Raw genomic sequence first — 72,089 nt, 5'->3', positions numbered from 1 at the left:
CATTTTTGAGAAAAAGTCACTGCGCATAGTGGTACCTTTAGACCCTACAGAAGGATCGTCCTACATAGAGCCAATGCGCAATGACAAAAGCAACGATGATATAGACTGTATCTACAAGGTAACCGCTCGGGAATAGGATTGGGTAAATCCTACAACGGATGACATGATTTCGTGGGAACGCAAAAGCTCTTGCACATCAGATTCAGATGAGGAAATATAATGATGGTAGAACTGGTTACAGGAGGTAACCACGCTCAATTGCAACATGATGGTAGGATCACTGCCCTGCATGACAACAGAGGTAAGGGATCTGCTTATGTATGAAGGGTTGACAACGGTGGTTGAATTCCTGAAAAAATTTGAAATAGAAGTGCTAGAACAGCAGTGTTTTGACGCTCTGAAATGGGTACTCTGCACTACACCCGCAAGATTGTGGGGTACGCAACAAAGAAGTTTTGAGAACTGGCGTGGATGTAGAACAGTGATGCGTATACGGTTTGGAAAGCCTTAGCTGCGGATGGAAGTTGGGTATGATGGAAGAAATAGCCTACGCGCCCACCTCTCCAGATGGGTACAGGCATATGGTATGCACCTTGCACGAATGCACACCGTCCTCATGATAGAAAATAGGAACAACAAGCAAGAGCAGGCACGATGAAGGTGCGAATGATGAAGTATGATACGACCAAGTGAACTGAAGATTATATGTGGGGAAGCCTTTAACAAGGTGTGTGAAGTGCTGAACACGCTCCACCATGTGAGATGCACTAACTGGGACCTGTGTGTACCAGCGGTTCTATGGGCTTATAGGACCATGTGCAAAGCCCTGATTGCGCAAGCAATTTTGAAGCTGAAGTATGAAGCAGGGGCTGTGATCCCTATGGAGCATGCAAAGCCTAGTCCATGCATAGCAGCACTCGTAAACATGACATTCCGCGAAGCCCAGAATGAAGGGATCACATAGTCACAAGAAACCAAACACATAAGACTCGAGGAAGAAATCCGACAGGGAAACCCTAGACTTTGTAAACTTGAAAAGGACTGGGTACGACTAAGGGAGAAAAGTTCTTCGATGGATGCAGAGGTCAAGAAGCTAGAGAATGAGATAAAGGAAGCATTTTTCGTCAAGGAACCTAGGATGGTAAGGCAAGGATTGAACGATCATACTGAAAAATTTGAGCACTATCACCATAAATTGGTTAGTCTACTACCTTGGCTTGGACCGCATATCGCCAAACGTAGTGCCGAGGGTAGCATGTTGCAAGTAGTAAGGTGCACGACCACAACCATAGTGGAGGACGGGATGGAGCCCCACATGGGTGGCGTGACCACCTGACTAGCCACAGGAAGGACTATCTTAGCACTCCAGCCAGTTGAAAGGAAGCATGGGACTATATACTATTCTATCCGGAAGCTGCACAATATTGGGGATGCACGCAAAAGTAGAGCGTCACAGGGTCCAAGATCGTGCACGGAGGGTTATGCTGCCTTGCGAATTGGCCAGAAACTGACCGTTGGAGTCACTATTCATGATGGGATGATCGATTTGAGGCCAAATGGAGTGGGCAACGGGCATTTAAGATGTGATTTATGGGCAAGATTTTGGAAAATCTATTGCCAAGAAAGCATTGATGGCCCGAAATTGGGGGGAACAGTCGAATTCGAATTCAAAAGGTGTTATAAAACACAAAGGGCTGGCCAGCAAACAACACTTGGTCATTTTAGAATTAAGCACTTGAGCAGAACACTAAGCATTGAGAGTCGAGTGATACTTGAGCCCCTAAGTTTGCAAGTGACAAAATACAGGCTAGATATGATGACAACCACTAAGGATGGTTTGGGAATTAAAGAGGTAACCGTTGGCGAGGCTACGCAGACCCTAATGGTGGAGGATGTTCCAGAAGGCATTAGGGTTGTGGCAGAAATCCCCAAATCATCGTGAACATTGAAGCCCAAGAAAGATAAACAAGCAATGGACCCCGTACGCATGTCCCCAAGGAACCCACTATGTAGCAAGCTATCAATGGCAGAAAAAGGGAAAGCTGTCATGATCGACACAGATGAGGAAGAAGAAGAAGATCTATAGGCCCTGACCATCACAGCAGAAGAAGACAAAGATATGGAGGAGGACATTCAACCTATATGCTCTACAACAAAACTGCCCACATATCTCCCCTCGCGAAAAGGGAAGACCAAAGTGCTAAAGGACTTGGACGAAACCAAGAGTTCACTCCAGACTCTGCTCCTCCCAGATGGCATAGTGTTTGAAGGCACACACCTAGGCCGTGTGCCAACCATGAAGTTTGAAGATTGGGACCTCACTGACTGTGAGAAGTTTCCTCACTTAGAGATTGGGAACCTCATGAAGCAGAACTTTGAGGGGGTGGTGACAACGTTAGAGCCACGGAAATGGCTGCTTGGTGTGGAAAAGGTCAGGTTGCTACACTTACTATGGATACCACATTTCCACCACGTGCTAATCACCATTTTCGTCATCAGGCAGCTGCTCTTCTTGGTGCATGATGGGTATCTATGGATGGAGGAGCCTATCCCCATCACGACAGACCTCATTCACCACATTTATCAGCTCCCCTGCAAAGGAAAGAACCCCACAACCATAGCCGAAGGAAAGGGCAGTGATTTGGCCCTTGCAGAAGCCATGAAGACAAAATACAAGCTGGAGAAGAAGAAAAGGGGCTACGCCATCTCCAACATCAAGGACAAAGCGGTACATGTAGCAACCCAACTCCTGGCTAGAAAAGTTATGAGGAAGTGTTGCGTCGATAAGGTACTGGCGCCAGTAGTCGCACTAGCCATGTAGTGCGCCAAGGGGGTCTAGTTCAATTGGTCCAAATTCCTCTACGAGGAATTTTTGAAGAACTGTCGCGAATCCCAGGAGCAGGGTAAAACCTTCCACTATGCGTGGTTTTTGTTATCCATAATGCTGGTAGTGGGGAAACATTTGGAGGATAGTCAATTCCCTAGAATTGACAGAGAATTACCAAAGGTCACGAAGTACGCTTCGCTCTAGGCCACAAAGGACGTGAAGCAGATACACGACACCAAAATCTTCTGGGTGCTCATGGAGATGAGCACCCAGATATGGATCAATCGGAGGCCGCGCCTATCGCCTACGTTTTACAACAGTCTGAAAAGTTTTGTAGAATTCAAAGCTGACATGCATAATGTATACATCAGGGTGCACAAGGGTACAACAAAGCAGTGGATGATTCTCCCTTTTATAGCCAATGACGACACCATCTTCATTGTCTTGGAGACATGGCCTTCGGAATGGCGCCCCCCAGATCTGGCCGAACTTGAGAAGGAAACAGCGCAGAAGAAGAAGGACGATGCGAAGCTGCGCTTCACACAATTGGCCGAGAAAAGGTAGAAGGAAACAATAGTAGCTAAGGAAAGGGCAGTGCGGGAAGTGACACAGAAAGCCACAGAACAGAAAAAGGCTGCAGAAGTAGAACCAACAGCATAGTCGGCAGAGGAAACAACATCGAAGTCTGATGAGGACCAAGCAACGTACTCACAGGGGCAAGAGGTAGAGGAAGCAGAAATAGCAGGAGGGAGCATGGACCCAGGGACCGTATCCACACAACTCAAGTGCCCACACATGGAAGAGAGAACAAGACCGAGGAAGAAGGTCAAGGCCTCGAAGTTGGCCATTGACCTGATCACCTTAACCGAAGGTGACCTCCATGACATCGGTGAGACGGTTCATGATGTCACCAATGAGGCCCTTCAAGATTTTATGTAGGAGCACCAGACTATGTTGGGGGCCCTCAAGGCATAGCTATAGGAGTTACAGGTGCAGCCCCCTCAGGTGGGTACCCTTTCGACCCACCTCATAGCAGGATCCTCGGTAGCGGAGCAGATGCTGCGCGCACAGATGGAAAACACAATAGTGTTACCGGAAGGGTCCCTAGTAGTAGCAAACGAGACTGATAGATTTGTGGTAAACATGATCAAAGGCCTTATCCTTAATTTGGCTTCCCTTCCGTGAGAGACACTGTATCTCTCCAAGATGGGATAATGGCAGAGTTGTGCACTAGGGAGAGCCACATGATCTAGGTTATCAGTGAACAAAAGATCAACATGGAACATCTTAGTCTATAGCACGACGAATTGGTGTCGCAGAACCAACAGTTGGTGCAGGTGGTAGACGATGCTTACCGACATGTCCCGACGCTGGCCATCCCAGCAGATCTACTAGTAGATGTGTGAATTCACAGGTTGGCAACCGTAGTCCACGAGGCTAGAGAAGAAACGACCAAGGTTCAGCCAGAGTTGAATCTTCAGATCGCCAAGCTGCTGTTAAACAAGTAGCCTTCCACTCCCCTAGAGGTCTGAGAACAACACGCTAACGCTATTACGGTGGGATTGGAAGAAATTGGAAGTGCAGTGAAAGATTGTACCACGTTGTTGGAGCAAGCACTTGAGGTCCTAACAAATCTACAGGAGGATCCCAACATCCAACGCTTGGAGACAGAGGCATAAGAACTTCACCAGCAATATGACAGTGTCAGAGGAACTATGGAGACAGTAGTCCTCACTCAGCGACTTGCAAGGGTGTAGCAAGCCAAGGCACTGAAGGATCAAGTGGACGTGGCATGACATAAGGAGGCAGTTCTCAAAGCGCGCATCCAGTCGTGGATCGATGAGGCTTTCACTGTCACGGAAAACATTGAAGGAAAGCTCGCACACATACAGGGGATGCATACTTTAATGCAGAGAAGCACCCCAGACATGGAGGTCTCAGAACAGAGGATGCAACAGATTCAACAAACAGCGGCTCAGTGTGCTGCCGACATCAACATAGTTCGAGGATAGTTGGAGGAAATCCATGCCAACATCTCCGCACGATAGAGTGACTTGAGGGCGAGTCATGATGTTTGTGTTGGGGGCCTATTTGGCATGGAATCCCCCCCGAAGCATGTTTTGGGGCTCAAAACCCATGTTTTGACCAAATAATGTTGTAGAGTCACACGAATTGCGGGTGCGGAAGTATGTTAGAGTCATAGGGTTGTCCACCCTAGTTTGTAATGTAATGTCGGCCTACCCATGGTCCGTGGACCATGGGATTGTATAAATAGAGCAAGGCTCTAAGTGTAAAAGATAGTTAGTTAGAGGGAAGTATGAGGTAGAGAAGTAGAAGCACAAAGCAAGTGTCTAAGTGTGTCTTGGGTCGTAGAGTAGGAGAAAGGCTCTACAACTGGGTGCGTAGAGGCCTAGTTTTCCACAGCTGAGTGCGCAGACCCCTGAAGCTGAGTGCGTAGGGTGGAGTTGAGTCTGTAACTGGAGAAGAGAATAATAAAAGAAGTTTTATCCAAATTCTGTGTATCTGTCCTTGAGTTATTACATGTTTGATATCAATTTCAAATATACTATTTATTTACTGCACGCACTTGTATGAATGATTTATATTGCTAAGTATACTTTACTCATGCAAGGAAGCTAAGTTAATCAATTAATGGTGGAATAATAGTAAGGACTTGGGTAATAACAACGTTCGGGCCCCGAGTAGGGCTGCGCAATGGAAACATCTATAGCTGCGAGGAACGGGTAAGTGCACGTAGCGATGTCTGCGCAAGGTCGAACTGAGGACCACTTGAACTCATCAGACATCTCGAGGGTACAAAAACCTAGTTCTAGCACCCTCCCATACTACTTCGGGTGAGACCTTAGTTCGCACTCCACAGACTGTTGCTGAAAGGGCCAGTAGTACCAGGATTTGTTTGGCTAAATCACCTCTGAACCTAGGTCAGGCCCCAACAAGACAACATGGATGTTATGATGCTAATGTGTTGGCTGAGATAGAGCAGGAGATGCAGATCATTATAATGAGGTTGCAACATTGGAATTTTGTTGGGTGTGGAGCCTGATTATCTTCTATAGTACCGGCATATTGGACCCCAGTTCAAAATGGGGTGGCAACGCCGCCCGTAAAATAATCGCTGCCGTGGGGGGTCTAGGGGGGGGCGGCAACGACTTTTGGGAGCCCCCCCCTGGCGGGGGGTTTCGGGGGTAGCGCCCCCGAAGCTAAAAACAGCTATAAAATTGCCTTGTAAAAGTATAGTAATTTCTAGTCAATCTGGGTCGTTCATTAGGCGGATGATCTGATGGTAGAACTTGTGTTTAGTTTAGGGTTTTTTGCCCTAGAAGGCAACCCCTCTCTTTATATGAGGGCATTGTATTTGAGGCTGTGAGATAGATGTGTATTCAGTGAGCGAGGAACAAAGAGGTGAGACTGTGAGAGAAAACAGAGGATATTACAGCGGATTTGCTGTAGGTTGTGTCTCTTCATTTTGCTGGATAATAAAAAGGAAGGACTGGCTGTTCGGGGTGGACGTAGCCCAAACTGGGTGAACCATGTATATCTGTGTCTCTCTTGTTTTGTGCATTTTCTGTGTTTATATTTCTGCAATATTTTATGTGTTCCATTGCTCCGTAATATATAATTTTCTAACAAATTTGGGGTAAGAGTAGATCGCCATACAGGTATTGTATGTTCTACATGCAGGTATGTAAGTTAAGGATTTTATATGCATTAGATACATTAGGTTTATGTACGTGTTTTTTGATGTTATGGTTACATTCATGATAGATGTTGGTTGATCAGTGTAGTTATATGCACATGTGTCAGATAGTCAAGAATGATAGTAACTTGTAGTTGTATGTACTTCTATTGTTGTTTTCTATTAGATAACATGATGATTATGCTATATGTTGCTAATGAGTATGTTATACGTTAACTTGTTGATTGTTATATTACAGTTAGCTTGATGATTCGGTTTTATGTTGTTGATGAGCATGATATATAGCTTATTGTTGTTATATGCTATTAACTTGATGATTAGGATTTTTTTAAATTGAGATATTAATGTTATAATTTGGATTGGTCATATGAGTGATGATTATATTCATTGCCTTAAATATATTGATGTTATATGTATTGTGTTAACCTGGTTTGACCTATGCAGATGGTTATGGTTGCAATATTTAGGTATGAACCGACATATTTGTGAGAGGGTGTCATACTAATCTATATTTAATTTTCATATGTGTGAATGATAATTGTGTATGAGTTTACGATGTGAACATGTTAGTTAGATATTGTTATGGATATCATGATCTTATGAGTGCTTGAGCTGATGTGTTGTAAATTTATATCATGCTAACTAGATTGATTGTGCAAACAAGATCATCTCCCCTAAGATACATTAAGGTATTAGTTTCTTATTGCATATATTTGGTGCTTGACTATTGATTATGTCATCTAGTTGATTTATTAATATGAGTATGTGTTCCAATGATCTTGTTATAAGATGATTGTACTAAAATATATGTGTTGAGACAGTTGATATGTACTTGAATGTAGTTGATAATTGTAAAATTATAGCTAATGACTATGGATTATGAAATGATTGTTTGTAAAAGCTGAATTCAAATTAATAAATATGATTGTCTTGGTATTTGGAACATGTGGTTGACATGTGTGAGCATGATGCAAGGAGTTGCATGGCAAGAGAGATTGCCATGAATCGTGAAGAAGACTCAAGTTGAGCTTTCCCTTGGATGCACTGGGAACCATGGGGATGGAGTGATGGTGTTTGTTGTTAGTCATGTGCCTTTGGCCTTTTGTGAATTGTTGAGCTTGATTTGCAGCTTTATTTATGTCTAGTGTATGGCCATACCACTTTGTTTGCAGAGTCATGTTGTTATTGGTTTTTATGTTCTTCTTGTTGTTTGTTTCCTATCTTTCCTTTTATGTTTTGATTCTTGGGAATTGGTTGGGAAAGAGGAAAGTTAATGGAAATATGGAGAGATGTGTGGTACCCAACCGATGATATAAGACCCAGATGAAGCTTTGTGCATGAGTAAGCGCAGCGGAAGGTAAGACTATGACAGTTGGTTGGACTGGTTGGGTCCATTGTGGTAAATGGAGAGTAGCAATGTAGACACAAGAAATGTAACTAGAAAAGGTAAAGTAAATGGATCAGAGGTGTCATATGCTTTGGCTATGTTGGGAACTATTGCTCTCAATGCTTGTGCATAAATAAGGAAGTTCTCTTAACCTAGACCTTATGTTATTTGGTAATTATTTTATGATCATGATTATGTTGAAGTTTATATATGTATGTATGTATCTCATTGTATGACATGATCATGATTGTTTTATGCCAATGTTTATATATGCATGTATGTATCAATGTATCTATGTTATTGTCTGACAGGGTTTTCAGGGATCATTCTTGTGGAGGAATGATTGCTTATGTAGGAGAACAACATGAAGAGGTTCTTGGTCTTATGAGGAATCAATTGGGAAGAATAGTCACGACAAATATACGAGGTCAATATCATGTGGATATGATTTGATATGTATACTTGTATTATGCCTATGTCTATGTTATGACATGTAATGTTGAAGGATACATCAACAAAGTGAAAGCGGTGTGGTCTACGGCATGCTAGGATAAGCATGGATGAGATACCAGAAACAAGGTTTCTTGGTAAGGATAGTGGTTTTGGATGTGTGGTACTATCGTTGAGCATACATTGTATATGTTGTACATGTTGCATCTATGATGTGTGTACTTGTGGTGTTGTGTATACATATGTTATAGACATTTTTGTGCCTTACAGCATGAAGCATGAAATGTCGATAATCTGAGGGATCCAAAGTCCCTAAACATGTTGTTCCTACCCCTAGAGGAACAAGGTCAGCAAACCACAACACTAAATATCAGTTCTCCACCTGAAAACACTCAGAAACAAGCTAATTCTGGATCATGTCAACTGCTCCACTGAGCATCTGCACTGAATGTCAACTGCTCCACTCTATACCTGCACTGAATGTCAAAAGCAATGAAGGCTACCTGCGCTGGGCGAGATTGGCCAAGTGGCACAGTCATTCCTCAATGTGTCAAATGCCCAGGAAGCTTCCAAAATGACACTTGGATCAGGGAATTCACCTTGTGATGAGTAAGAGGATCTAGATCTCCAAGTGGAAGCAAGAAACTCCAAGTGGACTCAAGAACTGAAGTATAACTGAAGTGGGAGAGGACACTAGTCAGCGTCATGCCAGCCTCAAGCTGACTCATCCTTTCTCCAAAACTCCTATATATAGAGCTCTCTCATGAGGTCTAGGGAGGCTGGAATCTTGTGAATGTAAGGAAGTGCTGTTGGTTTGAGTATAGAACTATTGGGTGATTTCTTTGAAGGAGGTGAAGAGGAGATTTCTTTCTGCTGGGAGGTGTTGCTGGATTGGGCCTCTTATGGTTGTAACACTCTCAGAACTTTACTTCTTCCATTAATAAAGCATTTGAGGTTCTTCTATATGCATGTGTCTCAATGGCGTCTTGATACTTGTATATTTGATTTATTCTAATCCTTGAATCAATTATGAATGTATGCTTCTTGTAGTTTCCCTTTCTTGTTATTTTGCAGGATCTTGGTGTAGCTGGGCCAGTGAAAGAGCAAGGAGTTGGGAGCAAGCAGCAAAGAGGGAAGATTGGATCAACCATTAGCGGAAGATAACGGTTAGTGGATCTCTTTCTCCTCTCTTACATTTCATAAAGAAGTAATCTCGAATAGCTTTACATTCGGTTGTTGCTGAGGTACTATCACCCTTAGAGTGGGATAGGGTCGTTCCGTATTGGATACTTTTCCCAACAACAAATTGGCGACTCCGCTGGGGAGCGTATCTTGTTGGTTGTTTGTGCTTTTGCTATTCATTTCATAAACAAAGGGAGTACCGAATCGAACTGCATTTGGATCTTTCAAATGCAAAGTAGAGGGCAACTACTCTAGCTCAGTTTCTGGGCAAGTTTATGATTTGAAGAGCTGATCCACAAGGACTCTAATAAGCTCTTAGTGATAGATTTTCATCCTCCTTTTCATCCCTTAGTGTGTACTTGACTGATAGCTTCTGATTTGGCCAAAAACTGTGAATTTTTGAGCAATCTGTGACCCGGAAACCAAGAGAAACGAAAGTTTCGTTCTTCAGTGCAGGCTGTGTGAAGGCTGTCTGCATTTCAGCGCAGTTCCCGAAGGGGCTACCTGCGCTGAAGGTCAAACTGCCTGTGTATCACCTGCACTGAACCAGTCTTGCCTTGTGCTACTGGGGTTTCCTGCTGTTTCTTGCCCTGTTTTCACTCTTGTTTTTGCTGCCTGTTACCAGTCAATGTACCTATCTGAAACCAACTTTCCTTGCCACTATTCCGCCTCGGTTGTATAAAGAAACTGTATTTGTTCTTTGTGTATTTCTTGTATCATTTACAGTTTCCCATAACGAAAGTGAACTAGTCTTGCTGTGGCCTCTTAGATCTAGACCTGTGATAAAGTGTCGTTTTGATCTTAAGAGTTAGTTTGTTTGCTGTTCATAGCTGATTGAGCTTTTGCTTTCGTCATATGGTTTGAATTTATATATTTCTAGTGTCGAAACAAGTAAATCTTAAGGTGTCTTTTGATTTTGGACAAGCTTGTTTGTTTTCACTTGAAATTGAATTCAAAATTATACAACAGCTTTCTTTTTGTGTCGCACAAACATTAAGAAAGAGAAAAGAAATACTTGCATTGTGCATGTGCATTATGACAGTTTGCATGTTGATTTAAGAAAAAGTGCATTAGTGTGTGCTCTATGATCTGTGTGAAAAGATGTTATCTTTCTTTTCCCTCAGTAGTTAAGATTTTCAAAGTTGAAAGATTGAAAAGCTTGCCTATCATCTTAGACTGCATTTAGGAGTGTTATCATACATCTTGTGGTGATCCATAAAGGCAAACTGCTAAACAAGATCAACCTTAAAATAAATTGAATTTACATAACAACGCATTGAAACATAATGCAAACACATAGAGGTCTAAGCTAGAGACGTGTTCCGGCGTCGTTAAACGTGATATCTTAGCGTTGAGTGGTTGGGTGATTCCTCCACGGTGAAGCGATAAGTATGAATACGGACTTGTGCTCCCACGTACCGTCGCGTATATATTGGGAGACCCCTATAGGAATAAAGCCTTTATCCATAGGAAACCGTGTCGGCCGCCCTACTGATCGCAATGCAGTGAACACAACATTCACGAAGATCGACCACTCGTACCGTAAAACGTATTCTGTGGTTTTGTGAAAGGTTTGGCACACCCTCTGCCTAGATCTCCAAAGCAGTTTCTTTTGGCCTTTTTCAAACTCTATAACTGAAAAAGTCCATCCGAGCATTTGTCACTTCGGGCTCATTAAAACATCGAAGGAGACTAGAGTCATCTTTAGCTTTTTCTCGACTCTTAAAAAGTGAAAAAGCAAGTTGCGTCTAAAGCGTCGTTATAAAATTTATTTTAAACGGAACATAATCACCTCCTATTCCCGCGTTGATCTGTAGGTTGAGAACATGGAACGCCCCAACCAAGGAATTCCACAAGATGGAAATCCTAGTCCTTTCTCCTCTTGGGGAGAAGTTGGTGCGCCCCACATGGCCACATTGTTGCTTCCAGGACTGACAATTGGCCTGCCTATTTGGCTATTCTCAACCAATGTAGTTCAGAACACCATGGTTCCTGAACAGTCGAGTCAACAGTTAGATCAGTCTAGAGCTGCCCACCAGCCTTCTACTTCCTATAACTCCTCCTCCGATCCTTCATCTTCGCAAGGTAGAGCCGGCAAAAGCCAAGCTCCCATGGAGAAGAAGGAGAAGAAGAAGAAAGAGAAGAAGAAGAAGGAGCCTAAGGCGACTGGGGGCAAGCAAAAGACATCTAACAAAAATCCACACACAGCACAGACCGGGCCTAAATCGCCATGTGTCATATGTAAAGGAGACCACTTCCATAGAGATTGTCCCTGTATTCCCCGGATACTAAGGGACTGGTCCCCTCGTTTGCACAATTCGGGAGCATCAACCTCTGATAGCCTTGTTGAATGCTTACCGTCAACCAGCGAAAGTGAAGGTTCAAGACAAAGAGGGGGATCAAGATTCCCCTGCAGACTGTGTGAAGGCGATCACGCCATCCACCATTGTCCCTTCTTAGACGAAGCGAAGAGAGTTTTGGAAGATCAACCGGTTTCACCGTCAAGACTTCCTCCTGGATACAAAAAACTCGTGCCAAGTCCTTCGTTGGTTGAAAATACAGCTGGCCCGCTCAAGTGGTCAGCTGAAGTGTCAGTAATTGAAAATGAACCTACTGAATCTAGACCGGACGAAAGTCCAAAGGTCGAAACGGTAGTTGACTCGGTTCCGCCTTCAGAGGTTTCATCTTCAAATGACACCGTCAATGAAGATTCATCTTCAAATGACACCCTCACTGAAGAGAATAAGGATGACACCATCCAGATTCTTTTCATCAACACCGACTCTGATGAGCATCAGGGCAATGCGCCCATTCCTTTATCGCAGGAAGGAACATCATCAGGGTCACATCCGGCCGTGTATTCGGTCCCACCACCAAGCAACCTGGTTGTGTCCTTTGATTGGAACCAACTAGACAGACCCCGGTTACCAGCCAGTATGCCATTCAGAATCATAGTCTAAATTTATAGAATGGTAATGGCTGGAACTATCATTGATGAAGGGGCATCTGTGAGTATCCTTTCCTCTATTGCTTGGAAAGCACTGGGTTCCTCGGAGCTTTTGCCTGAGATAAGAAATCTCTCGGGTTTTGATAAAGGAACCAGTCGACCATTAGGGATCCTCCCCAATGTGCCTGTTACATTGAAAGGGAAGACCGTTCAAATGAACGTGATGGTCGTTCAAGGACCCTTGGATTATAACCTACTCCTTGGACGAGACTATATATATTGCATGGGAGCTATAGTCTCCTCACTCTTTAGAGTAATGTGTTTTCCACACGAAGGAAGAATGGTCAAGCTCGTAGACCAACTTTCATTTCTGGGATCATGCATCGCAAATAGTCACATACCAACCCTCAATGGTCTATTCACCCAAGAAATGTCTCCACCCCCAGTCCTCCTTCCCGATGAGTGCGAGTGATTCGGAAAGATGGGACTGGAACCCAGGGGGCATGCATCCTGGTCTGCTTCAGGCAGAGGAAACCTTGGGTATAAGGTAGAATTTCCGCGAAAGAATATGAGTAGTCCGTACCCTGTCCGTGGAAGGAAGAGGGGTTGTTCTAGAACAGGATTCTTTTGTCAAAGTTACGTGTTTGACAAAAGAGTCATTCACCCTTGTCTATTTCGATAGACATTGCCAAAGAAAGAGATTGATTTGCGGCAGCAAATAGAACCGTCTTTGGGTAACTAGAAAGAGGCAAGAATCACCCATTAAAACAAATGTTTTAGCGGATAAGTAGGGGCAGCCTTGAAATTGTACTTTATACCTGGGGGCATGCAACCTTTTGGAGTGCAAGCAAGGGACGACTATTTATTTTTTAAATTTTTAGGTCCTCCCTTTAAACCTGTAGGTCTAACCCTTTAAACTCGTAGGATTAGCCGTTTCCAAACTTGCATAAAGAAAGGATATGAGGAGCATAGCTTCGTGAGATAAAGCTCCATAAAAAATAGCTATCTCACAGGAGACATTTCTTATCTTATGACTGGTATATCGAGCAGTTTTACCGTGGAATTTATGCTTGTTAAAAAATAGAAAAGCGAGATCCGAGCAGTTTTAGCGTCATAGTTCATGCTCGTTAAAAAATAAACATAAGCTTTTGAGCAAGTTTAAGCTCGTTAAAAAATGAACTTCCCGGTAAATAACCATTAAGAATGTACCCTGATCAACCGTAAAAAGACCTTGGTCGTGTTTTGCTGTAGCCATCACCTCCACCGTTCATTTGGCCGATCGTTTACCTCCATATGATTGTTTACCCATTTTGAGGAACAGCTGCGAAGAGTGATTCCACCTAGCCATCCTTGTGACACTGCCGTGATTGGAAAATTCCAACCTGTACCTGGAATCTGCTGCTATCCCTGTTTATCACTCGTTCCTCAAAAGACGAGTCTTCTTTGAGCTCTTTTCATCTGACTCGTAAAATATGAAAAGTTTGCCGAGTTTTGGCCTTCCATCTCGTTAAAATGACCGGAAGAGCTATCCCTCTTCTAGATTTTAATCTTTTTGGACCTGAGGGATTATTACACAAAAAGGTCGAGCGCTTGTTTTATTCGGCTCGTTAAAGTTATTGAAAACTCATCCCTTCTGTATTGTTTTATACTTTTTCGGACTTAAGGGATTAGATGACGAAAAAGGAATTGTGGAGTTGACTTTCTGTACCTTTTCAGACTCTCTAAAAATGAAAAGGACCGAGTTTTCCTTGTCGTTAGACTCGTTAAAATGATTAAATAGCGACAAACTTGTCTTTAGACGAGAACGAGTTTCCCCGAAGGGCGGGTTATAGAACAAGCATACGTTATCCTCCTCAAGCTTGACAAAAATAAAGAGGTACTGGTCAGAAATGACTGGGGAAAATTGGGAGAACCTCAAAGCTTTAATGGTAGCAAGTCGCTCTTGAACATGACACTTTGTCCTCCGTATCACATTGGGTTGGGTTGTTTCATTCACCGGTCTCATCACCATGGTCTTCGCCAAACCATCCACATTTGGGGTAATGCTACCAATCCATCGCATCAGTGTCATTATATGTTCAAGAGATGTTGTTCAGAAAGAGTCAACCGTGTCCCATCCACTGCCATACATTATCCTTCATCCACCCATGATCGCCACCCTGAATCATATTTCACAGATTGTTTTCACCTCCACTAAAATCATTAGCTCCGTTCCGTGTCACTGATGTGGGATTCATTAAGGCCCTCCTTTGACGGATCGCTTCTTGTCGACTTCAGCTCATTATCCAAGAAGTTGATCTAGGGACAAACCCCCCAGTACTTTGAAGCTTGCATGCCTCAATGGCAAGTTTCTCACTTCCGGCGACAGGTATACATTAATGACCTTCGACCAGAAGATTTTGCGTGGTGTTCGACGCCAAGTCCTTTATTCACACCACGTGAATTGTACTGCAGTACCTTGAGGGTCATTATCATTATCGGTGATTCCTCTCGCGCTTGTTAACGGTTTACATTATTGACCGGTAATCAAGCGATGTCTTTCCATGTTCGACTTCAGCGCAATTCTCACATGGATCGACTTGTACTTAGAGTGAAGATCGAACGAGTTTGAAGACCCCGGATCTAGTTTCATCCATCCGGGCTGCGATATATATTCAGGAAATATAAAGACATTTGATATGTACATCATTGCAGCAGATGATCATCCTGCTCAAAGGATGGTAATTTCAGCAGAGAATTATCAGTCTACTATCAGACGATCGTCTGTTCTATGTACCAAAATGAATTTATAAAGCTGAGCATGGGAATGCCCGCCTCAGCTAGATCATGAAAGCAGAATGAAAAATAATGTATTGTATTGTATTTATTACAGGTCACCTCTCAGCGATTGAATGAACTTCGGATCCTCCTGATAAAGCATTTCACCCGATAAACGGCCTCATACTTTAGGGGGCAACTGTTATAGAAATTTTTGTGCCTTACAGCATGAAGCATGAAATGTCGATAATCTGAGGGATCTAAAGTCCCTAAACATGTTGTTCCTACCCCTAGAGGAACAAGGTCAGCAAACCACAGCACTAAATATCAGTTCTCCACCTGAAAACACTCAGAAACAAGCTAATTCTGGATCATGTCAACTGCTCCACTGAGCATCTGTGCTGAATGTCAACTGCTCCACTCTGTACCTGCGCTGAATGTCAAAAGCAATGAAGGCTACCTGCGCTGGGCGAGATTGGCCAAGTGGCACAGTCATTCCTCAATGTGTCAAATGCCCAGGAAGCTTCCAAAATGACACTTGGATCAGGGAATTCGCCTTGTGATGAGTAAGAGGATCTAGATCTCCAAGTGGAAGCAAGAAACTCCAAGTGGACTTAAGAACTGAAGTATAACTAAAGTGGGAGAGGACACTAGTCAGCTTCATGCCAGCCTCAAGCTGACTCATCCTTTCTCCAAAACTCCTATATATAGAGCTCTCTCATGAGGTCTAGGGAGGCTGGAATCTTGTGAATGTAAGGAAGTGCTGTTGGTTTGAGTATAGAACTATTGGGTGATTGCTTTGAAGGAGGTGAAGAGGAGATTTCTTTCTGTTGGGAGGTGTTGCTGGATTGGGCCTCTTATGGTTGTAACACTCTCAGAACTTTACTTCTTCCATTAATAAAGCATTTGAGGTTCTTCTATATGCATGTGTCTCAATGGCGTCTTGATACATATATATTTGATTTATTCTAATCCTTGAATCAATTATGAATGTATGCTTCTTGTAGTTTCCCTTTCTTGTTATTTTGCAGGATCTTGGTGTAGCTAGGCCAGTGAAAGAGCAAGGAGATGGGAGCAAGCAGCAAAGAGGGAAGATTGGATCAACCATTAGCGGAAGATAACGGTTAGTGGATCTCTTTCTCCTCTCTCTTACATTTCATAAAGAAGTAATCTCGAATAGCTTTACATTCGGTTGTTGCTGAGGTACTATCACCCTTAGAGTGGGATAGGGTCATTCCGTATTGGATACTTTTCCCAACAACAACATAACATGTGTACATGTTATTTATGCAATATTATGTATAGGATGGTACAAATAGGGTTGTGCGAATATTGCATATGGGATGTTGTATGCATATTGTACTGTCGTCATGATGTATATGCGGTGTGTGTGCATATGGTGCTCTGTTCATGTTGGATATGCAGTGCTGTGTATGGATGATGCTATGTACATATGGTGTTGTGTGCATGATTTTACAAGTGGTGCTATGAGCATGTGGTGTCGTGTACATGTTGTACATAGCATGCTATGAGCATGCGGTGATGTGTACATGTCGTGCATCTGATTCTATGTACATATGGTGTCGCGTACACATTGTTGAAAATAATACTGAGAGGGGGCGGTGAATCCGTATTATCAAATTCTTTTTCAATTTATACAAAGATTTGCAGATCTGACTAATAAAACTTGTGTATACCTTCCAGACTTATAATTTAATTTATTCTTCAGATGTTGATCATTAGTCTATGTGTCAGAACCATATAACAGTAAGCAGGAACAGAAAAGTAGAGCAGACAGTCACACAAAATAACACAAGATATAAGGTGGAAACCCAATGTGGGTGAAAACCACCTGTTGTAATATGTCTCTATCTTCTTTCAATTAGAAACTTCTTTTTACAATGATTCTGTATTGGTACAGTCTTATACCAGCACGCAGGCTTCAACCTGCAGAAGGCTACAACCTTCTCTCGTTCTCCAGACTCTCATGGAAGGGAGCTACAACCCCCTTAGATCTTGTACTAGCTGAGGTAATAATACATAGGTGCTGACCTACATAAGACTTCTCTTTTCTTCTAGGGACCACGTTTCATAAATTTTTAGATTGGATCCACGAATATCAATCAAACATCAAATAGACCTGCAATCAACCAACTTCCTTGTACAAATACTGAATCAATAACTTCTCAGAACACAGTACCAGTAACCAGACACCAATTCAGAACTCGGAACACTGCAGTAATAAACAAAAGCAGCTAAAACATATTTCAAGAAAATTCTGCTACTTCACCAATAGAAATCTGCGTACATACGCATATATGTCAAAGCGAACCTGCATGTATACACAGTATTCACTTCCTTAACCTGTGGGTATCCGCGCCTCCGCTGTGTCGAACCTGCGAGTATCCACGCCTTTGTTGTGTAGATCCTGTGGAATACGCGCCTGCACTGTGTCAAACCCGTGTATATCCGTGCCTTCACTGTGTCGAACCTGCGGGTATCTGCGCCTCTGCTGTATCGAACCTGCGGGTATTCGCACCTCCGCTGTGTCGAACCTGTGGGTATCAGACTTCAATTATACCCAGATTATCAGATTTATAGATCTGATCATGCTCCAAAGAGATCTCGACCCATCAGTAGATCTTAACCATCTTGTAATGCTCAGGTTCCTCCTTGATTCAGGTCCAGCTATAACTCCCAACCGATCACCAGTATTTCAGATCTTGCTCTTCTCAAGATATTCAACACAACAGTCTACCCAAGCCAAATGATCTCCTTTCCTTTTTATAGTCTAGGCCTTACTCAAACCATGGTCCAAAACCATAGAGATCCAATACTAGGGACCCAATACCTGGGTTCAATACTTTAGATACAAAACCACGGACCAAAACCATAGGTTCAAAAATGTCAGACTAAATACCATGGACCAACCATAAGATTTCCCACGTGTGCGCGCTTTTCTCTGCATGAAAGTGCGTGTACTGTACGTACACACCTTTTGTTTGGTACACTTGCATATATGTACGCACCTCTTGTTCGGTGCACTTGCGTATGTACGTGACTTTGTGAAAAGGAACCTGTGGGTGTATCATTTTCTACCATTCTGAGAGCCTGAACTGTGATCTGCTATTTGAGTGAGTTGCCATTAAGGACAACACTTATGTCATTGAGCCAAACCTGTGCCAAACCTGTGTCATAATGCCAACACACATTGTGCGTGTGGTACTGTGTACATGTGGTATTGTGTACATGTTGTACAATGGTGTACTGTACATGTGGCGTTGTGTACATGTTGTACAGGTGGCGTCATGTACATGTGATGTTGTGTAGGTGGTGCAGTGTATAGGTGGTATTGTGTACATGTTGTACATATGGTGCTGGTGTACGTGTGGTATTGTGTGCATGTCATCGATTTTGTGTTATGGGAACGCGGTATTATGTATATGCATCATGTAGTCATTGTATTGCAACGTGTGTACTCATTGTGTAGTACTCTGTGTAGGTACATGCATTAGGTGGTATTTCACATCGAGTATAGATGGATGCATTATATTGTATACACTGGGTGTAGGTGTATGTGTTGTATGTAAGGTGTAGATACATGTATTGCATGGTGTGGTATGTCGTGTGGTTGTATGTGTGTGATGCACACTATGTGTATGTGCACATGGTTGAGGAGAAGGCACTGGATGTTTGTCAGGTGTGGCAACCAATCCAATGTGTTACAGAAAGAACCAAGGTAGAAGTAAGGATCGATGAAGGATAAGTATTGGTATTGTATTTCGGTTTTAGTATGCATGTGATTTATGATTCTGGCCCATGATGATTACATGTTATCTATGATTTTGATTTATGATGGTTACATGTCATTTATGATTTTGATGGTTATGTTTGAGCTAACCTGATGTGATATTTTTATACATTCTAACTTGGTCAAATATGCTAGTTTGAATTGTTGTGACATGAAGCGAACATGATTACAAATGTACTGTATTGATGAGCTACCAATGAGGTATGATGTGAATTTATGTGAATTTATTTTAAAACTAATGGAAGCTATGTACGTAGTATAGGAATCATGAACATGCCTGAATGGGTAGTTGAAATCAACTACAAGAATTAGCAGCTTGATATGGTGGTTTGGTGGATGCTTATGGTGGTTTGGTAGTTTCTTTATGATGGTCTAGTATTTGATTTATGTTGGTTTAGTATATGCTTTATGGTGATTTGTATATGCTTTATGATGGTTGATATATGCTTTATGATGATTTAATATATGCTTTATGTTGGTTGATACATGCTATATGATGTTTTGTTATATGCCTTATGATGTTTTGATAGATGATATATGACGATTAGTGTATGATTGATATATATTTGGTATATGATTAGGCATATGTTTTGGTATATATATTTTTATGATGTTGTTATATGTACACCCGTGTATGGATGTAAATACCGTAACGAGATGTGTTATAAATCTCCATTATGCGGTATGGGTGTAATGCTATTATGCTATCATGTGGTTATGTTATCATGATGTTATGATGTCATATGAGTTTTCTTAAGCAGAATTATCATTGTAAATACCATAATGAGCTATGTTATAAAGCTCCACTATGTTGTATGTTGTCATGTTTTCACGATGTTTTGATTTTGAGCAGATCTTTCATTGTAAATAATGTAACGAGCTATGTTATAAAGCTCCATGGGAGGTCTGTTTTTTTTTCAGAAGTCTTGTTGGTTATAGGTGTCATTGAACACCGAGGACAGTGTTCTCCCAAGGGGGAGGGTTCTGTAACAGCCCTTGTGAAAATTCCATGTAAAAATATATAAATACCACGGACGATGGGACACGTATTCCAAGCTGAATGATGGGAAGGACATTGTAGGAGGTGGGGGTGTTCATTTGGTTGTTTATGGCTAAGGAAATTGGCAAAGGCATTAAAGAGGCAAAAAGGTATTTTGGCACATTTATTTATGAAAATAATGGAAATTAGGAGAAAAAGTATGTGAAAGGTCGCATGTTGCATGTGAGGAGGAAAATGAAGGAAAATAATGGAAATTAGGAGAAAAAGTAGGTGAAAGGTCGCAGGTTGCATGAGAGGAGGAAATTGAAGGAAAATAATGGAAAATGAAAAAAATAGAGGCCTCATTAATAAAAAGGATTTTGAGGATCAGTGGGCAAGATTTGGTAAGTTCAATTTTGGAGCTCTCTCATTATTCTCTCTCTCTCATACTCTTGGTTACTTAGAGTTTTCTTGGAGCACTCTTGGAGGGTTTGGCATACTTGGATTCTTGGAGAAAGAAGGAAAAGGAAGAGTAGGGAAGTGCAAGAAGGCATCGACATTAGCAACTACATTAGATTTTCTTGCAGGTACGGAGTTGCATGTATGATTTCTTCACTAGTTTTGGCATGCATGGCACGTGCATGTGGTTTTTTTGTTGCAGTCTATCATTGGCATGGAGGATTGCTACATTGACAGTGGATTGCCTAGCCTTGCCATTTCCTGGACAACCATGGTGATTGCTGGTTTACTTTCACTCTTTTGTTTTGGTTGGTTCTCATGTTTCCTCAGATTGGGTTGAGTTACTAGTCCTGGAAGCCCTGGTTGAACAAACACTTTGGAAGCCATGTAACAGCTTGGGTTGAGTTACTAGTCCTCGAAGCCCTGGTTGGACAAATGCTTTGGAAGCCCTTGGTGGGTTGAGTTACTAGTACTAGAAGCCTTGGATGGAAAAACGCTCTGGAAGCCCTGTATAAGTTGTGGGTTGAGTTACTAGTTCTGGAAGGCTTGGTTGGACAAACGCTCTAGAAGCACTGGAAAGCTTGGATGGAGACCAATATGATGATGGCTTTTGGTGATGTCCAACCGTAAGGTGGAATCATTGTTTGATGGGGTGAGGTGGGTGGCCTCTGAAAGCCCTGGATGAGTTTTGATTGATGTGTTCTTTGAGATCCCACATTCATGCTTGGAATATGGCATGGGGGTGATTGGTTGAAGAGAGACTTGGCTTTGCCAATCTATGGTCGGGTGGAACGTGGTAGTCCCATCACCAGTTGGTTCATTGCACTTTTTAATGAAAAAAATTATTCCCTTGATTTTCATGTGCAAATGTACTGAGGTATATATGGATTTTGATGGCTGATATGTTTATTGTATTTATGTTCCTATTATGTTGTTTATATGCACATTTACCCCAGAGGGTGTTATAGAGGGAAAAACCATTAAAATCACATAATAACAAATACATTTTATCATCAAATACAAGAGGAAAAGAGCTCTTATTAACATATGTAAAATGCAACCAAGTCAAGAACTTCCATGTACCACTCGACCATAGATTGGGCTAAACTAAATATCTCTTTTATCCAATCACCCTCACACCATATTCCAAGCACGAGTGTGGGATATCATGAAAAAAATCAACCAAAACCAAACTAGGTCTTCCAGAGGCCAAACCACCTCAACCTTCAACCAGTGATTGCACCTCATGGTTGGACATCACTAACCATCTCCAAATTGGTCTCTACCAAAGCTGCTGAGGGCTCTAGAGCATTTGTTCTAACCCAACTTCCAGGACTAGTAACTCAAACCACAATTGCTGCAGGGCTCCAGAGCATTCATCCAACCAAGGCTTCCAAGACTAGTAACTTAACCCACCAATGGCTCCAAATCATTTTTCCAACCAAGGATTTTAGGACTAGTAACTAAACCCAAGCTATTACAAGGCTTCCAGAACATTTTTCCAACCAAGGCTCCAGGAACTAATAACTCAACCCACAACCATAGAGAACATGAGCAGCAACTAGAAAACAAAAGGGAAAACCCACACCAGCATGGTTATCCAAGAAATGGAAAGGCTAGGAAAAACCACTATCAATCCAGGAAATCCTCCATGATAATGACATATCATAACCAAATAACCACATGCATATTCCATGCATGTCAAAATTAGCAAGTAAATCATACATGTAACTCAACAAACCTGATGTAGCTGTTGATCCTGCTGTTCCCTTATGCTATCTTGCTTTTCCTTTTCTTTCTTGCTCCAAATCCAAGTGTGCCATAATGATCGAAGAGTCCTCCAAGAAAACTCTGAGTGTGCAAGAGTATGCAAGAAAGAGAATATAATAGAGAGCTCCAAGTTAAAACTGGTAAAAAAATTGAACTAACAAAAGCCGTGAACTAATGAGGCCTATATTTTCTTCAATTTCCATTATTTTTCCTTCATTTTCCTCCTCACATGCAACCAGTGACTTTTCACCTTCCTTTTATCCTATTTTCAATTATTTTTCATAAATAAAATGCCAATTATTGCCACTTTTCCTTTGCCATTTCCTTTTCCAATTTCCATAGCCATTTATTAATCACCAATGATCCCCATCACTATGTTTTTAACCAACATTTAGCTTGGAATACATGTCCCATGACCTTGGTCTTATTTTTTCCTTTATTAGCTTTGCTACATGGATTTTTAACCTGGGGTTGTTATAGACCTCTCTCCCTTAGGGGAACATCCTCCTCAATGTTCAATGACACCTACAACTAGTAAGACTACTAAAAATAAAGACATACTGCACATGGATCCTTATAACTTAGCTCATTTATGTATTTACAATGAACAAACTGCTGAAAAGAAACACAAAAATGACATAAATGACAACATAACAACCATATCGCTTATTGGAGCTTTATAACACAACTCGTTGCGATATTTACATCCATATACACATATACATATACCAAAAATAATTTGCCTCAACTGACATACAAGGATTCATAGCCCACATCTGATCAACCATCTCCCATGTAGCTTCATTGGGTCCAAAGTTCTTCCACCACACTTTAACCTACTCAATTACTCGGTTCTGGAGCATGAGCGAATTTCTATGCAAAATGCACTGAGGTTATGGCCGGAATTCTCCTTTTGGCTCCACTTGAAATATAGACCAATCAATAACATGATAAACATCCTTTACATACTTCTTAAGCAATGAAACATGGAAAATATCATGGAATTTCATTATCGGAGGTAGTGCAAGTCGATAGGTCACTGGTCCAATCCTCTTAAGGATCTCCAAAGGCTCGTAATTTCGAGGTGCTAGCTTCGCACATGACCCAATCCTCAAGGGCCTCTTCTTCAGCTTGATGTGCAAGTACACATGTTCCCCAACCTGAAACTCCTTAGACATCTCGTGTTGATCTGCATAAATATTATACCTGTCCTGTGCTTCCTTTAGATTCTTATTGATAACCTACATTTCTTGTTACATCTCTACCAACATGTCCGGTCCTATCAACACCCTTTTCACTAGATCACTCCAACTAATGGGAGTGTTACAGCTCCACCCATAAAGTGCCTCAAATAGACTCATCCTTAGTGTCTACTGGTACCCATTGTTGTAAGCAAACTCTACAAGTGGAAGATACTCTTCCCACTTCCGATGTTGATGCATCACATACATCTTTAGCATAGCCTCCAGTATCCTATTGACCCTCTCTATTTTTCCATCTGTCTACAGATGATAAGCTATGCTAAAGGTAAATTCTATACCTAATCCTGTAAATAACTCTTTCTAGAACCTAGAAGTGAACTTGGCATCTCTGTCTGACACAATCTTCTTTAGTACACCATGCAACCTCATGATATCTTTGATGAAGGCCTGTGCTACATCACTAGGTGAATAATTAGACTTCACTGGAATGAAGTGAGCTACCTTAGTCAAACTATCCACCACAACGATAATAGAATCATGTTGTCTATATGTCTTTGACAAACCTGTAATGAAATCCATGTGAACGACCTCCCATTTCCACTCTGGAATCAGAATAGGCTGTAGTAATCCACCTGGATTCTTATACTCTACTTTTACCTGTTGACAATCTAAGCATCTCGTAACAAAATCTACCACCTCTTTCTTCAGATTCGACTAATGGTAGAAATTCTTAACTTCTGTAAATGTATTCTGATATCCAGGATGACCTGAATATGACTTAGCATGAAATTTCCTAAAGATAAGATGCTTGAGCTCACTGTTGTCCGAGACATAGATCTTGTCCCTAAATATAACCAAACCATCTGTTGTAAGATGATATTCCACATCTTGTCCACTTGTACCCTACTATAACCTATGCCTAAGCTCCACATAATTATCATCTTGCTATCCTACCTGCAATATCCAATCCTGTAAATGTATCCCATATGAACTCATAACTACTATGTCATGTACCGTTACTCTTCTACTAAGAGCATCTGCAACCCTGTTCTGTTTTCATTTAATGTACCTGATATCGAAGTCAAACTCATTGATCGTAGCCAACCATCTATCTTTCTTAGAATTCATATTTAGTTGGTAAAACAAGTATCTCAATCCACTATGATCACTCATCAATACAAACTTGTTTCCAAGAAAATAGTGCCTCCAAATCTTCAATGCATGAATGATCGCAACCAACTCAAGATCACGTCTCAGATAATTTTTCTTGTGCTCATTCAGTTTCCTTGATTCATATCGCACTACTTGTCCTTCATACATCAGGACTTCACCAAGTCCTCTCTTGAAAGAATATGTACACACCACAAGTTCTTTATTTAGATATTAAATTTTTAGCACTGGAGCATTTGTAGGCAACTACTTCAATTGCTTGAAACTTGCTACACATTCCTCTATCCATTCAAATTTCTCACCTTTCCTTTGCAATGATGTAATAGGATAAGAAATCTATGAGAATTTCTTGATGAACCGCCTCTAACAACATTCTAACCCCATGAATTACCTAATCTCCTCCACATTTCTAGGAGCTTACCATTCCATGATAGGTTTTATCTTTTTTGGATCCACTGCTATGCCTTCCTTCAAAACAACATGTTCCAAGTAACACACCTATGTCTGAAAGAACCGTATTTTCTAAGTTTGGCGTACAACTAATTCTCTCTCAACAATATCAACACTACGGCTAAGTGTTTTGCATTCTATGTCAACAATATCAACACTATGGCTAAATTTTCTGCATTCTCTCTCAACAATATCAACACTACGGCTAAGTGTTCTGCATGCTCTTCCTCATTCTTAGAATATATCAAGATGCCATCCATGAATACAATCACAAACTTGTCTAGATAAGGACACAACATAGTATTCATCAGGAAAATAAAAGTAGCTAAAGCATTAGTCAAGCCAAATGGAACTACAACAAACTCATAATGCCCATACCTAGTCCAGAAAGTAGTCTTGTAGATCTCCTCTTCTTTGATGTGTACCTGATGGTATTTTGATCTCAAATCAATCTTCGAGAACATTGTTTCTCCCTTCAACTGGTCCAATAAATAATCAATCCTTAGAAACAAATACCTGTTCTTGATGGTTACCTTGTTCAACTATCTATACTCAATACACAACCTGAGAGTACCATCCTTCTTCTTCACAAACAACAGTGGTGAACTCCATGATGATACACTTGGTCTAGTGTATCCCTTGTCAAGCATCTCCTTCAAATGCAACTTTATTTCCACTAACTATAGTGTACTAATCCTGTACGGTGTCTTTGATGTTGGTGCTGCCCTTGGTACCAACTCAATAGAAAAATGCACTTCCTTGTGAGGTGAAAAATATGAAATCTCTACTAGAAATACATCCTAAAACTACTGCAAAACTAGATACTTCTTCAGGACATCTAGACCCTCAACTTCCTTACCTTTGTCACTGGAAATATGCACTGAGAACAATACCCACCCTTTCCTGTGATTGTGCTTGGTCTGCATAGATGTAAACATTTTGACTAATGTCGCTTTCTTCTTACCTTGTAAGATTCTTTGTTCTCCATTGTCATCCAAGCGCTCAGTAGCCTTATCATAACAATCCACCTTGGTCCTTTGTAGATATAATAAGTCCATACCCAACAACATATTGCATGATCCCAATGGAAGCACATTAAAATGCATTGATGTAAACATACCATTCAATTAAAAAGCACAAGACCTTACCCATTGATGAAATTTTTTCTTTGTATATATAGCCAGATGAACTAACCAAGATTTTTCATGCACGTCTTTATTCAAACCACAGTTATCCACCAGGTCAGGATTAATATAACTATAATTAGATCTAGGGTTAATAAAAAATAAAAACAATTTGATCACAAAGCTTATCGTCCATCTCGATAATAGATACCTAGTGATATTCCTTCCTATTATCCAACGTTGCATAGATCCGAGGAATACTTTGTTGAAAATCCCCAATTGTCTATGCCTCCTGAGCACTGTAAATCTGCGGTCTACCACCTTGATATTCTGGAAAGTATCTCTTGTGATGTTTTCTTCCACATGTCCAACACTGTAAAGATTTCTTTCCCTCACCCTTATTCTTCTCCTCATACTGAAACCCCTATCCTCTGTTAGATGCATTAAACTTCTTAGGCGGTGTCGCGCTCTCTTTATTACCTATGTCTAGAGGTATTGTTTTCTTCTTATCCCATTTCCCTTTATTCTTGTCATTACCTTTCAAATCCTGCTTAGTCTTAGACCTACACTTCGATTGCTCATAACAATTCTTTATCTTTCTAATGGCTTCCTCTAAAATTATAGGGTCATCAAACTCAATCCTGTCCTTAAATGCTACTAGAAACCCATTGATGAATCTCTGAATCTTGGCCTTGTCCTCCTTGAGGGAAGGCACATATCTGAATAACTCCAAAAGCTTGCTAGTAAATTCCTCATCAATCATGGATCCCATCTTAAGATGATAAAACTACTTTTCCCTATCATCATAGTATCTCTCAAATAGATAATTCTTCCTAAAAATTCTCTCGACTTCACTCCAAGTCAACTCCTCTTCTCAGATTCCTCTGACATTCTTTACATCTTCCCACCAAATGTCTTCTATACCTTTAAGAATGAACGTAGCTACCTTGGCCTTCATGTTCACTGAGTAATCATGCAACCTAAAGAACTTATTCATCCAAAGAAACCGTACTTCCGCATCTTGTGACTTCTTCATTTCTCCATAAAATGTAAGTGGCTTTTCTTTCTTGAACTCATTCGAAAAATATCCCCTATCACTCCTCCTATAAGGGTGATAGCGACGATGACCATGATACCTGTCAGACCCATAACTAGAATAGAAATTGTGTCCATCACCTCTCCTATATGGCCTATCTAAGAACCTGTCATCTCTGATTGTGTCCTCCCTATCCGACCCGTGACCACCATGAGACCTATTACCATATTCTCCATTCATCCTTTCCTACAAGTATGAAAAACTATGAAGAATAATTGCATTGACCTTTGCTTGTTTCTCCTTTGCTTTGGAAAGTCTCTCCTATGACTAAATGATCTTGTCATTGTATGCTTTGCAACTTCTTATTCCTGCCTTCAAAATTCTCAAAGTGTCTGCTACGCAAGGGGAGTACTCATTGCCATGTTGCTCATCTGATTGGTAGGAAGAGTCTTGTGAACTATAGTCTACCATCCTTCTAGTCATGTTTGATCTTCTTTCTGAAAGTATATCATGTCATCTAAACAAAAATATAAACATAATCACCAGACCTCAATATAGTTCAGGGGAGGATATCTCGTCTGCAAGATCAACCAGATTAGCACGATACATGTATAATCATAATCGTAACAATATATAAACATCATCTAAATCATTATCCAGTTACCATGCATGACCATACCAACTTCATACCATGACCTCATGCACGACAACCATAACCATGAAAATGCATGCATAACAACATACAGACACTGACATGCATAACAAATGCATAAACGACATGCCCTCATGAAGAACACATTACAACAACAACACCATCAAATTCTATATGGCAACACAACTACCATAATGACAAATACCATGCATACATAACAAACACATAGACCACAAGCATAACTAACACATATGCAACCAAATTTTATGCATGACTAACACATTCCACCCATCCAGTCCAAGGGTTGAACCATGCTCAGATACCACTCTGTAACACCCTCCAGCAAAGTTACCGGCTTGCCAAGGTAAACATGTGATGAAGAGTTACTATGAATGACTCAACCTCCTATATCACCTTAAGGAAGTGGAATAAAAAAAACCAAAATCTTACTAACCTCCCTCAGGTGCTATAGGACCCCTAAGGGATAAACCACCCTTCTAGTGCCCAAGTCATGATATACAACTCTATTTCAGTGCCCTAATCTCCTAGACCATGTCACAACACTGCTTGGTGTCATCTAAAACCCTCCAGTAACATGCATGATGCCTACAAGGGAGCGATTACAATGTTTTCTCCTAGTTTTGTGCCTGCGACTAGGAGATTTAAGCCACTTTTTTAGGCTAGGATCCAGACCTCTACCCATAACTTAATGAAACTTTCCAAAACCACAAAAGACATAAGGAAAAAGGGTTCCATACAAATCTTAGACAAGAACTTGACCTAACTAGGCCCAATCATGACAGACATTTCGTCAAAAACATGATGAACATGTAATCTACAGGTAATGACAATAGATTTGAACATAGGGATATCATACTTATCTAAGAATCATCAAGAAGATTTTTTCTCTATCAAATATCTGCAATATCATCTATTAGTTCACACATTCATTAACATTTCATTTACTAACCAAAACATGATGAGATCCATAAATTAAGTCTATCATAAACCATGCTTATAACCAGCATATAACCAGATAAATATCAATGATGAAACAACAATTAAAGTCACATAATAAAAAATACATTTTCTCATAAAATACAAGAGGAAAAGAGCTCTTATTAACTGTTATCACCCCAAGAAACTCTCCTAGGTTGTATATCAGAGATGCTCAAGAACATTACAAACTCAACAAAAATGTTGGAAAATGGTGGATGAATGAAAGAAATGCTGCATATTCAAGCCAGATAACCACTTCTACTATGCTTAACCCCAGACATCGGTGAACACCCCCAGACTACAAGGCTTCAGACTACCAATTACTCACAGTTTAAGGAAAATGTGATGATGGAGAATACTGATCACACCAACAGATGCACAGGACCCTGTGATGGCTAGCTGCAACTAGTTAGGAGGTCTGTAAATCTATTTCCTAATGCACAGATAGGATGACATCTCTCTGGCATTAAAACAACAGAAACCTGCATACGTATTCAATAATACCAACAAGATTCTAACAAAGAGGTGGCATGACAACCCCTCTAATGCTAAACATCAAGAGCAAATGAAAAAAGCATAACAGGCATAACCTGGAACAAAGAAGAAGTGTAAAGTGAGCAATTGACAGAAAAAGAAGCTTGTATTAGATGAAAATGAAGACCAGAAGCTGCAGGTATCACAGTAGTTACAGTCTCCAGAAGTTGAACCTTACATCAAGATAACATTCATCCCCCTTCAACCTTCTGTCTTCTGGATATATATAGAGGTTGATTACAAAAACACTCTGCTATGTTTCATGAGGAGGGGTCATAATGGACCACCTAACACATTAGTTCTCAGATATGGGGCTCTGCTACACTCTGCCTGCTTTCATGGATGATTTAGACACTCTCTGGTGTTCTGTGGTCCTTCTCGGGCAGATGAAGTACTGACTGATACCAGCTCCATGACTAATACTGCTTTTATTTGTTCGAGCTTTGTACTCTCCCTCCTCGGCCACTCTGTTATTTGAATGTAGGTAGTTGAAGCTTTATTATGCAGGGTATAGGTAGCTGACCGCTTCATCCTTTGGGAGCTCGCGACAGTCAAAGGAGTAAAGATAATATGGCAGAGGCGTGCATAGGATGAGAACAACTAGTGGCCATCAGATCCCATAGATGAGCGGTGGAGATCGAAGCAGAAGGAGCTATTGGGAGGAAAAATGGATGGAGAAATGAAGGCCATTGGATCTGGACACAGTAGATCTGAGGGCTGATGGAAGCAGAAGACACACGAAGATTAATGCGCGAGAGAATAGTTTTGAGAGGTGGGCAGTATTCCCCACACTACTTTCGGCGTCGGGCGGTTTCCGTATAAACCCCTCGCGATCCAATAGAATTGTAACACATGGCCGCGGGAAACCACCACGATCGCGCATTATCGAGCGGGAAGGTTGCGCGATCGGGGCTTGCGACTACCATCCGATCATGCGACGGATGGTCAAATGGTGAGGAATATGCACGATGTTTAACGTGTGGGAAAAAGGGCTGTAACCATTGGATCGCGACGATCAACGGCTACGAACGAAGGATGCTATATGGGCGGGGTTTCATGGGTTAAGTGCTCGGTCTTTAGGAAATGTAGGTTTATGGAATAAAAAAGAATTCGCGCTGAGTTTTGAAAGAAATCAGGGCTAGCAGGGAAAGAAGAAGTTTGTAGGAGAATGGAGGAAAGTGGGGAATGAAGATTTTTATAGAAGAAACAGAGACAGTGGAGGTTAAGAGGGTGTGAGGAAACCGAAGGAGAAGGAGGAGAACGACCGCTGCGAGCACCTTTCTCAGCACAAACCAACCACTAGACCTGAATTTGACCTGTAAACACTGAAGTTTAAAGCAGAGCTAACACTGGCTCCTTCTGGGGATGAGATCCTCCCTGTGAGGTCTCAAGAACCTGTAGACCAATGCCTTCGTACAAAAATAGCTTAAAAGAATTTTCCTAGTATCCATTGGGCATGGAGTCAAATTAAGCCTATATTAAAACCTGAAGAAGAAACTTCTCACAATCATTAAGGCCAGAGGACCTTAAACCACATAAAAATTTAAAAACTGGCCAACTGATGAGCCATCAAAATTGTTTCTCCTACTCTTGACCGGTTCATCATAGATCGACAAAACTAGATTAATTTGATCCTTTACCTCAAAAATTTTAGGACATTTAAGCTTAATAGGTAAATATGGATCAAATTTCATCTCCCTTCTGTGTGATCTCCTCCTTGGATGTTTTTCATGAGAGCCTTTGTACACCTGCTGAATAATCATGGCTGTGTACTTGTCTGTGTCTTCTGTGGCCTACACAATTAATATGAAAGGTGTACCATTGTGTTCATGTGTGGAGGACACAAAGACATGATGTGCTCCTGCATCTTTCTTAGAACAATCCTCATCCAGGGAGGAGTCCCAAAACTGTACACCCTCTTCCTCTATCATCTGGCAAGCTGCCTTTTCAATCTGTGTGGAGACCTCCTGGGCAGGCATCAGAATATCAAGACTCAGATGATCAGTTTCAGCCTTGAATATTGAATTTTGTTCTGCCTTAGTGTTCAAGGGGCAAATTTGAGGGATTTTCTTTTGAGCAGGTAGAGGGACAAAAGATGATGGAGAGCTTTCCTCTCCTTCTTTGATTACTGGGCCGGGGATGATAACAATTTGGCTAATTTGCAGATCTGCATAGCCATGTGAAGATGAGCTGGCTTTGAGCACAGGTTCTTGGAGGATAGTAGGACCTACTGCTGATTGCTTCTGCTGATCAGCTTGTTGTTCTGTAGCTACAAAAGGCTCACAAGTAGTGCCCTTGGATATTGCTTTCTCATAGGCAGCTTTTGTTAGGAAAGGAGCACCTTCCCAACCATGGACCTCCTCTTCTTCATCAGGATGCTCTTCTTCCATGACTATATTTTGACAAAGGGTCTTCACCCTTTGATCTTCGTTTGTATCTTGATTTCTCTGCAAAACCTGCAATTGCTCCTGTTCTCTTCTATATGGATTTGGCTTTGGAAGAGTAAAGGAACAAGGAGCTCCTGCTTCCTTGGAATACTGCCTAGCTTTTAATTTGGAAACTTCAGAGGCCAAAAACTCTATCATCCTGGTTAATTCATCGATCTCAGGCTCATAAGATGATAAGGATTGACCTCCCCGTCTTCTACTTTCAGCATCACCTTCGAGTCTTTCTACAACAATAATGTTTGCTTCTACATCAAAGGCTGCAATTTTCATATCAGCCAAAGAAGCACATCTTCTTTCTCTTAACAGTAAGCAGAATTGAGAATCAAAGGCATTGGCATAAGTGAGCATGGCAGAAGTAGGGGTAGGTCTTACTTTAGTTGGCATTCTGCTATACATTTGATTGAATCTAATGTTGTAATCAGACAGCAGCACACCATCTTCTCTCTGCAAGTTCCCAAATTCAGTATGATAAAAGAGCAGATCTTTATTATTCCCCCACTGCTTTAGGAACACATCATGTAAGGTCTCAATGTCCGCAATAGACCTAGGGGGTAGTTCTCTAAACCATTTTCTAGCTTCCCCATCTAGGCTTTGGACAAAAACCCTCATCCACACATCCTCTTCATTGATATCCAGGTTATCAACATAGCTATAAAATGCTACTAAATGCTCTTCAGCTGTTACTCCTTCTGCACCAGTAAACTTACGCATAAATTCTTGATAATCTCCTGCAGACATGGCATTCAACAGGGTAGGCAAGACTAAGGGTCCATACCTAGCAGCAACTATTCTTTCTATCTTTGTAAGGGCTTGCTGACCTACCATGGCTAGGATATATGAAATGATACTGGTGGACTGAGTGGTATGAATCAATGAAAAGAATGACAGAAACAGAGGAATATGATGGAAAACATGGATTCTTCTTTGAACTGAGGCTCAAAAGGGAAATGAATGACTAAGGAGATAAATGAATCTCTGAAGGTGACATTCACTAACAGAGATACATGGAACTTTTAAGGCTTACCTGATCCTGGTGCTCCTTCCTACGAACTTTTCTTCTGCTTAACGATCTTCTCAGGATCAGGCACTGGTTCAGCTAGTGATTTCTGAAGATTTCTCCAAGCATGCCTCACCATCTACGCCAGAACTGCAATGTGGAGTTTCCAAAGGTTGGTCTTCCTCCAGTGGAGTCACCAGATAGATGATTACAACCAAATTATTTGCCCAGACCTTGTCTATCATCAAAATCTAGAACTGTGTCGTTCTCCCAGGGAAGCTGAGCTTCAATTCTCCTCTCCCTAGCAACGACGCCAATTAATGTTATCACCCCAAGAAACTCTCCTAGGTTGTATATCAGAGATGCTCGAGAACATTACAAACTCAACAAAAATGTTGGAAAATGGTGGATGAATGAAAGAAATGCTGCATATTCAAGCCAGATAACCACTTCTACTATGCTTAACCCCAAACATGGGTGAACACCCCCAGACTACAAGGCTTTAGACCACCAATTACTCACAGTTTAAAGAAAATGTGATGATGAAGAATACTGATCACACCAGCAGATGCACAGGACCCTGTGATGGCCAGCTGCAACCAGTTAGGAGGTCTGTAAATCTATTTCCTAATGCACAGATAGGATGACAGCTCTCTGGCATTAAAACAACAGAAACTTGCATACACATTCAATAATACCAACTAGATTCTAACACAAAGGTGGGATGATATCCCCTCTAATGCTAAACATCAAGAGCAAATGAAAAATGCATAATAGGCATAGCCTGGAACAAAGAAGAAGTGTAAAGTGAGCAATTGACAACAAAAGAAGCTTGTATTAGATGAAAATGAAAACCAGAAGCTGCAGGTATCACAATAGTTACAGTATCCAGAAGTTGAACCTTACATGAAGATAACATTCATCCCCCTTCAACCTTCTGTCTTCTGGATATATATAGAGGTTAATTACAAAAACACTCTTCTATGTTTCACGAGGAGGGGTCATAATGGACCACCTAACACATTAGTTCTCAGATATGGGGCTCTGCTACACTCTGCCTGCTTTCATGGATGATTTAGACACTCTCTGGTGTTCTGTGGTCCTTCTCGGGCAGATGAAGTACTGACTGATAATAGCTCCATGACTAATACTTCTTTTATCTGCTTGAGCTTTGTACTCTCCCTCCTCAGCCACTCTGTTATTTGAATGTAGGTAGTTGAAGCTTTATTATGCAGGGTACAGGTAGCTGATGACTTCATACTTCGAGAGCTCAAGACAGTCAAAGGAGTAAAGACAGTATGGCGGAGGTGTGCACAGGACGAGAACAACTAGTGGCCGTCTGATCCCATAGATGAGCGGTAGAGATCGAAACAGAAGGAGCTATCGGGAGGTGTCACATGGAATAAGTCGATCTTGCGGACAAGATAGACCTTCCTAGAATCTAAAGACCTAATGATAAGCAAACCAACCAGACACTATCTTTCTCTAAATATGCTTTAATAAACAATGGCAAACAAGTGTTTTTAGGGCCTACCTTTGGTCCAACACAAGTTTCTGGATGCCCTCCCTCCTTCGATCCAAATGAGCTCCTTTGTCGCGAATATGCAAACACAAACAAGGAAAACAAATTAAATAGCACCTGAAAAGCCAATATCATAAAACATATTTAACATGAAAGTCAAGGAGTCCATGAAACAAATAACATGAGATACTTGTTGAGAAAATTGAGTTTGATTGTATTAATTCAAAAGAAGAAAAACTTTACAACCTATGCCTTGACACTGTACAAGTTCCTCCCAGGGTCCAGCAAGAAGTCTCCTCTACTTTGACAAGTTTCACTCACTCCCCAATGAAACCAAAAAGGTATGTGATCTCTCCTCTTAGGCTTAACTAGGAAGTCTTGATTTCACCAACATTTACCCTAAAAAATGTTCTGCTTCTAACCTCCCCAGAAACCAGCCCAATGCCTGTATTTATAGTGCAATGGAGGGAGGTTACTAGGTCCTCCTTCAAAGGGATAAAGCCCTCCTTCAAAGGAATAGCTCCTCTCATCAAGGGATTAGCTCCTTCTCTTTTGGGATGCATGAACCACCTCAGAGCGAACAATACACATCAAAATTCCTTCTAGAATCCTCTAGAATTAACCCAAAGTGAGTTTTTTAAGACAAAACTTGCGCCTTTTGACTTTCACAGGGGTCCGCACCTACACCGTTAGAGACAGAGCGGGCAGGTCTGCAGTTTTTGTAAACAGAAGGTGCGGGACCGCAGGTGACATTGAGAGAAAGTGCGGAACCAGAGTTTCATTGATTTTCAATGTCTTTCTCCCATTTTCAAAGCTTGACTTGAAGAGCTGAGGTCTGAGACTTGCTTAGGAGGACAGTACAAGTGATGATAGACCCATACTGACTGCAAATAATCATGGTGACAATATTTTTCTGTAATAGATTGACCCCTAAAGTGCGAAGTCTGTAGTAGATGACGATTTCATTTATCATTTAGGAAGAGTGAAGTACTTTATCATTTCGAGGATCATCTTGTGGTGAGCCCGGTTGGAACCTGTAAAAACATTCAATGCAAGATATATATATGAGATCATATCATCGCTGAGGTAGGCATTCCCATACTCAGATCAAAACTGACTTAGAAAACTAACTACTACTCTGGTACAGGAATGATCTTGTAATACATCACAAGTATAGACTCACGTGGACACAGTATGGACGCAGCAATCTGTTTATGAATAGTCCATTATATAATGATACAAAATTCCTCACAGCCTGGATTGTGGAAACTAGATCCAGGGTCTTCATTTCTACTTCCCGAAACAGTACGATTCTATCCATGCGAATGAATGTGTTGGAGTCGAACATGGTAGAAACCACTTTATTACCAGTCAATGATGTAAACTATTAACAAGTGTGAGAGAAACCACCAGTGATGTCAATGGCTCTCAAAGTACCCAGTACAATCCATGAGATGTGAATAAATGTGTTGATGTCGAACATGTCACAGAATCCTTTGATCGAAGGTCAATGATGCAACCTGTCGTCAAAGGCGAGAAACCTGCCATTGAGGCATGTAGATCCCAAGGTACTGACGATTTCTAGATCATCTTTCTAGATAATGAGCTGAAGTCAATAGAAAGCGATCCATCGTAGGCAAGCCCACAACACGAAATCATAGATCAAGTTGAAGAAATTTAGTTGCAAGGACTGACTTAGGGATGGTCAAGATGGATGACAGATATTTTGCAGATGAATAGCTTATTGGCAATGACCTCTTGAACACATAACGACATGACAGATGGCTTGGTGACAATTGACCCAAAGTTAATACCCCGAAACCGGCTGAAGACTTTCAATGTGGTTTGATCAAATGTTAGGCAAAGGATTTCCCAACCCAGGTGAATAAAAGTGTCATGTTCAAGAGTGGTTACAGAGTATGACAAACAGGCTCATTTTTCTCTCTTTTCCCCCACCATTTCTGGCAAGTACCTCTTTATTTTTGACAAGCTTGAGGAGGATAACATTTGCTTGATTATAAGCTCATCCTTCGGATGAGTCCAACTTAGTTTAAATTCGAACCCTAAGAAGGAGTGGTTCGTTCCTGTTTGTAATTGAATAGGTCCTTTACTGTGAAATTTTAACGAGTCCAGTATAGGAGAAACTCGACGTTTTAAAATTTTAGAGAGTTTGAAAAAACTTAAGAAGACTCCAGGGTTGACCTTTTTCGTAAATTTGTGTCTCCCAAGCCCGAAAAAGTATAAAATAATACTTGAGAGAACCGCTTGATTTTTACGACCAAGGAGTACTTTTCGTAATTAGTGCCCCTGATCCGAAAAAGTAAAAAAGCGATCAACGACACGTCGTTTTATAACCAATATCGAATTTGAAACGACAAAAATCCGGCAATCTTTTCACGTTTTTACGGTCAGAAAAGAGCTGTAAGTGGACCGTCTTTTAATTCCATTTTAACGAGTTTAAAAGAAAAACTCGGCGATCTTTTCATGTTTTAGGAGTCAGAAAAGAGCTTAAAAGAGAACTCCAAGGTTTCACTTTTTCGTAAGTTTTATCGAGTTCGAAAAAATGATAAAAATGTACTCATGGTTTCCACTTTTTCATAAGTTTTAATGAGTTCGAAAAAATGATAAAAATGTACTCATATGGCCAACTTTCAATTTAATTTACGAGCAGGAAAAGACGGAAATAACTCATCATTTTCATTTGTTTTACGAGAATGAAAAATAGCAAAACAATCTTGGGATTTTCATGGGTTTAACGAGTCTTGAAAATAACTGAAATTGACTCGAGATAGGTTTCATTTTTACAAAAGCTTGAAACAGAGAAAAACTATGCTTCAAAGTAGTTTCATTTTTACACAAGCTTGAAACAGAGAGAAAACTGTGCTTGATGCCCCCTAAGCATAACTGTTAGAGCGCATGCCCCCCAGCTTCATTTCATTCAACTAAGTACATTAATTAATAGCTGGATGGAATGAAGGTTCAGTTACAAGATCATTTGAAAGAATCGACCTACAACTGTAAGAAAATTATGCAAAAAACTGAAATAACTAACCTAAATATACAACTTAACATTTATGAGATCTAGTCAAACTCTCAACTCAAATAGAGCATGATTTGTTTCATTTTTTAATGAGCTTGAAACAGGAAAATAACTATGCTCGGATTCAGTTTCATGTTTACGCAAGCTTGAAACGAAAAACTATGCTTGTTATAAGTTCGCATGCCCCCAACATAATGACACAAATCGAGGTACATGCCCCCCAAGCTTCATTGCATTCAACCAGGTGGATGAAATGAAGGTTTATTTTCGAAATCTTGGAAAGAATCGTGGGAGTTGTTTCATTTTTTAGTGAGGTTGACACAGGAAAAGAACTATCCTCAAAACCCTTTCATTTTTTAAACGAGCTTGACACAAGATAAGGAACTATGCTCATAACTACTCTCTACAATCTAATTTACGTAACCTATCCTTGTTTCATTTTTTAACGAGGTTGACACAAGACAAGGAACTATCCTCGAAACTCCTTGTTTCATTTTTTAACGAGCTTGACACAAGACATGGAACTATGCTCAAGAAGTTCACATGCCCCCAGCATAACGATGCAAAGCAAGGTACATGCCCCCCTAGCTTCATTGCATTCAACCAGGTGAATGGAATGAAGGTTTACTTTCAAGACTCCACTTGAAAGGGGAGTTGTTTCATTTTTTAATGAGGTTGACACAAGAAAAGAACTATCCTCATACCTGATTCATTTTTTAACGAGGTTGACTCAGTAATAGGAACTATCCTCTGACCAACTGATTCATTTTTTTAACGAGGTTGACACAGGAAAAGAACTGTCCTCATGGCAGCCTATTTCATTTTTTAACGAGGTTGATACAGGAAAAAACTATCCTCGCAACATCCAATTACATTTTTTAACGAGGTTGAGACAGGAACAAACTATCCTCGCACTCACTGATTCATTTTTTAATGAGGTTGACTCAGTAATGTGAACTATCCTTAAACAATTGATTCATTTTTTAACGAGGTTGACACAGGAAAAGCACTGTCCTCATACTCACTGATTCATTTTTTAACGAGGTCGACACAGTAAAAGGAACTTTCCTCGAGACCAACTGATTCATTTTTTTAACGAGGTTGACACAGTAAAAGGAACTTTCCTCACGCTCACTAATCATGGCTTCCAACTGGAAGAAAGACATGTCAATGGACACACCTTGATCATGGCTTCCAAAAGGTCTTCATCAGAAGGAAGAATAGTTCTTTGGAAGGAACACATGTCAAGGGACTCAAAAGGGATAAGAACATCGTGTTCAAGTAATCCCATACAATTTTCCATGTTAATTACTGGATCTAAATCAAAGGAAGATGAGCAAACAGTGAGAGGCTCACTTACATCGGTAACTGAAAACATGGGACCAGTTGCCACATAATTAACCCGTGGCGGGGTAGATACCACTTGAGAATCAAGAACATTTAGGGCTGTCATATTATTGGTAGTTGAAACAAGACTAGGGAACGAAAGCTGGTCTACAGTCACAATATTTCCATTGTGAGAGAAAGACTCACGCGAAAGAGTGTTGATACGACAACTTTCATTGCATAAACATAGTCTCACCCAAGGAGTAAATTGAAATCCAAGGGACCTCGAACTACCATAAGATCAATACAGACAGTTTTACCTTCCAAGGTAATGGAAAAATTAGGAAGGATCCCTAAAGGTTCAGTAATGGTTCTGTTAAAATCTTTTAGATTCTGCGTAATAGGTGCAAGCTGAGGGGAACCCAAAGCTTTCCAAGAAATTGAGGATAAAATACTAACAGAAGCACCTTCATCTACCTGCGTGCGATGCATGTCCCTACCACCAACCTTGACAATGATTTGGAAAGGGATGGAGGAAGGAAGACGAGGTTCTGTCAATCTATTCCAGTCAAAGGAAAAGACCTCAGTACTTGGAGGGGGTTCCATAGAAACAGGTGAAATGCCCCCCGGCGTAGAGGAATCTGAAGTAACAAAAAGAACCTGAGCGGTATGAAGTTCACTCTCTAAAGGGAAAGTGGGATCGACCGAATGTGAAATTGAATCGACCACTTGATCAACTAATGGATCATCAACCTGAGTGACATGAGTTTCACTCTCCAATGGAAGAGTGTGATCGACTGTACTTGAAATTAGATCAATCACTCCATCAGTTGACGGTAGGTTGGGAGAAATTTTATGGTAACCAGTTGGAAATTCTTGCTGTGGAACAGTAAGGTTTTCCAACAATTTTGAGGCTTCATCCATGTGAGGGAAAATGTGAGTTTGATGACTCCATTTGCATAACTTACAAGGAAACCTAACTTTACCCTTTTTCCCAGGAACTTGACTATCACTGGTTGATGGATCAATGGAAAGTTGATGAGATTTTTCTGACCATACTTCCAAGACCTTTGGAATACCAGGACAATTAATAAGGAAGTGGTCACCCTTACAAAGCCTTCAAGGGTATTTGGGTTTACAATGCATGTTGGAGTTTTCCTCAACACAACTAACACTTACAGCCATGGTTGGTTGGTTGACTTCTTTCTTATCTTGCTTCTTCTTCTTCTTCATCTTCCCTTTCTTCTTCTTCTTAGACACCTGGTTACTAGCGTCAAGGCTTTTACCAAGCGAAGAGGAAGAAATGGAGGAAGAAAAATTAGGTGAAGAAGGTAAAGGGTCAACAGAAGGTTGGTGATGTTAAGATGGGGAAATTTTTTGAGGTGAAGCATTCGGTTGAGGTGGAACAATTGGAGTATTTGGGGCCAACGAAGTTGAAAATAACCATATCGGTAAACCTATTGTAAATCCAGGTAATGAAAAAGTAGCCATATAAGGAGGACCAACATTTTCAAAATAAGGAAAGGTACTAGGATTCTCGTTAAGAGGGGTTCCTTGGTCGGTAAATTCTTGAACACTTGCCATTATATTCAACTTCAGTGAATTTAAAACTAAAATTAACAATTCACAATTCACACCTAACAATTAAAATTCACAATTCACACCTATGGTCTCTAAAAGTAAAAACAAACAAATTAACACGCACTATCAAATCTAGGAGTCAAACCACACACAAACAGTAACTTTCCGTACCGAAAACACTAGTTGGTGATGAAATCCAACGTCGCAGAATCCAATATAGAAATGGCGGTTGGAACAGTTACCCCGACAACTTGCTTAATGAATAGACTGGCACAAGTTTCTCCACTAAACCGTCTCGAGTGAAGAGAACCCCCCAGAAAATCCAAGTGAGTCTAGTCGACGTCTGCTCCAGGTACAGTGGGATCTTCCCTCCACCGTCACCTTAGGAAAGAATCCTATAGATTATGGTCACTAAGGTTACCAACGGAAACAAATATACCTGGGGGAACAGTCTACGATCCGATATGCACGCAAGGGCAGAGTAACAAACTCAATCCCCTTGAAGGCTCCTTGACATAATCCAAGGTTTACCAAAAAGTGATCCCAGGTTCCTCGACAATGGTTAATCCAAGGTTTACCGTTTTTAATACGTGAATATCTGGTGTCGTTCCCAATGAGGAAGGATTGATTCCCACACTGGTTCGGACACGATCTCGTGCTTCTCCTTTAAGAGGAGCTTTCTGAGAGCATAGATGCAACAATTGGATTTTTTTAGTTTCATGATCCGGATTATCCACAGTTTCTAGTTCATTCTGCCAACGTTTCAAACCCCAAAGGGGGTCCATCATCAGGACAAATCAGAAAGAATATGAATGAAAAATTATTGAGAGAAGAGAGCCTTGCGATCTGGATATAAATAAACCATGAACCCTAATTTTATAAAGGCCGACACATGATTTCTAATTTTTATTAATTATTATTTTATTTTTATTAATTATTTTCCTTTATTATAATAATTGGATTTCTCTCCTACCGCAAGATACAACTACTTGTTTGTTTTACTGTCTTGGAGAGTTAACTAAAACCTATTCCAAGACACTAGCCTAAGCTAGATTGGTGGAAAGAGCCCTAAAAATGTAAAAATTACTAGATGAATTTTAATTAAGTGCTGTGTTATTTAGGCTGTTATTACTCAAAGGGGTAAATGGATACGAAACCAATGGTGTTATGACCTGACTCAAAACTGAATGCAATCGAATATGATAATGTAATCCTTTCAATTCGATGAATCCTAACTAAAGTAAGGGGAGAGTTTCCATTCACTTCCAACAATGCAAAAAATTGATCACTAAGAGAAAATATAACAAATTCTCTAATGCACTAATTTCATCAAGAAAAACTAATGCAAATCAATTCAAAAATAGTTTATTTTTTTTATTTTTATTTTTGTGTAAATTCAAATCAAAGAAAACTGATCTAAATCTACGATTGATTTTTCAGAATGTAAACTATGCAATTGTAATCTATGCACAATTCACTTGAAAAGTATGCAAATGTAATCTATGCACATTTTTCATTCATATTCTGAAAATGAGAATTCTAATTATGCAAATGTGATCTATGCAAGAGAATTCTCAAACACAAGATGATTCTAATGTAATCTAAGAAACAATCAAGTGCAAGTCAAGAAAATTGGGTGAGAGTTCCAAAGATCAAAAAATAAAAACACTTAAAGGCGATTAACACACATACACAATTGTGAAAAGACTGAGACAAACCTCCAAGTAATGACCAAAGGAAATCAAATTAAGAATTTCTCAAAAAAGAGACTCAAAACACCCAATTGATAAAATCTTAAAACAGGAATGCCAATGGAATGAACCTAAGAAAAGTTCCTGACAAGTCACGTGCAGATTTGGGCAGAGGCTACAAACACAAACAAATCCTAAGCTGACTGAATGAGAAAATTTTAAGTTTTCCAAAATTTTGACAGGGACTGCAGGCCCACAGTTCACACAGGTGCGGTACCGCTCTGTGCTAAAAGAAAAAGTGCGGATAAGTACGCACTGTGTCAAAAGACTAGGGTGCGGACCTCTCCCAAAGTTATGAAAAATGAAAAATAACACTGGATCTACAATTTCTACCCAATTCCACACACAACAAGCCAACAAGCTCCTCCCAGGGTCCAGCAAGAAGTCTCCTCCACTTTGACAAGTTTCACTCAGTCCCCAATGAAACCAAAAAGGTATGTGATCTCTCCTCTTAGGCTTAACTAGGAAGTCTTGATTTCACCAGCATTTACCCTAAAAAATGTTCAGCTTCTAACCTCCCCAGCAACCAGCCCAATGCCTATATTTATAGTGCAATGGAGGGAGGTTACTAGGTCCTCCTTCAAAGGGATAAAGCCCTCCTTCAAAGGGATAGATCCTCTCATCAAGGGATTAGCTCCTTCTATTTTGGGATGCATGGACCACCTCAGAGCGAACAATCCACGTCAAAATTCCTTCTAGAATCCTCTAGAATTAACCCAAAGTGAGTTTTTTAAGATAAAACTTGTGCCTTTTGACTTTCACAGGGGTCTGCACCTACACCTTTAGGGACAGAGTGGGCAGGTCCGCATTTTTTGTAAACAGAAGGTGCGGGACCGCAAGTGACAGTGAGAGAAAGTGCAGAACCAGAGTTTCATTGATTTTTAATGTCTTTCTCCCATTTTCAAAGCTTGACTTGAAGAGCTGAGGTCCGAGACTTGCTTAGGAGGATAGTACAAGTGATGATAGACCCATACTGACTGCAAATAATCATGGTGATGATATTTTTGTGTAACAGATTGCCCCCTAAAGTGCGAAGTCTGTAGTAGATGAGGATTTCATTTATCATTTAGGAAGAGTGAAGTACTTTATCATTTCGAGGATCATCTTGTGGTGAGCCTGGTTGGAACCTATAAAAACATTCAATGCAAGATATATATATGAGATCATATCCTCGCTGAGGTAGGCATTCCCATACTCAGATCAAAACTGACTTAGAAAACTAACTACTACTCTGGTACAGGAATGATCTTGTAATACATCACAAGTATAGACTCATGTGGACACAGTATGGACGCAACCATCTGTTTATGAATAGTCCATTATATAATGAATACAAAATTCCTCGCAGCCTGGATTGTGGAAACTAGATCCAGGGTCTTCATTTCTACTTCCCGAAACAGTACGATTCTATCCATGCGAATGAATGTGTTGGAGTCGAACATGGTAGAAACCACTTGATTACCAGTCAATGATGTAAACTACTAACAAGTGTGAGAGAAACCACCAGTGATGTCAATGGCTCTCAAAGTACCCAGTACAATCCATGAGATGTGAATAAATGTGTTGATGTCGAACATGTCACGGAATCCTTTGATCGAAGGTCAATGATGCAACCTGTCGTCAAAGGCGAGAAACCTGCCATTGAGGCATGCAGATCCCAAGGTACTCACAATTTCTAGATCATCTTTCTAGATAATGAGCTAAATTCGATAGAAAGCGATCCGTCGTAGGCAAGCCCACAACACGAAATCATAGATCAAGTTGAAGAAATTTAGTTGCAAGGACTGACTTAGGGATGGTCAAGATGGATGACAGATATTTTGCAGATGAATAGCTTATTGGCAATGACCTCTTGAACACATAACGACACGACAGATGGCTTGGTGACAATTGACCCAAAGTTAATACCCCGAAACCGGCTGAAGACTTTCAATGTGGTTTGATCAACTGTTAGGCAAAGGATTTCCGAACCCAGGTGAATAAAAGTGTCGTGTTCAAGAGTGGTTAAAAAGTATGACAAACATGCTCATTTTTCTCTCTTTTCCCCCACCATTTCTGGCAAGTACCTCTTTATTTTTGACAAGCTTGAGGAGGATAACATTTGCTTGATTATAAGCTCATCCTTCGGATGAGTCCAACTTAGTTTAAATTCAAACCCTAAGAAGGAGTGGTTCGTTCCTGTTTGTAATTGAACATGTCCTTTACTGTGAAATTTTAACGAGTCCAGTATAGGAGAAACTCGGCGTTTTTCAATTTTAGAGAGTCTGAAAAAACTTAAGAAGACTCAAGGGTTGACCTTTTTCGTAAATTTGTGTCTCCCAAGCCCGAAAAAGTATAAAATAATACTTGAGAGAACCGCTTTATCTTTACGACCAAGGAGTACTTTTCGTAATTAGTGCCCCTGATCCGAAAAAGTAAAAAAGTGATCAACGACACGTCGTTTTATAACCAATATCGAATTTCAAACGACAAAAATCCGGCAATCTTTTCACGTTTTTACAGTCAGAAACGAGTTGTAAGTGGACCGTCTTTTAATTCTGTTTTAACGAGTTTAAAAGAAAAAGTCGGCGATCTTTTCATGTTTTAGGAGTCAGAAAAGAGCTTAAAAAAGAACTCCAAGTTTTCACTTTTTCGTAAGTTTTAACGAGTTCGAAAAAATGATAAAAATGTACTCATGGTTTTCACTTTTTCGTAAGTTTGAATGAGTTCGAAAAAATGATAAAAATGTACTCATATGGGCGACTTTCAATTTAATTTATGAGCAGGAAAAGACGGAAAGAACTCATCATTTTCATTTGTTTTACGAGAATTAAAAATAGCAAAATAATCTCGGGATTTTCATGGGTTTAACGAGTCTTGAAAATAACTGAAATTGACTCGAGATAGGTTTCATTTTTACAAAAGCTTGAAACAGAGAAAAACTATGCTTCAAAGTAGTTTCATTTTTACACAAGCTTGAAACAGAGAGAAAATTGTGCTTGATGCCCCTAAGCATAACTACTAGAGCACATGCCCCCCAGCTTCATTTCATTCAACTAAGTACATTAATTAATAGCTGGATGGAATGAATGTTCAGTTATGAGATCATTTGAAAGAATCGACCTACAACTGTAAGAAAATTATGCAAAAAACTAAAATAACTAACCTAAATATACAACTTAACATTTTTGAGATCTAGTCAAACTCTCGACTCAAATAGAGGATGATTTGTTTCATTTTTTAACGAGCTTGACACAGGAAAAGAACTATGCTCGGATTCAGTTTCATGTTTATGCAAGCTTGAAATGAAAAACTATGCTTTTTATAAGTTCGCATGCCCCCAGCATAATGACACAAATCGAGGTACATGCCCCCCAAGCTTCATTGCATTCAACCAGGTGGATGAAATGAAGGTTTATTTTCGAAATCTTGGAAAGACTCGTGGGAGTTGTTTCATTTTTTAGTGAGGTTGACACAGGAAAAGAACTATCCTCAAAACCCTTGTTTCATTTTTTAAACGAGCTTGACACAAGATAAGGAACTATGCTCATAACTACTCTCTACAATCTAATTTAAGTAACCTATCCTTGTTTCATTTTTTAACGAGGTTGACACAAGACATGGAACTATCCTCGAAACTCCTTGTTTCATTTTTTAACGAGCTTGACACAAGACAAGGAACTATGCTCAAGAAGTTCACATGCCCCCAGCATAACGATGCAAAGCGAGGTACATGCCCCCCTAGCTTCATTGCATTCAACCAGGTGGATGGAATGAAGGTTTACTTTCAAGACTCCACTTGAAAGGGGAGTTGTTTCATATTTTAATGAGGTTGACACAAGAAAAGAACTATCCTCATACCTGATTGATTTTTTAACGAGGTTGACTCAGTAATAGGAACTATCCTCTGACCAACTGATTCATTTTTTTAACGAGGTTGACACAGGAAAAGAGCTGTCCTCATGGCAGCCTGTTTAATTTTTTAATGAGGTTGATACAAGAAAAAAATATCCTCGCGACATCCAATTTCATTTTTTAACGAGGTTGAGACAGGAACAAACTATCATCGCACTCACTGATTCATTTTTTAATGAGGTTGACTCAGTAACAGTAACTATCCTCGAACAACTGATTCATTTTTTAACGAGGTTGACATAGGAAAAGAACTGTCCTCATACTCACTGATTCATTTTTTAACGAGGTCGACACAGTAAAAGGAACTTTCCTCGGGACCAACTGATTCATTTTTTTAACGAGGTTGACACAGTAAAAGGAACTTTCCTCGCACTCACTGATCATGGCTTCCAACTGGAAGAAAGACATGTCAATGGACACACCTTGATCATGGCTTCCAAAAGGTCTTCATCAGAAGGAAGAATAGTTCTTTGGAAGGAACACATGTCAAGGGACTCAAAAGGGATAAGAACATCATGTTCAAGTAATCCCATACAGTTTTCCATGTTAATTACCGGATCTAAATCAAAGGAAGATGAGCAAACAGTGAGAGGCTCACTTACATCGGTAACTGAAAACATGGGACCAGTTGCCACATAATTAACCCGTGGCGGGGTAGATACCACTTGAGAATCAAGAACATTTAGGGCTGTCATATTATTGGTAGTTGAAACAAGACTAGGGAATGAAAGCTGGTCTACAGCCACAATATTTCCATTGTGAGGGAAAGACATCACGTGAAAGAGTGTCGATACGACAGCTTTCATTGCATAAACATAGTCTCGCCCAAGGAGTAAATTGAAATCCAAGGGACCTCGAACTACCATAAGATCAATACAGACAGTTTTACCTTCCAAGGTAATGGAAAAATTAGGAGGGATCCCTAAAGGTTCACTAATGGTTCTGTTAAAAGATTTTAGATTCTGCGTAATAGGCGGAAGCTGAGGGGAACCCAAAGCTTTCCAAGCAATTGAGGATAAAATACTAACAGAAGCACCTTCATCTACCTACGTGCGATGCATGTCCCTACCACCAACCTTGAAAATGATTTGGATAGGGATGGAGGAAGGAAGACGAGGTTCTGTCAATCTATTCCAATCAAAGGAAAAGACCTCAGTACTTGGAGGGGGTTCCATAGAAACAGGTGAAATGCCCCCCGGCGTAGAGGAATCTGATGTAACAAAAAGAACCTGAGCGGTATGAAGCTCACTCTCTAAAGGGAAAGTGGGATCGACCGAATGTGAAATTGAATCGACCACTTGATCAACTAATGGATCATCAACCTGAGTGACATGAGTTTCACTCTCCAATGGAAGAGTGTGATCGATTGTACTTGAAATTAGATCAATCACTCCATCAGTTGACGGTAGGTTGGGAGAAATTTTATGGTAACCAGTTGGAAATTCTTGCTGTGGAACAGTAAGGTTTTCCAACAATTTTGAGGCTTCATCCATGTGAGGGCAAATGTGAGTTTGATGACTCCATTTGCATAACTTACAAGGAAACCTAACTTTACCCTTTTTCCCAGGAACCTGACTATCACTGGTTGATGGATCAATGGAAAGTTGATGAGATTTTTCTGACCATACTTCCAAGACCTTTGGAATACCAGGACAATTAATAAGGAAGTGGTCACCCTTACAAAGCCTTCAAGGGTATTTGGGTTTACAATGCATGTTGGAGTTTTCCTCAACACAACTAACACTTACAGCCATGGTTGGTTGGTTGACTTCTTTCTTATCTTGCTTCTTCTTCTTCTTCTTCTTCTTCCCTTTCTTCTTCTTCTTAGACACCTGGTTACTAGCGTCAAGGCTTTTACCAAGCGAAGAGGAAGAAATGGAGGAAGAAAAATTAGGTGAAGAAGGTAAAGGGTCAACAGAAGGTTGGTGATGTTGAGATGGGGAACTCTGTTGAGGTGAAGCATTCGGTTGAGGTGGAACAATTGGAGTCAGGGAAAATTTTAAGAACCCCCCCTAAATTTATAAATATAATAAATGGGCGAATCTCCATGGTATATAGGAAAAATGGAAGGCGATTTTATCAATAATATAATATGTATATATAATTTTTTGGTGAATCTCTCACCAGGCATGGCAAATATTTTACTCAATTATAAAATCTTGTAAGATCTTGGCGAGTCTTTCACTAAATAATAAAACTTTGTAAAGTCTTAGTGAATCTTAGCATAGGCTACATGCTGGTTTAATTCCCCCATTTAAATAGGCTACATTCCAGGTGAATACCATGGGTCAATACCATGTGCCATTTTGGTGAATACCATGGGTCAATACCATGTGCCATTTTTATTTTTATTAATTCTAATATTAGGGTTAATAATGGTATTTTGCATGGTATTAATAACAATCTAGTCCATGGTATTTGTCCCATAGTATTTTGGCCATAGGTTTCACCTAAATATAACCCATTTTTTGAGTGTTCGTAAATATAAGGTGACTTATGGAGTAAATATAAAAAAATGTTTTATTTGTTTACCATACCTCTCGTTTATTTATATTTTTATTAATTTACCATACCTCTTTTACAAATATGGTATTTGGCCCATAGGATTCACTTAAATAAAACTTGAGCCTTCATAAATAGAACGAGGGTTATGGACTAAATATAAAAGGAGGTTTTATTTATTTACGATACGTCTAGTTTATTTATATTTTTATTTATTTACCATACCTTTTGAGTAAGTATAAAAAGACGTTTTATTTATTTACCATACCTCCACTTTACTTATATTTTATTTGTTTACACCCTTACATGTATATAAGGTGACTTATGGAGTAAATATAAAAAATGTTATATTTATTTACCATACCTCTCATTTATTTATATTTTTATTAATTTACCATACCTCTTTTATAAATATGGTATTTGGCCCATAGGATTCACTTAACTAAAACCTATTCTTGGAAATGGGCGAATGGATTCACTTAAATAAAACTTATTCTTGAAAATGGGCGAATGGAAGGTTGTAAGTCCTAATTTCAAGGGCTAAATTTACCTTTTTTACCCTCTCCCTTAAAATAAGGTGGGCTATTTGAGGTGATTTGTAAAAATGTACTATGATACAAAATATTCGCCCACTAAAAATTTAAAACCCCTTAATTTCGCCAAAGGCGAACATTCGCCCCTAAAATTATCCTTGATTGGAGTATTTGGGGCCAACAAAGTTGAAAATAACCATATCGGTAAACCTATTGTAAATCCAGTTAATGACAAAGTAGCCATATAAGGAGGACCAACATTTCCAAAATAAGGAAAGGTACTAGGATTCTCGTTAAGAGGGGTTCCTTGGTCGGTAAATTCCGGAACACTTGCCATTATATTCAACTTCAGTGAATTTAAAACTAAAATTAACAATTCATAATTCACACCTATGGTCTCTAAAAGTAAAAACAAACAAATTAACACGCACTATCAAATCTAGGAGTCAAACCACACACAAACAGTAACTTTCCGTACCAAAAACACTAGTTGGTGATGAAATCCAACGTCGCAGAATCCAATATAGAAATGGCGGTTGGAACAGTTACCCCGACAACCTGCTTAATGAATAGACTGGCACAAGTTTCTCCACTAAACCGTCTCGAGTGAAGAGAACCCCCCAGAAAATCCAAGTGAGTCTAGTCGACGTCTGCTCCAGGTACAGTGGGATTTTCCCTCCACCGTCACCTTAGGAAAGAATCCTATAGATTATGGTCACTAAGGTTACCAACGGAAACAAATATACTTGGGGGAATAGTCTATGATCCGATACGCACGTAAGGGCAGAGTAACAAGCTCAATCCCCTTGAAGGCTCCTTGACATAATCCAAGGTTTACCAACAAGTGATCCCAGGTTCCTCGACAATGGTTAAACCGAGGTTTACCATTTTTAATACGTGAATATCTGGCGTCGTTCCCAATGAGGAAGGATTGATTCCCACACTGGTTCGGACACGATCTCGTGCTTCTCCTTTAAGAGGAGCTTTCCCAGAGCATAGATGCAACAATTGGATTTCTCTCCTACCACAAGATACAGCTACTTGTTTGTTTTACTGTCTTGGAGAGTTAACTAAAACCTATTCCAAGACACTAGCCTAAGCTAGATTGGTGGAAAGAGCCCTAAAAATTACTAGATGAATTTTAATTAAGCGTTGTGTTATTTAGGTTGTTATTACTCAAAGGGGTAAATGGATACGAAACCAATGGTGTTATGACCCGACTCAAAACTGAATGCAATCGAATATGATAATGTAATCCTTTCAATTCGATGAATCCTAACTAAAGTAAGGGGAGAGTTTCCATTCACTTCCAACAATTCAAAAAATTGATCACTAAGAGAAAATATAACAAATTCTCTAATGCACTAATTTCATCAAGAAAAACTAATGTAAATCAATTCAAAAATAGTTTTTTTTGTTTTTATTTTTGTGTAAATTCAAATCAAAGAAAACTGATCTAAATCTACGATTGATTTTTCAGAATGTAAACTATGCAATTGTAATCTATGCACAATTCACTTGAAAAGTATGCAAATGTAATCTATGCACATTTTTCATTCATATTCTGAAAATGAGAATTCTAATTATGCAAATGTGATCTATGCAAGAGAATTCTCAAACACAAGATGATTCTAATGTAATATAAGAACCAATCAAGTGCAAGTCAAGAAAATTGGGTGAGAGTTCCAAAGATCAAAAAATAAAAACACTCAAAGGCGATTAACACTCATACACAATTGTGAAAAGACTGAGACAAACCTCCAAGTAATGACCAAAGGAAATCAAATTAAGAATTTCTCAAAAAAGAGACTCAAAACACCCAATTAATAAAATATTAAAACAGGAATGCCAATGGAATGAACCTAAGAAAAGTTCCTGACAAGTCACGTGCAGATTTGGGCAGAGGCTACAAACACAAACAAATCCTAAGCTGACTGAATGAGAAAATTTTAAGTTTTCCAAAATTTTGATAGGGACTGTAGGCCCACAGTTCACACAGGTGCGGTACCGCTCTGTGCTAAAAGCAAAAGTGCGGATAAGTACGCACTGTGTCAAAAGACTAGGGTGCAGACCTCTCCCAAAGTTATGAAAAATGAAAAATAACCCTGGATCTACAATTTCTACCCAATTCCACACACAACAAGCCAACAAGCTCCTCCCAGGGTCTAGCAAGAAGTCTCCTCTACTTTGACAAGTTTCACTCACTCCCCAATGAAACCAAAAAGGTATGTGATCTCTCCTCTTAGGCTTAACTAGGAAGTCTTGATTTCACCAGCATTTACCCTAAAAAGTGTTCAGCTTCTAACCTCCCCAGCAACCAGCCCAATGCCTGTATTTATAGTGCAATGGAGGGAGGTTACTAGGTCCTCCTTCAAAGGGATAAAGCCCTCCTTGAAAGGGATAGCTCCTCTCATCAAGGGATTAGCTCCTTCTCTTTTGGGATGCATGAACCACCTCAGAGCAAACAATCCATGTCAAAATTCCTTCTAGAATCCTCTAGAATTAACCCAAAGTGAGTTTTTTAAGATAAAACTTGCGCCTTTTGAATTTCACAGGGGTCCGCACCTACACCTTTAGGGACAGAGCGGGCAGGTCCGTAGTTTTTGTAAACAGAAGGTGCGAGACCGTAGGTGACAGTGAGAGAAACTGTGGAACCAGAGTTTCATTGATTTTCAATGTCTTTCTCCCATTTTCAAAGCTTGACTTGAAGAGCTGAGGTTTGAGACTTGCTTAGGAGGACAGTACAAGTGATGATAGACCCATACTGACTACAAATAATCATGGTGATGATATTTTTGTGTAACAGGAGGAAAAATGGATGGAGAAATGAAGGCCGTTGGATTTGGATGCGGCAGATCTGATGGCTGACAGAAGCAGAAGATGCACGAAGATTAACGCATGAGAGAACAGTTTTGAGAGGCGGGCGGTATTCCCCGCACTGCTTTCAACGTCGGGTGGTTTCCGTATAACACCTCGCGATCCAATAGAATTGTAACACATGGCAGCGGGAAACCACCGTGATTGCGCATTATCGAGCGGGCATTTTGCGCGATCAGGGCTTGTGACTACCGTCCGATCGTGCGATGGATGGTCAAATGGTGAGGAATATGCATGATGTTTAACTTGCAGGAAAAAGGGCTGCCACTGTTAGATCGCGACGATTAACGACTACGAACGAAGGATGCTATATGGGTAGGGTTTCGTGGGTTAAGCACTCAGTCTTTAGGAAATGTAGGTTTAAGGAAAAAAAAAGAATTTGCGCTGAGTTTTGAAAGAAATTAGGGCTAGTGGGGAAAGAAGAAGTTTGTAGGAGAATGGAGGAAAGCGGGGAATGAAGATTTTTATAGAAGAAACAGAGATAGCAGAGGGTAAGAGGGTGTGAGGAAACCAAAGGAGAAGGAGGAGAATGATCGCTGAGAGCACCTTTCTCGGCACAAACCAACCTCCAGACCTGAATTTGACCTATAAACACTGAAGTTTAAAGCAAAGCTAACATTAATTTATTAAAAATGCAACCAATTCAGGGACTTCCACGTACCACTTGACCATAGATTGTGCTCAACCAAATCTCACTTTCATCTAATCATCCCCATGCCATATTCCAAGCATGATTGTGGGATCTCATGAAAAAAATAAACTAAAACCAAACCAGGGTTTCCAGAGGCCAAATTTCCTCAACCCTCAACCAGTGATTCCACATTATGGTCAGACATGACTAACCATCAGCAGATTGGTGTCTACCAAATTTGTCGAGGGCTCTAAAATATTTGTTCCAACCCGAGTTCCAAGACTATTAACTCAACCTAAAACATCCGTCAGGATCTAGAGCATTTATCCAATCAATGCTTCTAGGACTAGTAACTCAACCCACTAAGGGCTCAAGAGCGTTTTTCCAACCAATTCTTCTAGAAATAGTAACTCAACCCAAGTTTTTACAGGGCTTCTAGAGCGTTTTTCCAACCTAAGCTCTAGGAATTAATAACTCAACCCACAACCATACAGAACATGAGAACCAATCAGAAAAAGGGAATACCCACAACACCATGGCTATCCAAGAAATGGCAAGGCTAGGAAAAACCACTGTCAATCTAGGAAATCCTCCATGCCAATGAAAAATCATAACCGAATAACCACATGCACAAGCTCATTCTCCCTACTAGTACTTAGATTGAAACTCTATTTGCAAGAACCCTGTCCTTAGCTCCTAAATCCTTGCATCGACCATGAAAATTTCCTCCTATTTCCTAGCTCATACTAACAAGAATTTCCTATACCAAAACACTGCGTATAGGAAACTCCTTTACGATCTTCCTAGCTCTATTAGCTCACACAAAAAAATTGTGCTCACTCTTGTCTTGTCACAAAACCTTGTGCTCACAAAAAAAAATGATTACAATTTTTCCTTTTGACCTCCTTATAAGCAATTCGACCAATCTAAATATGGAAAGTTTAGTTTTAGAACTCAATCTTGTGATTGACTAGTTAACTAATTCTAACTGACTCATGCATTTTCTTGCTCTATGGGTTGCCTAGCTTAAAATGGATTGGTTTGGACCATAAGTGGGTAGGTCCTTTCCACATCAGTTCATGGTCTTACCACCCAAAATAGTGGTCTTGTCAAGGTATTCATGAGAGGCAATATGGAAATGAAATATGACTACAGAAAAATGCAAACTGGCAAGCATAAAGACACTTAAAATACTAGAAATAACTCTTAGAATAACACCAAGTTGAGTGTTAGGAGCATTTTCTAATTTGGAGGTGAGTACCTTGCTATATAATTTAGTAAATGGTTGTAGATGGTAAACTAACTTGCTGTTATGGCACCTCTAGATTTGAAAAATGCAGAAAGACATGGAAAATAATAAGCTAAACCACTCCTTGGAGGCCACCCACAAGTGTATAGAAAATTTGAAGTGTTGGACCTATGGGTAGAGAAGCTAGGGCGACGAGAAAATAATAAAAAAATCCATCCCATCATTGTGAGTAGATGAGTAAAACTAATGATAATACAATTGATTACTCTACAATTGGGGTCAAATCCCCATATGGTCAAAACCCAATTTTATTTCTATGTAGATTTTTTTATTTCTAGCAATTTAAAATTGTTTATCACTTCAAATGGGGATAAAATATAATGAGGAAGTGAATAAAATAAAAAGGATCGTGAATGCACACCTTTTTTTATCAAACCCTTGAATGAGGGTTTCACTTGCCACCCAAATATTGTTGTTGTAAATTGTATGGAAGATCTCCCTTGGATAATCCCTCAAAGTTGCTTTGGATTTTCTTCCCTATACAACATAAGAGTGTTGTACCTTCCTTGGGCTAAATGATAATATTTTAGCAAAATGAAAGTTAGGATGGTTTAGCCTTATATAGTTTTATTGTAATGATTAGTTGAAACTTTCTTCGAAGAAATAAGTATTTGACTTGTCCTCCACAACTTGGAGACTAAATCACTTCAATAGAAAATATTTTTTAAATCACATATTGCCCTGAAAGGAGGTAAATTGGCTTGTATGAGGTGAAATGACTACATGAGAATGCTTATTTGACTTGACTTGGCTCTATTTGTTGGACTTGTATGAATTTCTTCCATGAGGGCTCACTTGGCTTCTAATGTCTAGTTTGTGTCCACCAAAGGTCCAATGTATAGCTTGGTTGACCCTAAACACCCCAAAATTAATTTTGAAGGAGAAAATGGCTATTAAAGGAGGGTCAACTTGCATAATGAGGCTTGATCTCTGACACACTTCACCTTTTTGACTTGAAAATTTGACTATCCTTTTGTTCTTAATCATCTTCAAATGTTCACTATGACCCCAACGACTAATTTGATCTCCCAAACTACTAGTTTTGACTCAGTTGTGGGATGTCACCTTGCATGGATGAGTGATTTAATAGATCTCCAATGCATTTTCTAAATTGGAGAATCCAAGAAATGGGCTTTGTCTGGATGTAAGTTTACTTGAATTTTGATGTAATATTTTCCCCTCAATGTCAAGTATGGATTCTGGACCTTGATTTTCCCCCTTTTATCCACACATGTCAAAATAAAGCGTATGAACACCTTTGAAATCGAATATTTGCTTGATGTGTTCACCTTTTGCCAAAATTTGTAAGTGGCATGTTGAGTACACATTATTTTGAACATTTTTTATCCTTTGTTGATTTTTTAGACATGCCACGTTGTGCATTGGGATATGCGAACTACCTCAAGAAACATGAAATGCTATAAACAATGACATTTATATGTAGATAATTGTAAAAAGAGTATTGATTGATGGCCAATGGAAAACATACAGACTCCATGACATGTGATCATGTCGAAAAGGCATACGTGTGCTCAAAACATGGGTTGGATTGGCCTTACATATTGCCCAAGTAGATCCATCCTAATACTTGCAATCCTATCTATAGGATGAAAGGACCTAAGAGTGGAGACTAAAATAATGGGCATGGATGGCCACAATAGGCCTAGGATGCCATAATACATAACCATCACATGGTCAACCAGGATTTTGACTTGTATTCTCTGGTTTTATAATGGTGTTGCCAAAAAAAAAAATGGCTATCGGTACCCTTGCTAGAATGAAGGGTAATAGGTGTTAGTCCCAAATTGGCATTAGTTCATTTTTCTTTGGAAATGGATGAGTTTTCAACCCTATAAATTTGCAATGGCTGATTTTGATAACATTGGTTTGGAAGAGTTGCCTTATTTAAAAGAAAAATACATTGCAGTGCTATTAGACACTGTTCACTATTTGTTTCATGAATGATCAATGTAATGAATGATTTTCTAATTTTAATTGGCATCTTGGCAAGTACTATATCTCCTTAATTTTTTGTGGAATCTTGATATAATAAAATTTATGTTTGCGTGGAATCTAAAAGTGGGTATTCTCTCAACCAATTAGGGTAAAATGCAAAGTGAAAAAAACTTTAGAGAGGATAGCTCAATAGGATTTTTGCCAGCTCAATGATTGAATATGCCATTAAAAACACCAAGTATTTACTCAGGGAAGCCCCTCAAGGGTCTACCTAGCAAAGAGACTTGATGATTACTTTCACTTCACACCAAAAAAGTATGAGATGTGGTCTAGTGCCTTAATCTTTCCTTCCACATGATTTGTTTCCCCTTAATAATGACCAATGTTTTTTTGATTCATGCTTGAAATGGTCCAAATATCAAACATTTGACTTGAAGTAAGCTAAAATATTCTTTAAAAAGGATCAACTACGTGAAAATTGAGTTCAATGTAACTTTGGTTCCCCAATGTTGACTTAGAGGAACCTCACTTGACCCACATGTGTGAGTTAGCATGTGAATTGTCTAGTCCCAAAAACTCCCTTGTAGAGAAAATTCCCTAGAATATTTGTTGAGCGTTTTACTTGAGGAAGGTGGGCCACAATAGGAGAGGATTCCAACAAGATATCACGTGCCAATTTTGGAGCTAGGGAATTATTTGTAGGCCTACTTGAATAACTCACACATGTGAGCTAGAAACTGTCATTTTCTGGTTGCATGGGAGCTAGAACTCCAATGTTTTGGTTTTCTTAGGCTACAAGAGGTTGGCATGTGTGATAGGAGTGTCTATGTATGACATGCAACACGAAACATCTCACATGAAACATAAATGTACTTTTCCACCTTTTGGTCATGCATTCTCTAAGAGGTTGGCATATGTGATAGGAGTCTCTATGCATGACATGCAACATGAAACATCTCACATGCAACATAAATGTACTTTTCCACCTTTTGGTCATGCATTACTCTACCAATGTTCCCCTTATTTTGCTGAATTTTGCTTGAAAAAATCTTCTTTTGCCAAAATTTCAATATGGTATGTCAAGCATACTTGATGCTGAACAAAATGATCCCTTGTTGAATTTTGACCTAGGAGCCTTATGCATTGGAATCCATAAGAATAGCCAAAAATAGTCCTATCTCCAATCTTCCATGCCAAATCAAAGTGAAATTTAACTATAGGTACCCCTATTGGAAGGAGGGGTAATAGTTGGATCCAACTATATGATGCATTCTCCACCTAGGACGATGTGATAACCCCAAAATATCATCATTATACATGAATAACAACCCATACAAAATAAAATGTTTTTACTACTGTCCAAGTGGACTTATTCATTTTCTACCTTACTCTAGCATGCTTGAAGTGGATAGGTGAAATAAAAGATCTAGTGTAGCCACTTCAGCAAGGCATCAATCCACTGCCTTCTTCCTTTGTGCTTGATCATTACATAAAACAAAGACACTGAAAATTTGTGGCTTGTATGTTGAAATCTCTATGACTACTAAGATGAAAATGCATCTAGGCATGTGAACAATAGTAGTGTCTTTTGCAAATAGAACAAACCTACTACAATATTTATCCATATATTCTTGAAGTGGGCTGATATAATTACTACCCATATATGAAAATTCAATCTCATGATCATGATATTGTAGATCTGAAATATATGTCTATGTAACACCAATATTTTCTTATTTATTTCTCTTTTTGAGCACTGTCCTTACCCCTTCACTTTCCATATGATTGAAAACAATGATTTATTCTTCACATAAGGGGATGTAAATTTCAAATTCAGATATGAAATTTTCACTTTCAACCATTCTCCTCATAAGATATGCAATGGTTGGGATTGCTAGTGTTGATGAATCTAGGGCAATTAGGTTAATAAGATTATTCTCATGATGATAACTATTTGTGAGGTACATTTTACATTTTCTTATTAGCACAATATTCTCTTGTTATTATTAGAGTGTGTTTTCTTACTTCATCAAATAGTTACCAAAACAAAAGAGACAAGAAAACAAGATGTTGGCTTTCTTCCAAGGCCAAAACCTCTCACTCTTTGAGAGGAAAACCACCAAAAATTAATCTTATAGAGATTCAAATTGATGAATACCAAGACCATGACCCTTGACCTATTTGGAAACTCCAACACCAAGACACCAATCCTCTTCCTTGTTATTGCTAATATAATCATTACTGCTACTAAATTCATTACTGTAGCAACACCGAGGCCATCACTACTGCACCATCGAGATCATTACTACTACACCATTTCTGCACCTTCACTAAGATCTTCACCATAACAGTGAGATCTCTATAATGAGATATATATGTATACATATGAGAGTTTCACCTAGATTCACCGAGATCATGACCTTGTAACTATGTATTAATTAAGACCACGATTGTATCTATACTGAGACCATGATTAAAAATATGATGAGATTATGACTGCATCTAGAATGTATGCTGAGAAAAAGTGTGTCACTATGGGATCACCAAGATCCTCCTCATCACGAATATGTTGTGACTGCAAGGAGACAGGTATGATCCCTTTTCTATGGTATCCAAGGTTGCTTATATGAACACTGTATTGGTAGTCCAAGATTGTGATCATTAAGATAGTGAGGAGGCCAATACTTCATCTCTATGGTACCCATCTGAAATATATAGAGATGCTTATTCGAATTCTCTGCCTTCTCTGATGACCCTAGACGCATATAAATAGTGGTTTTCCTCTACACTTGAGCCGACATGTCATGTTGAACGGGTGTGTCTCCACAGGAGAGTCGAAAAGACTTCATTTGTTATTGTTTGGAGGCCGACTTCTTCAACAGGCATTGTGCTTGTCTTTGGAGGTCTTCTAGACATTTCTATAGACTTTTATACATTAAACATAGGCTCAAGAAGATCTCTTCATACATTACATTAATTCTATACTCTAAATGACAAATTCTATCATTCTAAAATCACTTTCTCATGAAACCCATGAAGCAAGTTCACAATAATAATTTTGTTCTCTTTATTACATCATTTACATCAGTCATAATTACATGTCATTATGAAGGTCGAACCTAGTTACACTTTCTTCAAAAATACCTCTTAACTAGGGAGGTATTCATAATGGTACTTGGTTATTCTCAATCTAAAAAATTTCTCTTAAGAAGAATCAGATTGGTAATCCATCTGTATAGCATCATAGTAACCAACATCGTTTCCACAGCAAGGCCTTGATTGACAGCTCTATCTCTCATCAGATCAGAGCACAATGTTGTCAAGACCAATGACTATAGAAACCTTCATCATTGCCTCTCAAGGTACATACCCACCTTGGTGTTCATTGAGTATGACCTTCTAGGACTATTCTTATCTTGGGTTCCCATCCCTCAAGGAATATCAGTCCTCTATCTCTCGACCTACTGTTAGTGTCCGTTATTTGTTCTTGTCACCAGTGGTCAAATTTTCTCTTACAATGTTTTGTTAGGGGTCTCAAGTCAAATTTTATCATTTCACTAGGTTTTCAAAATAAAATTTGGTCATGGGCTAGTGTGTCTAGGTCTGTTGCTACTCCTTCAAAATTTTCATGTTCCGGTCACTACCATCACTCAATTGGATGTGCCATCATTGAAAAATCATCATCATCATCTCATTCATATCACCATGGTATTCATTCAACTTAGTGTCACCATTAGGTCATTAGGGTTAGAGTCATCAAAACTGTCATGTCATTCATAAAACCAGAAAATGAAGGAGTAGTGATAGGGTTTTTCTCAAAAGGTTTTGTTCTAAAGTGTGATTCATTTCAAAATGATGTAATAGTTCAATGTTCTCAAGCTGCATTTGAAAATTCAAAAGTTACATAGTTTATTCCAAAAGCAAAGTGAAAATATATGGTGGGCCACCCTACCATTAAGAAATTGATTTCTACAAGCTATAAAGACCATCTCATTCCATTTCTCTCTTTCATATTCATTGCTAAAGAGCTCTCATTCACCAACAAGTCATTTCCTTAGCAATTTCACAGGCAAAAATACTCAAAAGGGTCATCCAAATAGTTTCGCTATGTTTTCTTAGGATGTTGCAGCGCTTTCCAGAAATTCGCTGTGTTTTCACAGGCTTTTGCTACGTTATCTCTCCTACACAAAAATTTGCTACGTTTTCTCTCCACAAGGCCCTAAAAGTTGTTTTCATTGGTTTTCAAAAATATTTCAAGTCTTTTGATTCTTTCTACAAGTAAGTTTAAGTCCCTTCATTGTTGGAGACACGATTGCCGTTACACCAAAATCCGCAGGTGTTACTAAACAGACACATCGCTAGATTTAAGCACATGCCACGAAACACACGGGAGCGTTGGATCAACACCGCCATTAATGGAGAGCACAACAATCTCGCCCCTCAATGCGAGCCAGGTGTGTTTCGAACTCGATACCTTTGGCTCTAATACCACTTGTTGGAGACACGGTTGTTGTTACACCAAAACCCGCGGGTGTTAGTAAACAAACACATTGCTAGAGTTAAGCACATGCCAAGAAACACACGGGAGCATTGGATCAACACTGCCATTAATGGGGAGCACAACATTCACCTCTCCATAGCTCGATTTCCCTTGTTTTCATATTGAAAAACCTTTATTATTCCCTACACTGCATTTTCATTGTTTTCTTAGTGGACTATGTAGAAGTTCCCTAGACCAGGCCCTCTACCCATTTCCTCCCATTCCACTTCCCAATGGTCCCTTACACCCTTACCCATCGCCCTAAATTTTCCTACCCGCTTTCCCCTTCCCTAAACCCTCCATCCTATCCCCTCATCCAGATCCTTTGTTTTCCTAATTAGAGTTTTACTTGCACATAATCAAAATGGAGGAGGAAAGGAAATCCCATAACAAAGGAGGTCAAATCTTGAGATATGAACCACTAGACATTGAGGAGCTAATGTCTTCCCCACTTTCCAAGTACTGCTTTGAGAATGAAGAGTGTTTGGGGTTTTGTGAGTTAGTTCAAAGGGTCAAATACCACGACAAATTGACTAGTTTGTTTGCCACTCAATTGAGGAGAGATAAGGTCACTATTGCAAGCGCTACTTTCACTATTTAAACTAAAATAATAGTAGCAAGCATAGGGATACCCAACAATGGAGAAAAATGGTTCAAGAACTTAGAATTGGGTATGTAAAACTATCAACCTTTCATCAAAGGCCAATACAAAAAAAACATTAAAAATGTTTTTCCTTTTTCACATCTCCTTGAGAAATTTGCTCCATTGATGAGGGTTATAATGAAATACTTTACACGTGAAGGAAGATTCTCAAGATTTTCCAAATACCATGTCAGATTTCTCATGCATGTCAGAGGGGTAAAGGCAGTAAACCTAGCCTAATACCTCTACAAAAGTTTGGCTAAAATGGTAGAGAAGGTGTAACATAGACAAAGTGACCATGAAAAAAGCCTTTTTCACCATGCCCTCATCAATATTATTGTATTTCATTAGCTTGCTCAAAATAACATCACTTGGGAAACATTTATTCAGTGGGATGTCTTGTTGTCTTCTATTAGTCAATCCATAGGCCCAAGTACATCATTAACACCACCTAAGCATGTGAAGAGTGGCTCATCTAGCAGATCTGTAGTTGAGAGGATACCTAGGCTTGAAGTGACTAAAAAATATAAGAAAAAGAAGGAGGCTTGTGTTTACTCCACATTTTGTGGAAGGGGCCAAGCTTACATCAACAACATCAACAAAGAAGGGATCACAATCACAACATGAGGAACCTTTGTAGGATGAGGAGCCATTCCATCTTGATACTAACATGGTTGACTTGAAGGTTAATGAGGAACATAATACAATGGAGAATGTCATCATGGAGAAATAGGTTGAGATATAAAAGCTCAAGGACAGTTTATCAAAGGCAAACTTCATGATTTCATTCCTAGAGCAGGAGAATCAACAATTGAAGGTAAAGCAACTACTTTTGGAAAAGTATGAGGTTGATGTTGGAAAAGAGGATATAAAGGGAAAAGTAGTGATGGATGCAGAGGATTCAGATGAACATCAGGAGTAGGTGACAAGGAAAATGCCAAGGACTAGAGGCCTCAAAAGAGCACTTCAACAACAAAGAGAGCAGATGACTTCAGTTGACCTAATTGTAGCAGAAATCAATGAGAATAGAGAATTTTGGCTTGATAAGGTGAATTTTCATTTGGAGAAGCTTCTCAAGAGGGCTAACAGAGAAAATAGGCTACAAAGAAACATAGTTACTCATTATTACACAAGGAATCAGGTTTCTAGAGTTAAGGTCAAGAAGTTGGAAAAAAAAACTCAATGAAACCCTAATCAAGCAAAAAGGAAAGGTAAAGTTTGTTATGAAACCAGCTCACAAAAATATAGAAAAGATAGATCAATGCCTTAGAATTCAACATCTTTGAGGGGGAAACCTCCTTTACATTACACAAATGAATGATTTTTTGATGATTCAAATGAAAAAACCTCCTTTCTATATATAGGAGTCTAAGGAGTCACAATATAACCCAGCCGACCTAACAATAATAATATAAATTCACAAAAATAACAATAGAGGGATTATATGGGGCACAGTAATAACAATATGGGGACAAAAGGGGCACAACAATATTAATAAGGGATACAAATACAATATTATTGGGGTAATCACTAGTATTATAGGGACCTAACATGCCCCTCTCCTTCAAAAAAGTGTTGTCCTCAACGCTTGAGTAGTTCTGGATGCTTCTGTATGATATTCTCATCCTCCCATGTGGAATCTTCAGCGGATAAGTTCTTCCACTTGATGAGATACTCCGAAATTGATCGATTTTGTAGCTATCAAGTTCTTGTTTCTATGACTGCTTCTGGTTCCAATATAATTTTTCCTTCCTTGTCAAGTTCTAGAAATATTGTTTGAACTGGGAGCTTGTCGCCTATAACCTTCTTTAAACATGAAACATGGAAAACTGGGTGCACTCGAGAAGCTGCAGGAAGCTCCAATTTGTATGCCATAGTAGCAATCTTTTGCAACACCTTGTACAGACCATAATACTTTGGTGATATTTTATTATCCTTCTTAGCTTGCTTGAGGGACATTTGTTTATATGGTTGTAGCCGTAGGAATTCCCAATCACCTACATCAAAACTTTTTTCGCTGCGATGTTGATTTGCCTGTTGTTTCATTCTATTCTGCGCCAACACAAGGTTATCCTTTAAGAGTTGGAGGACTTTTTGTTGATGCTCGATGTGACGTTCCACTGCTTGAACCTTAGAATTTTATCTTAAATATGATGTGATGGATGGTTGCTGATATCCATAAAGTGCCATAAATGGGGTCATTTTTGTCATTGTATGGAAGGAAGTGTTATACCACCATTCAGCCAGAGGCAACCATTTCACCCATTATGTCTGTTTATCAGATACAAAGCAACGAAGATATCCTTCCAAACATTTGTTTACTATCTCAGTTTTCCCATCGGATTGAGGATGATAAGATGAGCTATGAGCTAACTAAGTATCGAGACAAGAAAATAATTCTGTCCAAAAATTTCCAGTGAAAATGGGATCTCTGTCACTTACAATAATCTTTGGGTTTCCATGTAGCTTTTGAATTGTTTCAATGCAGTAGAAACTGTATTGGCTTTAAATGGATGTGATAATGAACAAAAGTGTGCATACTTGGTAAGTCTGTCAACTACCACCATGATGGCACTCTTTCCCTCAGACTTGGGTAAACCTGTGATAAAATCCATTGAAACTTCCTCCCAACATTGGCTTGGAATGGATAAAGGTTGTAATAGACCTGGGGTCTTAATTGTTTCAACTTTATTTTGTTGGCAAACCAAACATTCTACCACAAACTTTTGAATATCCAATTTAAGGCCATCCCAAAAAAATTTCTTCTTATCCCCGTGGTAAGTTTTTAAAAATCCTGAGTGGCCTCCTAAGGGAGAAGTGTGCAATTCCATAAGAATATTTTGTTTGAGTTGGGAATTTTTACAGAGCTATAAGTGATCTTTGTACCATAACAAATCATTTTGCCAGCTAAATGTATCAGATATACTAGAATCTTGTTGTAACTTTTGAATAAGTGCCCACACTTATTCATCATTCTTCCATTCCTCCCTTGCTTCGTTTATCCAATCTAGTTGGATAATAGAAATGGAGCACAACAATGCTTCCACATCCTCATCCTTTCTTGAGATTGCATCTACAACCACATTTTGCTTCCCTTTTTTGTAGATGATTTCAAAGTCATAACCCAACATCTTTGTGACCCACTTTTGTTGCTCTTCAGAGGATAATCTTTGTTCTAAAAAGTATTTAAGGCTATCGTGATCCGTTTTTACCTTGAAGTGTCTTCCCATTAGGTAGGGTCGTTATTTCTTAAGTGCATGTAGTATTGCCAACATTTCCTTCTCATAAATAGCTTTGTGTAAAAACTTTCCCTTGATTGGACGACTTTCAAAAGAAATGGGTCTTTCATCTTGCATTAAAACAGCACCAATTCCATTTACTGAAGCATCACATTCTGCAATAAAGGTTTTTGTGAAGTCCGGTGTAGCTAAGACCAGTGCTTGGCACATTGCCTCTTTAAGATGTTCGAAGGCCTTTGTTTCTTCTAGAGTCCATGAAAATGCATCTTTCTTTAGTAATGTTGTTAGAGGTGCTGCTATTCTCCCGTAAGTCTTAACAAAATTGCAATAATACCCTATCAACCCGAGAAATCCTCGCAGATGCTTTATGGATGTGGGGATTTTCCATTCCTTAATGGCTTTAATTTTGCTAGGGTCTACCTTAACTCCTTCATGAGATACAATATGACCTAGATATTCCACCTCTTGTACTCAAAAGAAACATTTGGATCTTTTTACATATAATTGTTTCTCCTCCAATAGTTGTAGCACCTTGTCAACATGTTCAACATGATCCTTCCAAGACTTGCTATAGATTAGTATATCATCAAAAAATACTAACTGTTAGCTACCTATACCAATAGGTTTCATATTTCATGATTGGAAAAGAAAGGTCCAAATATGCTTTGCTTTAGTGATGCAAAGATCCCATATTTCCAGGAGAAAACATGTGTACATAGCTTGATGTTGACTCAATTTTGATGGGTGGTTCAACAACCTAATCTGGATCATGCGATGTTTTAAATTTTCTGTTGTAGAATAGAGAAAGAGGTCTGTCCAAACTGTTTAATCTTGGCAGACCAGTAGCTTAGGTAGAGAAGTAAGGTTCCCAACTGCTTAATCTGGGACCTTGGAAGCAATAAGGGTAGTTCTAGATAGAAAATCAAAAGAAAAGCCAAGAGAAAAGAAAAGGCACATAAGGGTCTGCAAGTCTAAGTGCACCCTTCATGAAGAAACAAAAAATGCTAGGCAAGTAGATGGGTAAGCAGATGGGGTTACAGAAATGTCATTCCTTTCAATTGAGTGTCTAGTAACCTATTTTCAAAGGAATATCAGTGGATAGAGAAGGTCCTCTTCTCCATCATGTTGCAGCAAAGTAAAGGAGCATGTCTAACTTCCTTTCTCCCCTTTCACATTCATTACTAACATCCCTTCACCAGTTGCTTTCATGAAAGAATTCAAGGTCTTATGTGGGTTCTTGGTTCTTTAAGAGCCACATTTCTTGTCTAAAATTCTTTTTATTTTGATCTACTCCCTAAGCTAAGTTATTTTCATATAAACTTAGTGATTTCAACCCTCATTCACTTCTTCCATTCATATTAACCCCTAACTTCTTATTATCTAAATCCCTTATGTTTCCCTTTCCCCCTACTATTATAACACCATGGTGTATAAACCCCTAAACATGTATAATATTCCCCCTTGTTAGCACTATATCTAATTAAGTTTGTCTAAGGGAGACATTAGTCCACCAGGGACTATGGTCAACCCCGTCATGGGATTACTCTAACCTCTGGTTAGGAGTAATAACCTCCCCCTAAGCCCTCACTTCCCCTCTTTTCAAAAGGTTCCATCAAAAAACCCCTTTCCCTCTGCTTAAACCCTTTTAACTTCTTTTCCCCTACAGATTAACCCGAAAAAACCCACAAAAAACCCTTTAATCCAAAGTCCCGCCTCCCAAATATTAAATTAAATATTTAAATACACGGGCAGGACCCAACCCAAAGCTGCGCAGTTGACCAACTTTACCCGCCAACCGTTGATCTTCAACCGCCCCAGATCTAACGGTGGGCGGTCAATCTCCGGCCCCGACCTGCCTCCCTTTAACGTCCGGGGAAGGGCGGTATTGGGGGCCGTACCCAGGACGCGTGGCACGCGCTGGGGTTGTTCGGAGCCCCCCTCCCCGATACCGCCTATCACCAAAGGTGGTGCGGGGAGACCACTTACCGCCTCCCTGATACCGCCCATCCGGCGCGCGTCACCCTCACGTCATCCTGACGTCGTGTCGCCTTCGCCCGCCCCCGCGCCCCGTGGCCCTCCACGTAGCCCTGCCACTGCATCCGCCCGCCACCGTGTCCAGCCACGCTGGCCTCCAGCTCAGCGTCCACGTCACCCTCCGTACCCGGGCCCGCCGTGACGTCATGCTGACGTCATTGGCGGAAAAAGCGCCAATGACCCATTTTGTCATTAAAAACGCCCGAACTAGCCGTTTGTTGTCATTTTCGCGCGAAGAAGACGCAGCCATTGTCAACCTGTTCACCGCGAAATTGCCTCCCAGCCTTCAAATTCGAAGTTGCGGCCGCTATAACTTGGCAATTCAGCTGCAGTGAGCTCCCCCTGCTCGGCCCGAAGACATTCAGTGCTGTTTTATCCAGGTATTCATCGCAAGTTCCTTATTTCGTCCCCGTGCTTGCCATTACTCTGCAAATTCTCCAATAAGCATAGGTCCAGTCCTAAATTGCATACTGTCCACTACGGAATTGACAATTAAAACAACCTGCATTACCCTAGCTCCAAGAATTTGACACTCTAATCATAATTCACGGCCTGAAATTTACAAATTCGGCCTCAAACTTGCCCGGCATTGTTCCCTTTTGCCTGGTGGAGGCCCAAGGCTGCATATCACCAAATTGAAGCCAGCTCACCCTCTGCAATCATCCCCATCAATTCACAATCCCTGTGAATTTACCAAAAAACAGCAGAAACAAGTCTGCCAAGCCTGCCTCTTCCACTGTAAAGAAGATTTCAAGCATTGTCTACAGTGAGCCTGTCACTCAAGCTCTGAACAACCTTGCAAACCATTGCACTCACCTTGTTCAAAATCAGATTACACAATGGCTGCTCCTGCACCCTCAGCCCTCAGTGTTGCTCCTTTAAATGCACCAAACAAAGACCTGGAGTCCTTGCCTCTTGCTGACAGGGACTACCTCATTGAAGACTTTGTGGGTAACAGGGACTTCTTGCAGACCTTCAGGCAATTAAGAGATGACTACCTGAATGGTCATGATACATATGGGATATGGGAGTCAAATCTGCCATACTACTGTCTCCCCTCTGTCAATGTCTTTCCTGAGATCATTCGCCTCTGTGCTGAAAACTATGATGTGCAGCAAAGAGCTATTAAGTCTCCATCTGGGAGCATCCTCTTTCACATTAATCCTGAAACTATCAATAAGATGCTCCACTTTGATCAAACTGAGCTGCTGTTCCCATTTTCCATGAATTACCTGCTGGACACTGATGCCAAGATGACCAGTGAGGATATTCAGAAGGTCACCAAGACATTTATGAAACCTGAATGTCAGCCTGCAGGGCCACCTCCCTACTTGGATGTCTATTTTACTGAGGTAGGCAGACTGTTGCTAGACATGATTGCTTATGTGTTGGGATACAGAACCAGTGAGCATGTGGATGAAACAATGCTGGTATTGCTAGCTGCTTACAACCCAGGCCAACCCCCTGCCCGCAAATATAACTTTGCCAAGTTCATAGCTAACAAGATTCATGATCAACTGTGCAAAGTAGACATACAGGGTGTCTTCAAGTACTCATCCTATATCTACCACCTTTTTATGTACTATCAGTCTGAGGTTTTTCCATGCTACATCAATGTTATAGAAATTTTTGTGCCTTACAGCATGGAGCATGAAATGTCCATAATCTAAGGGATCCAAAGTCCCTAAACATGTTGTTCCTACCCCTAGAGGAACAAGGCAAACCAACCACATCAATTCACAGAAGTTCTCCACCTGAAAACACTCAAAAACAAGCCAATTCTGGATCATGTCAACTGCTCCACTGAGCATCTGCGCTGAATGTCAACTGCTCCACTGTCTGCCTGCGTTGAATGTCAACTCCAACAAAGGCTACCTGCGCTGAGCGTAATTGGACAAGTGGCAGGATCATTCCTTAATGTGTCAATGCCCAGGAAGCTTCCAAAATGACACTTGCATCAAGGAATTCCTCTGGTGATGAGTAAGAGGTTCCAAATCTCCAAGTGGAAGCAAGAACCTCCAAGTGGACACAAGAACTGAGAGAGGGAGAGGACACTAGTCAGATCTCAAGCTGACTCATCCTCTCTCCAAAATAACTATATATAGATCTCTCCTCCATGGGATCTAGAGGCTGGAATTTTGTTATTGCAAATAATTGCTGTTGGTTTGTGACTGGAAACATTGGGTGCTTAATGCTTTGAAGGGAGCTGAAGAAGGGATTCCATTCTGCCGGGAAGGAGATGCTGGATTGGAGACCTTTGGGTTGTATCTCTTCCTGAACCCTATTATCAATCAATAAAGCTATCTTGGTTCTTTCCTATATGCTGGTGTATTTTGTATGATTGCATTAGTATATTTGATTTACTTCTAATCCTGAATCATTTATGAATATGAATATATGCCTTTGTGTTGTGTTCTTCTCTTGTCGCAAGTAGTTGTTCTCTTGTCACAGGTAGCTGTTCTCTTGTGATCTCGTGGAAATCAAGTAGCTGTTCTCTTGAGCAAGAGAGGAGGCAAGTAGCTGTGAACACCCAAAGAGGAGAGGATTTAGATCGAGGGACAAACGGAAGACAACGGTAAGTCTATCGATCTCCCCTCTTTCACATTTCATAAAGGAAGAAACTAGTGTAGCTGTATTCGTTTGTTGCTAAGGCACTATCATACCTTAGGTGGATAGGATCGTCCTACATAGGCATTTTTCCCCACAACAAATTGGCAACTCCGCTGGGGACGAATTTATTTATTCATTTCATTTGTGTTTCTGTCATTTGTTTACTTCATAGACTTGACAGCAACTATCGAACTGCATCTTTCCCGGATGCAAAGTAGAAAGTTGCTGCTTTGATCCAGTTGTTGGACTTGTCTATGATCTGAACAATAGATCCACGAATGATTTGATGATCCTTTGTGATAGTCTTTAGTACCCTCTCAAAGCATCCCTCTGTTTATACCTTGCTTGTGTTTCTGATTTGGCCTGAAACAGTTGATTTTTGAGCATTTTGTGACCCAGAACCCAGGGGAAACGAGAGTTTCTCCTTCAGCGCAGGCACTGTGAAGGCAGTCTGCATTTCAACGCAGGTCCCGTGTGGGCTACCTGTGCTAAATGTCAACTCCACAGTGTTGGACTTGCGCTGAAGCAGTTTAGCCTTGTGCAGCTGGGGTTCTCTGCTGTCTGTTGCCCTGTTTTGATCTCTGTTTTTTGCAGCCTTTAACCAGCATAGGTACCAGTCAGATAACTTCTTTTCTTTGCTTAGATTTCGCCTCCTTTTGTACAAAAATACTGTGAATGTTTTTATGTGTTTGTGGCGTCATTTACAGTTTTCCTTTGCATGAGTAAAGTAGTCATCCTGTAGCCTTTGATTCAGATCTGATTGATTGTGATCTTAGAAGAGAGTTCATTGGCTGATTGCAGATTGATTATAGGTTTACTTTTGCTTATTGGTTTGAATTTGTCTCTTTTGAAGTGTCAAAACAAGTCTTTATTTCGAAAATCATTAAGTAGTGTAATCTCTTCTACTTTCTCTGATTTCGAAAAAAGTGAACATGTTTGTATTAATCATTTTAAAAAGCAAATTCAAAGTTGTGCAAAAAGCTTTCTTTGTAGGCATTTATACTAAGAAAGTGGAAAACAAACACCTGCATTGTGCATTTTGCATTTGATAGTTTGCATGTTGGATTTAGGGAAAGTGCATTAGAGTGTGCTGATTGCTCTTTGAGAAAAGATAGTGTTTTTCTTTTCCCTTAGTAGCTAGGATTTTCAAAGTTGAAAAGATAATAAAGCTTGCTTATAATCTTAGACTGCATTTAGGAATTTGTATCATACATCTCGTGGTGAACCTTGAAAGGCAAACTTTAAAAAGATCAACCTAAAATAAACTGAATGAACCTAACAACGCTTTGTAACATAACGCACAACATAGAGGTCTAGGCTAGAGACGTGTTCCGGCGTCGTTAAGCCTAGTGACTGTCGATCTCGTGGAAGGTGGGTGATTCCTCTTGAGGGACGATAGCGCTAGTACGGATTGTGCTCCCACGTACCGTCGCGTATAAATTGGGAGACCCCTATAGGCATATATCTTTTATCCTTAGGAAGCCGTGTCGGCCGCCCTACTGATCGCAATGCAGTGAACACAGCATGCACGAAGATTGACCGCCTGTACCTTAAAAAGTATTCTGCGGTTTTGCGAAAAATTTGGCACACCCTCTGCCTAGAACTCCAGAGCAGTTTCTTTTGGCCTTTTTCAGACTCTATAACAGAAAAAGTCCATCCGAGCATTTGTCACTTCGGGCTTGTTAAAACATCGAAGGAGACTAGAGTCATCTTTAGCTTTTTCTCGACTCTTTAAAAGTGAAAAAGCAAGTTGTGTCTAAAGCGTCGTTAACAATTTATTTTAAACAGAACAATCACCCTTTAATCCTGCGTTGATCTTTAGGTTGAAAAGATGGAGCACACCAACCAAGGAATTCCTCTAGGTGGAAATCCTAGTCCCTTCTCCTCTTGGGGAGATGTTGGTGCGCCCCACATGGCCACATTGTCGCTTCCAGGACTGACAATTGGCCTACCAGTTTGGCTCTTTTCAACCAGTGTCGTTCAAAACACCACCATTCCTGAACAGTCGAGTCAACAGTTAGATCAGACAAGAGTTGCCTCCCAGCCTTCCACTTCATCTTCCTCCCCTCCTTCCTCTTCGCTTGACGGAGCTAGTCCAATAAAGAACCGGGTTCCTAAGGAGAAGAAGGAGAAGAAGAAGAAAGAAAAGAAGAAGAAGGAGCCTAAGGTGACTGGGGGCAAACAAGTGTCATCTAACAAAAATCCACACACCGCACTCGTAAGGCCTAAATCGCCATGCGTCATATGCAAGGGAGACCACTTCCATAGAGATTGTCCATGTATCCCCCGGATACTAAGGGACTGGTCCCCTCGTTTGCACAATTCGGTAGCATCGACCTCTGATAGCCACGCCGACTGCTCACCGTCAACTAGTGGGAGTGAAGCCACAGGACAGAGCGGGAAAGCTAAATTTCCCTGCAGACTGTGTGAAGGCAATCACGCCATCCACAGTTGTCCCTTCTTAGATGAGGAAAAAAGAGTTCTGGAAGATCGCCCGATTTTACGAGCGCATCTCCCTCCTGGATATCAAAGACTCCTGCCAAGTCCCTCACTAGTTGAGAACCCGGCTGACCCGCCCAGGTGGTCAGCCGAAGCACCTGTCATTGAAGATGAACCGTCTGGATCCATGCCTGACGAAAGTCAAAAGGTTGATACGGAAGTTGACCCGGTTTTGCCTTCAAAGGCTCCATCTTCGAATGACACCATCACAGAGGAGAATAAAGACGACACCGTCCAGATTCTCTTCATCAGCACTGACTCTAATGATCAAGGGGGCAATGCCACCATTCCTTTATCGTAGGAAGGAATTTCATCAGAGCGATATCCGGCCGTCTATTCGGTCCCACCACCAAGCAACCTGGTTGTGTCCTTTGATTGGAACCAACTAGGTAGACCCCGGTTGCCAGCCAGTATACCATTCAGAATTATTTGTCAAATATACAGAATGGTAATGGCTGGCACTATCATTGATGAGGGGGCATCTGTGAGTATCCTTTCCTCTATTGCTTGGAAAGCGCTTGGTTCGCCAGCACTTTTACCTGAGATGAGAAATCTATCAGGTTTTGATAAAGGAACCAGTCGACCTTTAGGGATCTCCCCAATGTGCCTATAACATTGAAAGGGAAGACCGTTCAAATGAACGTGATGGTCATTCAAGGACCCTTGGATTATAACCTACTCCTTGGACGAGACTATATATATTG

The sequence above is a fragment of the Pinus tabuliformis genome, chromosome 4_2 (assembly GCF_031772625.1).
Source record: "Pinus tabuliformis cultivar Carrire ecotype Pingquan chromosome 4_2, CPIR1, whole genome shotgun sequence".
NCBI classification, from domain to species: Eukaryota; Viridiplantae; Streptophyta; class Pinopsida; order Pinales; family Pinaceae; genus Pinus; species Pinus tabuliformis.
The sequence above is the reverse complement of the archived record's forward strand: the minus strand, read 5'-3'. Positions refer to the sequence as shown.